Genomic DNA, 70,596 nt, shown 5'->3' with positions numbered 1-70,596 from the left:
ATTTTTTGGGAAAACAAAGGAACTAACCAAGCGGCTCCGGGGCCTTATCAGCGCTAAGCTCTCCTTATCTGCCCCAGAATCTCCATCATTTCCTCCGCTTCCCCTCGGAATGTTTGCGGCTCTGGCGCTGTTCGAAGGTTGTTTACAACAGTTACGGGAGGAGGGAGGAAAATTCCATAAATGGACAGAGTTTCCCCCAAAAAATGAGACGCTGAAAAATCAAAAAATTCCCGACGGCATTTTCCTTCCGGAAGCATCTGAAGAGGATTAACAATGGGATATCAGGGAAGAGGAGAAAATCCGCGGGCAAAACGCGGTGGGAGAGGGATGGGAACGGGGATTTCTGAGGGTGCAGGACGGGTTTGGAGGATTTAGGATGGATTTAGGGGGATGCAGGATGGTTTTGGGGGATGCAGGAGGGTTTTGGAAGATTTAGGATGGTTTTGGGGGATGTAGAATGGTTTTGGAGGATTTAGGAAAATTTTTGGGGATGTAGGATGGTTTTGGAAGATTTAGGATGGTTTTTGGGAATACAGGATGGTTTTGGAGTATTTAGGATGTTTTTGGAGATTTAGGATGGTTTTTGGAGGATTTAGGATGGTTTTGGAGGATTTAGGGTGGTTTTGGAGGATTTAGGGTGGTTTTTGGGGATGCAGGACAGTTTTTGGGGATTTAGGATGGTTTGAGAAGGATTCTGTGCCTCCCCAGGATGGGGTTTGGGACTGGGAGAGGCGCCCAGGGATTCTGGGCAGCCGCAAACCCTGCCAGGCCCTCCTTGAAACCACCTAAGAGAATTCCCAAGGAACGTACGGGGCAGCTCCAGGGGCGGATTCTCCTTCTCCCGTTGCAGCCGGGGAATTCAGGAGCTGAAGACAACAGAAGGGGATTTCTCCCCCCACTTTTTTAAATTTAAATGAAGTTTTCTGAGTCACTGCAGGCCCTTATCAGCCCTTCCCACTTCCCGAGGATCCCATTCCCTTCCCCGTCCCCGTCCTCTGCGAGCTCCAGCCCGCATCTGAGGAGCTCTTCATTATCAGCCCTGCCTCCTGATAAGCTCCTGTTTATCAATTCCCTTCCCCTCCCAGAGATCTCCATTTGCTCGGCGGAGTTTTCTTTTGTTCCTTCCGATTTTTAATTTATTTATTTCCCTTTAAACCCGGAGATAAGGGAATTTTCCTCCTTCCCTGGCTCCCTTCCAGCCCAACCCCTCCCGGCTCTGCTCCAGCCCTGCCATCACCTCGGGGATGGGATTTTTTTTTTTGGGGTGGTTTTGAGGAATTTCCTTACCTGGAGAACACCCGAGAGGGATTTCCCCACCCCGACCTCCACCCCTGGGGGGGAACTTCACATTCCAAGGGGGTGCAGGAGGATTCTGGGGGGTGCAGAGGGGATCAGGAGGATTCTGGAGGGTGCACGGAAATCCAGGAAGATGCAGGAGGATGATGAAGGGTCCAGAAGGATTCAGAGGGATGCAGGAGGTATCAGAAGGATTCAGAGAGGCTCGGGAGGATGCAGAGGGATGCAGGGGGATCCAGAAGGAAGCAAAAGGATCCAGAAAGATCCAGAAGGATCCAGGGGGATGGAGGGAGATACAGAAGGATCCATAAGGATCCAGAGGGATTCAAAGGGATGCAGAAGTGTGCAGAAGGTTCCAGAAGGATCCAGAGGGATGCAGGAGGATCCAGAAAGATCCAGAGGGATTCAGGGGGATCCAGGAGGATCCAAGGGGATGCAGGAGGAAGCAGAAGGTTCCAGAAGGATCCAGGGGATGCAGGGGGCATGCAGGAGGATCCAGATGGATGCAGAAGGTTCCAGAAGGATCCAGGGGGTGCAGGAGGAAGCAGCTCCAGGGAGCCGAGGCAGAGCAGCCCCTGCAGCTCCTGCTCCGGGATGTCCCCACCTGCCCCAGCGGGAAACGCTGCCAAAGCCCCATTCCCTCCCTGTCCATCCCTTCCCTAAGCCAGACTTTGTTAAACCAACGCTTCCCACACCCCCGATCCCTTCCCTAAGCCAGGGAGAGCAGGGGACACTCAGGGGACACTCAAGAGGAACGGGGGACACTCAGGAGTGAGCAGGGGATGCCAAGGGGACATCCAGGGGACACCCGGGGGGACAGGGGACAGCCAGAGAACCCAGGGGACAGTCAGGGGACACCTGGCGGGATCAAGGGACATCCAGGGGACAGCCAGGGGACACCCAGGGGACACCCAGAGGACACCTAGGGGGATCAAGGAACATGCAGGGGACAGCCAGGGGAAACAGGCGACACTCAGGGGATACCCGGGGGGATCAAGGGACAGCCAGAGGACAGCCAGGGGACAGCCGGGGGACACCTGGGGAGATCAAGGGCCGGGATGGGAACGGGGCTGGGATGGGGACGGGATGGGAACGGGGCCGGGATGGGGACGGGGCCGGGATGGGAACGGGATGGGAACGGGGCCGGGATGGGAACGGGGCCGGGATGGGGATGGGGCTGGGATGGGGACGGGGCCTGGAAAGCAGCCCGGATTTTGGAAGGGAATTGTTGCCATGGAAACGCATCCCGTCCTTTTTGACCACCGGCGCTGAGGTGGGAGATCCAACAGGAGGAGTGGGGTGGCTCATAAACCGGGAAAAAATCGGGAAAAAATCGGGATAAACAAACCCTGGCCCAGGGGGCTGCTTATCCCGGCTGCTCCCTGGATGTGCCAAGCCCCGGGAGCATCCTGCGGGCTCTCCCTGCATCCCAGCAGGAAATTCCTCATTTTTCCAGCTGCCTGGCATTGAATTTCCCTGAGGGAGCCCCCTGATCCCGAATTCCTGCTGGGATCTGAGGGCAGAGTTAAAGTAGCCTGGAAATGGTAAAAAAAAAAACATTTTTCCACCAAAGTCTTCCCAAGTCTTCTCTTCTCCCTTTTTTTTTTCCCCTTTCCCTGCTCACAGGTGGATTTTAAGGTCACAGAGCCGCCTGGCTCTGCCTTATCCAATCATTCCCACAATAAATTCCTTCCCTCTGTGGATCTCCCCCCGATAAGGAATCAAATGCCAGGGCAGGGATGGGAGGATTCAGGCCGGGTTTTTCGGGAAGCTGAGCCCTCCCTGGGAACGCCACAGGTGAGAGAGGCCAGGGAGGGGCAAGAGAGGAGAAATCCCACAAGAATCCCTGGAATAAACCCTTGGATAAGCCGTGCTTGGGGGTTTTAAATTGATTTTTCTCGGAGTCTGATCTGGAGCTGCGGGGTGGGGGTTTCCAGGCTGGTGTTGGAATGTTTGGCAATTCCAACTGGGAATGCTGGTCCTGCCCATCCTGGGATGCAGAACAGGGAAAATCCCAGGGCACATTCCCAGGGCAAGGCTCCCACTGAATCCTGGATACGCAGGAAAATTATCCTGGGCAAGAAAATTATCCTTGGAGAGGGAAATTATCCCTGGGCAGGAAAATTATCCCTGGGCAGAAAAAATTATTCCTAGATTGGGAAATTATCCCTGCATAGAGAAATTATCACTGGGCAGGAAAATTCTTCCTGGAGAGGGAAATTATCCCTGGGCAGGAAAAGGATCCCAGGACAGGGAAATTGTCCCTGGATAGGGAAAATATCCCTGGGCAGGAAAATTGTTACTGGATAGGGAAATGGCCTCTGGGCAGGAAAATGATCCCAGGTTCCATAAGGAACATCCCTGAGCTGTCCCTCCTTCCATCCCTGCCCTTCTCCTGGATTCCCACCTCGAGCATTCCCTGCATCCCCTCAGGAGCTCTGGGGGCAGAGAGGGTCTGGGATGGAATTCCCAGAGAATCCCTGGATCCCTGGAAGTGCCCCAGGGCAGGGTTTGGGGAGGGAAGGGAAGCAGGGAAGAACTTTTTTTGCTCCAGGAGTTTTCCAGGCTGGAGTTGCCGCCGTTCCCCCCAGGAATCGGCGCTCATGAATTTATGAGGAGCACGAGGCTGCTCCGTTTGCCGGGATGTGAATCCCGAGCAGAATGCAAATCACGGGATGGGAGGGAGGGAAAACAACCCTGGGTGCGTGGAATTGAATTTTCCGGAGTTTGGAAAAGGCCCAGACGTGCCCAAAGTACCAAAGTTTCCATAAAACCCTAAAACCAACGTGGGGATGGAGGAATTTGGGGTCACAGATTCCAGGGATTGAGGGGCGACTCAAAGATCCCTGGAGTGGCTGCTGGGAAAGGGAAATATGGGAGAAAACCTCTGAATGTTGGCTTTTGATTGTGGTGCTCCAAGTGGGAATTTTGGCAGGGAGTTTGGTATTTAAAATGAGGATTTGGGGTGTTAATTGTGGGGGGTTGTGACTGGGAATTGTGGCAGGAATTGTGAAAAGGAAATTGTGACAGGGAATTGTGAAAAGGAAATTGTGACAGGAATTGTGTCAGGAATTGTGACAGGAATTGTGAGAGGGAATTGTGTCAGGAATTGTGGCAGGAATTGTGAGAGGCATTGTGACGGAATTGTGGCAGGAATTGAGGCAGGAATTGTGGTGGGAATTGTGACAGGGAATTTTGACTGGGAATTGTGATGGGGAATTGTGGCAGGAATTGTGACAGGAATTGTGTCAGGAATTGTGACAGGAATTGAGGCAGGAATTGTGAGTGGGAATTTTGACAGGGAATTGTGGCAGGAATTGTGAGTGGGAATTTTGAAAAGGAAATTGTGACAGGAATTGTGACAGGAATTATGGCAGGAATTGTGACTGGGAATTGTGACAGGGAATTATTGAAGGAATTGAGGCAGGAATTATTGAAGGAATTGTGGCAGGAATTGTGGCAGGGAATTGTGACAGGAATTGAGGCAGGAATTGTGACTGGGAATTTTGACAGGGAATTGTGACTGGGAATTGTGACTGGGAATTGTGGCAGAAATTGAGGCAGGGAATTATTGAAGGAATTGAGGCAGGAATTGTGTCAGGAATTGTGTCAGGAATTGTGTCAGGAATTGTGTCAGGAATTGAGGCAGGAATTGTGTCAGGCAGGGTTTGGGCAGCTCTGGGGGAGGGAAAATGCGGGAGCTGCTGGGGCTGAACGGAGCCTCCTCGGTGCCGGAATTCTCATCCCAAATCTCCTCATTAACAGTCGGGATTAGCAGCTGCCGGGGTTGGGGCTGAGCCATCTCCTCACGGCAGCCGGGCCGTGCTCAGCATCCCGAGCAGCTTCCCAGAATCCGGGGAAATGGATTCAGGAATTCAACAACAGCAACCCGAAAGGAACCTTTGGAGAGGGTTTGTGGGTGCAGTTCCTGCTCGCAAATCCCGGGATTTGGGCTCAGGACGCGGATCCCAGGGTTGGGATTGTGCTCCTGGTGCTGCAGGGGTGTTCCCCTCCCCAAGGCCATTCCCAATCCCTCTCCCAGAGGCTGTTGGAGTGTCCAGGGAATGCCCAGATGTGGCACAAGGACTGGGCACAGCTGGGACCCCATGGAGGCTTTTCAACCCCAAAATTCCATGATCCACCCAAACCAGCCGGGCTGGCCCTTCCCAACCCCTTCCCAATCCTCCAAACTTCCCACAAAAACACAGCTAAAAATTCTGCCACAGGTTCCCAGGAATGTTCACCCAGCATGAGGATCCCAGGAGAGCCAAACATTCCTGAAAACACTGGGATTTGATTCCTGAAAAGGAGTTTAATGCCAGGCCACGGCATTTCCCGCTCCATTGCTCCCATCGATGTCTTTGTCTGGGAATAAAGGCTCCAAATCCCGATCGATACCAGCACAGCCACCTGCTCAGGTTTGATCCATCCCAAGAAAATCCCTGGAATCAGGGATGACATTGGTGGTATGGACAAAGGAAATAATTTGGGATTTCAGGCCGAGCTGGTGAGGCAGAGCTGCCCCACGTTCCCAAAAAACCCCATCAAAGCCCCATCAGACAAACAAATATCGTTCCCTGTTGTTCCCTGTCGTTCCCAGAGTTTTCCAGCAGCTCCAGAGCCGCCGCTCTTGTAGCTCCTAATGCTCCCCGACATTTAATTAACTCCAACAACTGCCTGGATCCCGCTGGAGGAAGGGAGGGCTCCCTGCTCCGAGCTGCAGAGAGTACCAGAATCCCTTTTCCTGGCATTCCATCATTTTCCCCTTCCCCTGTGCGTCCCATTGTTTCCCTTTTTCCCAGTATCCCCTTTTTTCCCCCTTTTCCCGGGATTGCACCACGAGCGGTTTTCATTCCAGGCAGTTTTCGTGGCTCCCTCATCGCCCCCGTTCCCTTCCCATCTCCAAATATTTATCCCAGAGTTTCATTCTGCCAGCAAATAAACGCTCCCACCTCCTCTCTTCCCTCACCTTGTCTCCCAAATTAATCTCCGGAAATAATTGGGAAGCGGAGGAAGGAGCTGGAGCGGGGGAGGAGGGAGCAGCAAAACAAAGAGTTTTATTTAAATCCTTTCTTTTTGTGGAATTCCACCCAGAATTTCAACACTCACACCCTGCTCCTGGATTTCTTTCTTCTCCTGGATCCTATCCTGCTGCTGGATCCCACTTTTCTCCTGGATCTCATCCCGCTGCTGGATCCCACTCTGCCCCTGGATCCCATTTTCCCCAAAACAGGCCAAGTTTGGAGCGCAGGAAGAGCAATCCAAGGATTTGGTCCCTTTATGGCTTTGCCATGAACCAGGAGTTGTGGGGTGGCTGAGGATGAATTTTCCATGAGGTGTCAAAAGAGCAGGAGAGGGAACAATGGATGGATGGATGGATGGATGGATGGATGGATGGATGGACATAGATGGATGGACATGGATGGATAGATGAATGGATGGATGATGGATGGGGGATGGATGGATGGATGGATGGATGGATGGATGGATGGATGGATGGATGGATGGATGGATGGACAGACAGATATGGATGGGTGGATGGATGGATGGATGGATGGATGGATGGATGGATGGATGGATGGATGATGGATGGATGGATGGATGGATGGATGGATGGATGGATGGATGGATGGATGGATGATGGATGGGGGATGGATGGATGGATGGATGGATGGACATGGATGGACGGATGGATGGATGGATGATGGATGGGGATGGATGGATGGATGGATGGATGGACATGGATGGACGGATGGATGGATGGATAAAGGATGGATGGACATAGATGGATGGACATGGATGGATGGATGGATGGATGGATGGATGGAAACCAGCAGAGGGACAGGGATGGATGGATCTGACCCAGCACCTCCTGAGCACCCCTAAGGAGCCCCTAAAGGGACAATGGTGGCACTTGGGTGGCTGCCAGGCCACAAATGAGCTGGGACAGCCATTCCCGCATGATCCAGGTTTTTGAGGATTCTTCCAATCCTTTCCATGGGCTGAGCAGTGCTGTCCCCACCCCGCTGTCCCCAGGCCTTGGGGACACCCGGGCTGGCGTTGCGGGTTCCCAGGGGATCGGGGGCTGCCATCCATTAGCGATTCCCGCAGCCCCGCAATCCATCTCGGTCATTTCGGGATCGCCGGCCGTAACTCAGCCCGTTCCGCGCTCCGATCCCATTTTTCATCCATCTTTTATTCATGGACGGTGGGTCAGCTTTGTATCGAAGGATCAATAAAAGCCTCCATCATGGCGCATTATTAATTAATAAGGAATCCATTATCTGCAGCCAGCCCGGCCACTCCCTCGGATTTTCTCCCTGGAGAAGCTTTTTGGGGGCAATTCTGAAAATTTACAGCCTGGTCGATCTCCTTCCCTCCCTCCCTCCTCCTGCCCAGGGATAATGGGAACTTTATTTAGCACTGGCTGTCCTTTGTCCCCGCTGGTGTCCCCACTGATGTCCCTGCCCTGCCTGGATCCTCCAACAGCCCCTAAATCTGTGGGAAAAGCTCGGGAAGAGCACCCCACCCCAAATTCTGTGGGGTTGTGCCCTCCATTTATTTTGGGTTATTTGGCTTCATTCCCTCTTTTTTTTTTTTTAATCTTTGTCACACCAGACTGGACAGGGATGGGTTCGTGGCCACCTCCAGGACCGGACAGTGATGGGGACATCACCTGTGGGAGGGAGAACATGGAGGCAATAAAATTAGGAAAATTCAGGATAAATCCATAGGAAATGCAAACCCCCCCAGCACCATAACAACCCAGGCTCCTGCTCCAACCCCTCCTCTCCCTCTGGAATTCCCAAAAAAGGATTCTCCAGCCGCTGTTTTGATTGGTTGGCGCCATTTTGCCGGCAGGAAGGGCTGGAAAGAGAATTCCCGCTGGGATCCCGCTGGATTTTATGGATGGCTCCTTCCAGAGGGACGGGGAGAACCCACCCCGGGCATTCCTGGGATCCCAAAGAGCTGGGAATGAGCACGAGGGCATGGATTCACCAAGGAGTCCCAGAAAACCTCTCCCATGAACTGGGGACAACTCTGGTGACCCCATCCCTGCCCCACGCTACGCCCGCTCATAAATCCAACCCTAATCAGCGCTAATTAGCTCTAATTAATGGAGAAGGGGGAATTATTAGGGGAAATCATAAAATCCTTTGCCTGGGCAAGTCTTGGGACAGGTCGGGATTTTGGGAGAACGGGAACTGCTGGGCTCATCAGAAACGAGCCCAGCTCAAGCTCTGACCTCCCCTGGCTAATTAACAGCATGGTAATTAATCATTCAGCATCTTTAATGATGGATTCCCCCCTCTGCTTGTGCTGGAAAACACCAGGATGGGAATGATTCGTGCTGGGGGTTCATCCCATCTGGAAAATCAATAAATTAGGGAATTCTTGCCTATTGAAAATGGATTTTCCTCCCCTTGGAATTCAGGAACTTTCAGGAAACTAAAACTGGGAATATTTGGAGTCAATTAATACTTCAATTTCAAGTTTAGTTGCATTTCAGTTTCAATTTTGATTTCAATTCCATTTCTACTGAAATTCCTATTTCTATTTCTATTTCTATTTCTATTTCTATTTCTATTTCTATTTCTATTTCTATTTCTATTTCTATTTCTATTTCTATTCCAATTTCCATTGTGATTTTGATTTTGATTCCAGTTCTCATTTCATTTTCATTGTTATTTTTGTTTTAAGTTTTACTTTTTAGCCCTAAAAAACTTCAGTTTTTACTCCCTTTTTTTATATAAGTAACAGCAGCACTTCCCAACCTCTCAGGCATCCAAAACCCAGCCAGGAGAGTTTGGGAATGTTTGGGCTGGAGATAAATCTGGGATAAAGGTTTGGATGGATACTCCTGGAATAAACATCGGCTTTGTGTCAGCTCCTTCCGGCCCCGGAGTCTGAACAAACCCAACCACCAGGAATTGATTTTCTAAAAATGTCAAACACACACACAAAAAAAAAAAAAAAAAAAAAAAAAAAAAAACAACAAAAACCCCAAACCTGCTGCGGATAAAAAATGTTGGTTTGTGTGGAATAGTTGAGCTCCTTTCCTGCCTCCCCAAAAATCGATGGGAAGAGGACATGGAGAAACACAGCGGGCTCTAAAGTGTAAATAATGAGAGGATGTGATTTAAAAATGGCTCAGCACGAACGGGGCCGAGGCCAAATTTCCTCAGAATAAAGCTGGGAATGCAGCAGCTTCCATGTGAGGAGGCTGAAAATGCAGGAATGAAGGGGAAAATGGGGAAAAATGGGGCTGGGAATGAGGAGGGAAGGGGAGGAAGCAGAAGCAGAAGAGCAGCACTTGGCCAGGGCTGTTTTGGAGCAGAAATTGAGGGAAAGAATGTGGGGAAAACATGGAATTAAACCAAATTCTGATGCTGGAATGCATGGAAGAAGATCAGCTCAGGGTTCGGGGTTTTCCAGGGGGTCTGGGAAGGGAGGGATGGCAGGGATGGGAAGGAGCAGGGATCATCCCATCCCACCTCCCGCAGATGCAGCTCGTCCCAGATGATCCCTCCAGGTCATCCAGCAGCAGGAACAGCTGGGAATGCGCTCCCCTAAAAGTGCTCTCCAATCCCATTTCCATGCAAATGTCACCTCCATAAAGAACCGGGAAGTTCAGAGCAGGCTCCAGGCTGGAATTGCTGCGGAATATGTGGGGTTTGGGAATAAATCCCATTTTTTCCCATAGTTTTGAGCTCCCTGGTGCTCCAGCTGCTCCTTTAACCCTCTCCAGGCCTCGCTGCTCCCATCAGCTCCGAATCCATGAGTGGGGGAGCTCCAGCTCATCCAGCAGTGGGAATTCCCAGCCCTCATCCCTTCCTTTTGCCCATTATCCCTGGAATGTCACCCTTGGAGCATCCCAATGTCCAGCAGGAGCTGTGGTGGCAGTGCCACCCTCCCTGCCCAGCTCCATCCCCCTGGAGCATCCCACAATGGCAATTCCCACACCCCATTCCCACCGGGATGAGTCCAGGAGAGAGGTGGGAATGGGGCATCCGGGACTGGTGGGAGGGGAGCAGTGGAGCCAATTCCATTGGAATTCCAGTGGGAGGACCTCGCTGTCCCGTCCTGGGATTCCTCCTCATCCCTCATCGCTCATCCCTCCTCGCCATGATTTACCTTCCCTTGCTCATAAAATGGGAATTGCTCCCATTCCTGTTCCCATTCCTGTTCCCATTCCCATTCCCATTCCCATTCCCATTCCCATTCCCATTCCCATTCCCATTCCCATTCCCATTCCCATTCCCGTTTCTATCTCATTCTCATTCCCATTCCCATCCCCATCCCCATCCCCATTCCTATTCCCATTCCCATCCCTATTCCCATTTCTGTTCCCATTCCCATCCCCATCCCCATTCCCATTCCCATTCCCATCCCCATTCCCATTCCCATTCCCATCCCCATTCCCATTCCTGTTTCTATCTCATTCCCATTCCCATTCCTATTCCCATCCTCATTCTTGTTCCCATTCCCATTCCCATTCCCATTCCCATTCCCATTCCCATTCCCATTCCCATTCCCGTTTCTGTCCCATTCCCATTCCCATTCCCATTCCCATTCCCATTCCCATTCCCATTCCCATCCCCATTCCCATTCCCATTCCCATCCCCTGTCCCATTCCCATCCCGTTTCTTTCCCATTCCCATCCCCATCCCCATTCCCATCCCCATCCCCATTCCCATCCCCATCCCCATTCCCATTCCCATTCCCATTCCCATTCCCATTCCCAGCCCTGTCCCAAACCTTCCGGAAAATTCCAAGAGCAGCTGCAGGACGGGCGCGGGATCCCTGAATCCACGAGGGGATGCCATGGGAAACGCTCTGATCCCAAGGACAGGCGGATCCCACGCGGATGCAGCAGCTTCCCCGTGATCCCACCCAAAACCCACACGGGCACCAGGGTGGGAGTGGAAAAGCTGCTCCCAGGGGAATTCTGCCACCCTAAAACCGGGAATTGTCGCTGTCACCGCCCCATTCCCTCCTTCCCAGCATCTTCCCACCCTCCAAAACCCCATCCCTGCTGTGGGAACGGGAAGGATCCCAGCGGAATAACCCCGGAACAAACGGCACCACTGGGCTTTCCAGCGAGGCTTTTTAGGGCTTGTTTGGATTTTTTTTTTTTTTATTCCAAATCCCCCAAAGACTCGCTCCCAATTCCCCTTTAAACGGGCAAACCATAACATTGGGAATTTGCCACGGATCCGAGATGGATTGAACTCCTCCAACCTCCTTTTGCAGGGAATTTATCGGCGCCATAAATTCCCCCGGACGGGATTGCTGTGAGTGCCATAACACATCCTCCAGCCAATCTTTTATCCATCAGGCTTTGTCCTGCTTTTTTTGGGGAATATTTATGGACTGGATATGTTCCGGGAAGAGGGATCGCTCCTGAGGGTGTCTCCAGCTCTCCCTGGCCGCGGATAATTTGCAGGAATGCTCAGCTCTGCTCCAGGCTCTGTTTTTGAGGATTTTTCAATTTATCTCAGGCTCAAAATTTGATTTTAGGGACTCCCAAACTTCCTATTTCTCCCCCCAAAAAAAACTCCATGCAAAGGGGGATTCTAAATCTCCAACCAATCCCAGCAGGAGCCTTTAAACCCTATTTTCCTGCATTTTCCTTGGATGGGAAAAGCACCAAGGAAATGGACTTGGAATGGGTGAACAGGGAGAGGAATTTTCCCGGATCACAATTCCCATTCCTGTGGCTCTGCCCCGAGGCTCCTGGCTGGGAAAACGAACGGAATCCAACCCTTCCATGAAAAGGAAGGAGAAATCTGCCTGGAAAAGCACTGGAGGCTCCCAAAATTCCAATTCAAGCTGCTCCTCACAGCCCTTCCAGCAGCCAGGGAGCTCCATCTGCTCCCGAATCCCACCCAGAGTCAGCTGGCAGATCCCACCCTCCCTCTCCACGGGCAGGTGCCAGGGCTAAAAATATTCCCAGAAATGCCCCTTTCCTTGGCAGCCTCTGGAAAAGCTGGAACTGCAGCAGGATGAGTCCCGGGAAGGAGCTGAGCTGGAGTTTTTAGTGGGATTGCTGCCCAAATCCAGGATTTTCTCTTCTCCTGGATCACTTGAATTAATTCCAGTGAATCAGCAAATCCCATCAGAAAGAACAACCTCAATCCCAACCCCATTGGTATTTCCAATGATCCTGGAGTGTTTTGCATGTTCCCATGAGGAATTAAACCTGGGTGGTTGCTGAGGGGGAAAATCAAATTTAGGATGAATTGATTCGAAGTTTGGGGGAATGAGCTGTTCCCACATGGACTCCAGACGATCCCCGGAAAAATCTGGATTCCCCTTTCCAGCAGCACAACCCAGCCAGGCTGAAATAACCAGGGAAGCGTGGGATTTCCATGGTGAAATAAAATATAAAATATAACATAAAATGGAATCAAATTGAATAAAATGGAATAAAATGGAATAAAATCAAATCCCTGGAGTCACCGCTGCCAGAACCATCAGCATTCCCAGGAGTGAGATCCCTATCCAAGGAAAGCGAGAGGCTTTGGCTGCACAAATTAGATTTCCCCAGGCAGCAGCTTAATTAAAACTATCGAGTGCTCCGAGCTTTTGGAAATTAACTTGGAAAGTGTTTGGATAAAAAAAGCCTGGACTGGTTTTTTGTTCCTTTTCTTCTCCCTGAAGTGGAGGGAAAAGGAGAAAAAAATGGGATTTTTTCCCTCCTGGATTCTTTGGAGGGCAGGAAGCAGCAAAAGGGGGGGCTGATTTTTATTCGGATAAACCTGGATTCATCAGGATCTTGGGTCAACCTTCCCCTAATTTTTTTTTATTTGGAGCTGCTTGGATTTCTTGGGATGATTCCTCTGGTTTCAATCCCAACCCGGTGCTCTGAAACACCGTGAAAATCCCTGAGGAAAAACAATAAAACAGTGGGATAATGCAACCAACACCTGATCCAAACAAGAGGAGACAGGAATGAAAAAAAAAAGAGGGAAAAAACCGCTGGAGCCATTAGGGAGCATCAGGAGGGATCAGATTCACAGGGATGAAGAGGCTGCTCTGAGGAAACTGGAGTGGGATGATCCCGAGCCCCCTTCCCGCAGGAATTCCGCCAGGTTGGAGGTGAATTGGCACCAACCACATGGTCTGGCGCCCAGATTATTCTCCACTCTTTGCATAGCAGATCCAGCAGGGTTTATTCAGGGAAAATCCAAAGGTCCAGGTGAGGTGAGGATGAGGAGGGAAACAGGAGCAAGCAGGAACACAACCTCTGCTGAAGGGTGTGACGGTGTTCACAGGGGTCCGAGGATGAGGGAAGGGACGAGGATCTGACTCCATGTTTCAGAAGGCTTGATTTATTATTTTATGATATATATTATATTAAAACTATACTAAAAGAATAGAAAAAAGGATTTCATCACAAGGCTAGCTAAGAATAGAATAGGAAAGAATGATAACAAAGGTTTGTGGCTCAGCTCTCCGTCTGAGCCAGCTGACTGTGATTGGCCATTAATTAGAAACAACCAACATGGGCTTATCACAGATGCACCTGTTGCATTCCACAGCAGCAGATAACCATTGTTCACATTTTGTTCCTAAGGCCTCTCAGCTTCTCAGGAGGAAAAATCTTAAAGAAAGGGTTTTTTATAAAAGATGTCTGCGATAGAAGGGAATGAGGGTGAAGAGCCAGGGCAGGGGCCAGGATGTATAACTGAGGGCAGGTAGGCGGGGTCAGGGTACGAATTATCCAATGGAGAAGGGACAGAGGGGTGGAGTTAAACTGGGGGTGACACGGGACCACCAATGGGGGAGCAGAGTGGGAGGGGTCTCTCAGGGAAAGCCAATGGAGGAACGGGGAGTACAGAACTTTCTGGAACTGGGCGACGATTGACAACAGCACGTTAACGTCTACAGGCAAAGAACTGTGCCAGTCTCTCATTCTAATTTAAACAGTGGTGTCCTCCCATGGCATTCCAGGTTCGTCTTCTCCGTGGTCGGGGATGAAGTTCACTCCCACTGTGGGAATTCCCTCCCATAGTGAATTATTCCCAGCTGCGCCTCCTCGGCTCCAATTCCACGGCCTGGCGGTGATGGAGCTGCTGATATTCCAAAGGGGGATGTTCCAGAGGGGGATGTTCCCACCTGGAGACTCGGTGGGAAGGAGGATGGGGAAATATTCCATGGATGAATACACCATGGAGGCATCCCGGTGGGGATTTATGGGATAAAACTTCCAAGGAAGCCTGGAAAGAGGAGCGGATCCCATGGAGGCATCCTGGTGGGGTTTTATGGGATAAAACATCCAAGGAGTTCTGGAAAAGAGGAGCAGATCCCATGGAGGGAACCCGGTGGGGATTTATGGGATAAAACACATCCAAGGAAGTCTGGGAATGAGGAGCAGGGAATGCTGATCCCATGGAGACGTCCCAGTGGGATTTATGGGATAAAGGGGGCGTGGGACAGGGATGTGTCACAGAGAATGCTGATCCCCATGGGAATGACCCACCAAGGTTTGGGACAGCGCCGGAATCTTCTCAGTGCCAGCCTGGATGGGATCCATGAGCCTCGGTTTCCCCCAAAATCTCACCCCATTCCTGCCTTTTGGGCTGTGCCTCCATCAGCATTCCCAAACCCTGGCAGGGATGCAGGGAAGGGACTGGAATTCCCTCCCGGGGGAACCTTTGGTGATCCCACCCAACCCCTCCATCCCAACCACAAATCCCATGAAAAATGAGGTGAAATTTCACCATTTCCCACAGGGAAAAAAAAAAACAAATCCCAGGAGATGAAACCCAAACCCCTTCCAGTGCCCACTTCCCATGGGAATCCAGCTGGAATCTGCCCCAGAATTTTATTTTTCCAGGGAAAAAATAAAACCAGCAGCAGGTTTTAAAAACCAACCAGAGGGAAGAGAAGTGGGAAAAAGAAATATTAATAAAAAATTCCTTGAATAACCCAAAATCTCCTCCCGGGAGGAGGATTCCAAAGCCATTTTTAATGAACTCCTCGTCCCGCCGGCGCTCAGCACGGAATTATTGTCCATTAAATAAACATGGGTGATTATTGGGAACACATTCCCAGAGCTGCAGGTCACGGCTGCCAGCTGCTCCTGCCGCTTGTTCCTGGGAATTTCTGCTTTGCTCTGCATTTATAGGGAAAAGGAGCTGGTTTGGGGGGGAAAAAAAAATCTCAAAAAACTTTGGGATCGCTCCCTGGGACAGGAGCTGGGTGGGAAAGGAGGAGTTTTAGGGAAAAAAGCATCCCTGATCCCAAAAAACCTCAGGATTTTCCCCTATCACAGGGGGTTGGGTGGAAAAGGGGGAGTTTTAGGGGGAAAACCATCCTTGATCCTGGGAAAACTTCTGAATTTTCCCCTGGAACAGGAGCTGGGTGGAAAATGAGCAGTTTTAGGGGAAAATCATCCCTGATCCCAAAAAACCTCAGGATTTTCCTCTGGAACAGGGGTTGAGTGGTCAAGGAGCCAGTTTAGGGGAAAAAACCATCCCTGATCCCAAAAAAACCTCAAGATTTTCCCCTGGAATGGGGGTTTGGGTAGAAAAGGAGCAGTTTTAGGGGAACAAAACATCCCTGATCCCAAAAAACCTCAGGATCTTTGCCTCCGCAGCGTTTTTCCACGAGCCAGGGAAGGGAGGATTTTATTTTTTTTTTTCCTTCCATAAATTGTAATTGATTTTTTTTTTAATGGGATAGTGTAATGGAATATTGTCCAACGTGCACAGACTCCTGGGATAAATTATTCAGCAGCACATTTTTAAATAATGCAGCCGCTTCCTGCTCGGATTTCCTGCTCCTTAAAACCTGAGATGGGAGGGAATCTCCACCTCTGGAGTCTCCATCGCTCCGTGCTCTGAGTGAAGCTGTTGGGAATTCATTAGAAAGGTGAAAATTCATTAAATTCATTATCCAAGGCTTGGATTTACTCCTTGCTCCAAGAGCTGTGGGCGGGAGAGGAGAAATTCCCGCTTTTCCAGGGGACGCTGGATCCAAGTGTGGAGGTGGAAAAGAGGGGATGGAAGTGGTGGAAAATCCTGGTGGGATCCATGAGAGAGGGAAAAACCCCGTGTAGGAATTCCCAAGTCCTGGAAAATCATGGTTATTTCCAATTCCTGTTGGTTATTCCCAATTTCTTTTGGTTATTCCCAATTTCTGTTGATTATTTCCAATTCCTGTTGATTATTCCCAGTTTCTGTTGGTTATTCCCAGTTCCTGTTGGTTATTCCATGAGGAGCAGTGGGAAAAGGGGGACAGGACCTTGGATGTCCTGGGAATGCTTCACTCCCTATTTCCCAGCCTCAGAACTTCCCAGAAATTCCAAATCCAGCGCCAAAATCCCCTCCACAGCGGCCTGGGGGGTGGGGGCAGATTCCTGTCTCATTCCCACATTATCCAGACCTGGATATTCCCATGATCCACGCCTGCCTCAGTTTCCCCTTCCATGATCAGGGCATTTCCAGTGATCCCTGGATCCAGGTGTCACCGTTCCTGCATGGAAAAGAGCTCCAGGCTGCTCCAAAGCTTCTCCTGCATCCCAGGAGGACCCTTGTGGAAAAGGCAGCTGTGCATTCCCAGGGAATTTCCTCTGAGCTCCCCAAATCCGTGGATTCAATCCCAAATTTTCCTGCTGGGACACTTCGAGCTCCGGCACACCCCAAGGGATGAGTTCTGCTCATTCTGCAATCTTTTCCTTCCCAAATCCATGGATTCAATCCCAAATTTTCCTGCTGGGACACTCTGAGCTCCGGCACACCCCAAGGGATGAGCTCTGCTCGTTCTGCAATCCTCCCCTTCCCAAATCCAATTAAATCCCTTTAGTGGTTCCCTTTGGACACAACTCCTGGCACAATTACGGAATCATTTCCAAGCACAAAATAATTCCCTCATTCCATCCTCCCTCTCCAAATTCCACTTTCCCTTTGTTTTTATTGGGATCGAGAAGGAGGAGGAACTCACCCAAATCCCTGAAAATAAGGAGGAAAAGCCAGCTGGGAGCTCTGGAATGGGGCTGGAGGCTGGGGAAGGGAAGAGCTCCATCAGGATGTGGGAATGGGGCTGAGATCCCGGACATCCCGGAGCTTCCAGACAAATCCCTCATTTCCTCAGCTCCCAAGGACCTGCCTTGGCTTTGATTCCCTGATTTTAAGCAAATCCCAGTTTTTGGCTCCTTGGGTGTTTATCCATCCCTGATTTTGGTTCCTTTTGGATCCTCTGGATCCGCCCAGGCTGCCCCCATGGATCAGGGATGGCCCAACCGGCTCCTGTTGGATCCCTGACCCTCATTCCCAGTTTGGTCCATCTGGGCACGTTCCAGCTGCTTTTCCGGTGGGATTTTTCCTCATTACCACCCCACATCCACCTGGATTCCAGGCTGGACATGGAGTCAATGTCTCCTGTTCCCTCTGACGGATTCCTGAGGCTCCAGGGATTCAATCAAGGGAAGGGACATAAATCACGTTAATTAAAGAATTCCCAAACCCTTCCTGCAGCCCTCAGGAATGGGAATGTGCCCTCAGCACTCCAAGCACTTCCCGCTGCCTCCCAGAAGCTCCTTGGAATTATTGATTCCCTGGGTCTCGTTTTTATGGATCTCACAGCCCTGGGAGCATCGGAGCGGGGTCGGGGGGGAGTTTGATCAGCAGCTCATTCCTGGAGCCTGCTTGGGAATTGTGGAATCATGGAATGGGAAGGGATCTTGGAGCCCATCCCTGGAATGGGACACCTTCCCCATCCCAGGATCTCCAACCCAGCCTTGGACACTTCCAGGGATCAGGAATTCCTGGATTCAGCAGCAGGAATCAGTACCCGCTGTGTTTTCCCAGGATCTCCCCCAGCTGTGTCCTTGGGTATCCAGGATCCTGACTCTTGCTCCTTAAATCCTGGAAATTCTGGAATCCTGGGAATCTGGGGAATCCTGGGAATCCTGGTATTCTGGAGCATTTTTAGGGATCAGAATCACAAATCAATGGCTGGTTGGGAATTCTTCTTTCCGATGTGTTTTTGGAATGTGGGATGTGGGGCTGGGATGTGGGATGCGGGGTTTGGGATATGGGCATGTGGGGTTTGGAGTGTGGGATGTGGGATGTGGGGTTTGGAGTGTGGGATGCAGGGTTTGGAGTGTGGGATGTGGGGTTTGGGATGTGGGGTTTGGAATATGGGGTTTGGAATGTGGGATGTAGGATGTGGGCTTTGGGATATGGGATGTGGGCTTTGGGATATGGGGTTTGGAATGTGGGGTTTTGAGTGTGGGATATGGGTTTTGGAATGTGGGATGTGGGGTTTGGGATGTGGGGCTTGGAATGTGGGATGTGGTCTTTGGAATGTGGGGTTTGGAGTGTGGGATGTGGGGTTTGGGATGGGATGTGGGGTTTGGGAACATCCCCCTGCCTGGAGCTCCCCCCGGCCGCAGCTCTGTGGAGCTCCGGGCTGGATTTTGGGGGTTGGGCTGGGATTATCCCGCTCTGCTCCGGGATGGATTTTGGGGGTCGGGCTGGGATTATCCCACTCTGCTCCAGGATGGATTTTGGGGATCGAGCTGGGATTATCCCGCTCTGCTCCTCCCTGGAACGCCGTCAGGCCTGGCCGTGTAATGAGCTCACAAATCCATGGAAAAAAGCTCGGACAAATCCAAGGCTGCTCCAGGATTTCACCAGCAGCTCTGAAGGGATGAATGCAAGCTCAGAAGAACCTGAGGGGAACCTCCTGGAGCCTTGGACGCTTCCAGGGATGGGGCAGCCACAGCTTGGGATCCTCATCTCCAAATTTTTCCAATTTTTTTGTGTTTTTCCCAAAATTTCTTCCCGCTCACACGTGGGAAGCTCCTCAGGGCTGGGAAATCAGTGTCGCCTCTGGGATCCTACACTTCCAACTGGCAGCAACCCCATCCAGGGATTAGTGAGAGATTAGGATGTGGAACAGGACTGATAATTAATTAATGAGCAGGAGGGATAATGAGAACCAGCGAACTGGGATCATCAGATCCAGATTTTTAGGGGAAAAAAAAAAAGATTGGAAAAGTCCTGCTGGCCCCTCATTTCCTTTTGTCATCCCCCCTCCAGAGCCAGATCCTGCCACCATTCCCTGCTCATTAAACAGGGAAAAATCCCACAGGGACCACAGTGATTCCAATGGGATCCCTTGGGAGGTTGGGAGCAGAGATTGGAGCCTGTGGGATGCAGCTCCAAGCGGATCCCAGGGATTTGTAGGAATCCTGGGGCCAAAATCCAGCATCTTCCAAATTTTGGGATGAACACAGGTGACAGAGATGACCCAGCTCCTGCTCTGAGGGTGGGAAGCGAAGAATCCCAGTCCCAGTGGGAATCCCAATCCCACGGGGAGTCCAAGACAGTGAGGAAGAGCAGGAGAGGAGCAACACATGTGGGTTCCTGGGAATGGCTCCACAGGATCCGGGAATTCTTCTGGAGACGCTGGGCTGCCTGATTTGGATGGATCTGCCACTGAATCCCAGAGAATTTTGATGGATCCACCACCAAATCCCAGAGAATTTGGATGGATCCACCACTGAATCCCAGTAAATTTGTATGGATCTTCCACCAAATCCCCGTAAATTTGGATGGATCCGCCACTGAATCCCCATAAATTTGGATGGATCTGTTACTGAATCCCTGTAAATTTGGATGGATCCACCACTGGTTCCACATAAATTTGGATGGATCTTCCACTGAATCCCAGTGAATTTGGATGGATCTGCCACCAAATCCCATGGATCTACCACAGAATCCTCATAAATTTGGATGGATCTACCACAGAATCCCCATAAATTTGGATGGATCCACCACCGAATCCCTGTAAATTTGGATGGATCTGCTGTGGAATTCCATCAAATGTGGATGGATCCTCCACCAAATCCTGGCACTGCTGGAAGAGGCAGGAGCTGGAAAATTTCCCACCGGAAAACTGCACCTTGCTCAGGAATTCCTGGGGCTCGGAGCTGCTCCTGCAATTCCTCTCGGGAGCAGGAATTCCAGAGCCCAGCAGGAATTCATCACCCACCCAGCAGAGATCCATGGGCTGAGGAGGGTGAAGGGCTGATCCTGCCTGGAAAAGAGCACAGCCAAGCATCCACCTTCTCCTGGTGGGAAAAACAATCCCCAGCGCATGGAAACAATCAGGGGCAAACACAGAATTCCCACGTTCCAGCTGGATCTGGCTCCAGAAGGACAATTCCCATCCCCTGGCCATCTGGATCCGATTCTTTTCCTGGAATTTGTCCTCCAACACATCCCAGGATTTATTTTTTTTCCCTCTCTGGCCCCACAAGCTGCTGTTGCTCCCGCTTTCCCTCTGCCCTAACCCTGTTTTTCCAGCTGATTTATGGAATCATCACCTCATTGATTTCCTGACAGCTGCCCTGACCTTTAGGATTTTATAAAATCCAGCTTTTTTCCACAGCTTTTTTTTTTTTAATTTTTTACATTTCCCTGGGCCTTGGCAGCCCAGCGAAGGTGACGCAGGGAATTATTGTGGATTTTTCCGGCTCCTGGGAAGCGACAGGATCCGTGTGGGAAGGGGCTGGCAGCAGGAACTGCATCCATCACCTTTTCCAAGCGAAGGGCGAGCGACAGGAGGTGGATGGAGCCCTGCTGGGATGCCGGTGACGCAAGAAATTCCCTGGAAAAACAGCTTGCACACGGAATTAACCACAGCAGCTGAGTGGTTTGATCCCAAAAAAAACCTTCATCCAGGCTCTGGGAATTTTGCTTTGCTCCCACTTTTCCTCTCCGGGGGAATCTCAGGGATTCACAGGCAATTTTGCCCCTAGAGAAGGGAAAGCGGTGGCAGATTGAAGGGAAAGCAGAGCCAAGAAATTCCCTGGAAAAACAGCTCGCACATGGAATTAACAGGGATGGCAGCAGCCGAGTGGTTTGATCCCAAAAAAAAACCTTAATCCAGGCTCCAGGAATTTTGCTTTGCTCCCACTTTTCCTCTCCGGGGGAATCTCAGGGATTCACTGGGAATTTTGCCCCTGGAAAAGGAACAGGGATGGCAGCAGCCGAGTGGTTTGATCCCAAAAAAAAGCCTCATCCAGGCTCTGGGAATTTTGCTTTGCTCCCACTTTTTCTCCCCAGGAGGAACCTTAGGGATTCACTGAGAATCTTGCCCCGGGAAAAGGGAAAGCGGTGGCAGATTGAAGGGAAAGCAGAGCCAAGAAATTCCCTGGAAAAACAGCTTGCACATGGAATTAACCACAGCAGCTGAGTGGTTTGATCCCAAAAAAAACCTTAATCCAGGCTCCAGGAATTTTGCTTTGCTCCCACATTTCCTCTCCAGAAGAAATCTCAGGGGTTCACTGGGAATTCTGCCCCTGGAAAAGGGAAAGCAGTGGAAGATTGAAGGGAAAGCAGAGCCCAGGGGAAAGGGAATTAAATCAGTGCCGTATGGAAAGGGTTTTTTTTCCCAGAATTAGGATTCCAGTGAAAACACATGGAAACAGCCACAATTCCCAGCCGTGCGGAAAACCACAGCGTGGGAGGAGGGGGAAAAAATCCCCCAATCCCACTTTCCCCACTGGTGGCTCAGCGGGAAATCGGGAATGACGCCAATGCCGGGTGATAGGCAGGGAAGGACTGGGGCTTTCCAGCCTCTGGAATCCCGGAATTTCCTGGGAAGGACTGGGGCTTTCCAGCCTCTGGAATTCTGGAATTTCCTGGGATTTATGGGATCCTCCAGCACGGCTCTCCGGGGATCTCAGGAGCGGCTCCAGCAGGTTGGAAATCCCTGGAGTAAATCAGGATGGTGCCTCCGAGCAGTGGGAATTGCACGGAGAAAATGAAAATTGCTGCTGAGCTCCCGGCTCTGGGAGCTGCTCCCGACACAATTCCAGCCGGGAAAAATCCTGGGAAAGGCTTGGTGGAGGTTGGGATTCCTGCCAGAGTTCAGCTGTCCCCATGGGGAGGGGTTCGGGAGATGTCCCAGTGCCACCAACCCCTCCAAGAAGAGGAGACCAGTGCCACCAACCCCTTGGGGGAGGGGACCAATGCCCCGAGGTGTCCCCAGTGCCACCAACCCCTGTGTAGGGAGGAGACCAGTGCCCAGAGATGTCCCCAGTGCCGCCAACCCCTACACGGGGAGGGGACAAATGGCCTGAGGTGTCCCCAGAGCCACCAACCCTTTGGGGAAGGCCGTGGGCCCAGAGGTGTCCTCAGAGCCACCAATCCCTGTGTAGGGAGGGGACCAATGCCCCAAGGTGTCCCCAGAGCCACCAACCCCTCTATGAGGAGGGGACCAGTGCCCAGAGATGTCCCCATTGCCACCAACCCCAACTTTGGGAGGGGACCAAGGCCCCAAGGTGTCCCCAGTGCCACCAACCCCCCCCCCCCCAGGGAGGAGGGGACCAATGCCCGGAGGTGTCCCCAGAGCCACCAACCCTTGGGGAAGGCCGTGGGCCTAGAGGTGTCCCCAGAGCCACCAATACCAACTTTGGGAGGGAACCAAGGCCTGGAGATGTCCCCAGAGCCACCGATGCCTCTATGGGGAGGGGACCAGTATCCAGAGGTGTCCCCAGAGCCACCAACCACTACATGGGGAGGGGACCGATGGCCTGAGGTGTCCCCAATGCCACCAACCCCTTGCAAAGGCCACAGGCCCGGCTGCGCTCGCCCTTTGAGCCAACCCCAAAATTCCTTGGCTCATTTCCCCCTCTTCCCCGGCTTTGCCCTTTGGATCTCTCCAGGATTTTTGTGGACGAGCCCCTCCCCCTCCCCTGATGAGCAGCGCTAATGACAGCGCTAATTACGGAGCTCCATTAACCCCGGGAGCAGCGCCAGGGCCGCCTCTGACCGCGCCGCTTTTTCCTCTCTCCAAAATCCCTTTTTTTTTTTAATATATTTTTTTTTCCCCCTGCTCAACAAAACATCCACGAGCGATCCGCAACGCCCCCCGGAGAGCGCGAACCTTCCCGTAATTGCCCGTCCTCCTTCCCGGGGCTCTTAAAAGCTTTTCCGAGGAGGAGAACAGAGGCTCCTTGTCAGCCACGAGCCATTACCCGGCTGAGAGGAGCCGCCCGCCCTCGCCCGCCGCCTCGCTGGGCTTCGGAAATGTTGGATTTTCTGCTCCTTCCAGAGGCTTTCCTGCTTGGAGAGGTGGCTCTGAGGAGAGGGGACCGGTGCCACCATCTCTCTACGCAGGGAGTGGTGTCCCCAGTGCCACCAACCCGGCTGTGGGAAGAGGGATCAGTGCCCAGAGTTGTCCCCCCAGTGCCACCAAGCCCTCCACGGGGAGGGAACCAATGCCCAGAGATGTCCCCAGTGCCACCAACCCGGCTGTGGGAAGAAGGATCAGTGCCCAGAGTTGTCACCCCAGTGCCACCAAGCTCTTTTGGGGAGGGGACAAAGGCCTGGCTGTGTCCCCAGTGCCACCAAGCCCTCCATGGGGAGGGGGACCAATGTCGAGAGGTGTCCCCAGTGCCACCAACCCCACTGTGGGAAGGGGGGATCAGTGCCCAGAGGTGTCCCCCCAGTGCCACCAAGCCCTTCATGGGGAGGGAACCAATGTCCAGAGGTGTCCCCAGTGCCACCAACCCCACTGTGGGAAGAGGGATTGGTGCCCAGAGATGTCCTCAGTGCCACCAACCCCTTTTGGGGAGGGGACCAAGGCCTGGAGGTGTCCCCACTGCCACCAACCCCTTGGAGGGAAGGAGGATCCCAGTGCCCGGATGTGTCCCCAGTGCCACCAACCCTGCTGTGGGAAGAGGGATTGGTGCCTGGAGGTGTCCCCAGTGCCACCAAACCCATTGTGGGAAGGGGAACCAATGCCCAGAGATGTCCCCAGTGCCACCAAGCCCTCCATGGCGTTCACATTCCCGACCCCGTGGGAGGCTCAGGGCAGCGCTGGGAGCCCCGTGGCGCTGCTGGGGGCGGATTTTAAGGAATCATTTTAGGAATATTTGATGTGGGATTCACACCCAGAAGCCCTCACAGCCACACCAGGCCCCAGCTGGAGTTCCCTGGTGTGGATTCCAAAGGAGCTGGAGCAGCTCCAGGTGGGAATGGTGGCGTGGGATGGCCTGGGGTCAGTGACAGCGCCATCCCGAGCACCCTACAGAGCTGGGAATACCAACCAAAAGGTTTGGGATGCTTGTTTTGGAAACCTGAGGGGCTTTGGGATGCTCCAGGAGCCTCATTTGCAATCATGGCCTGTCCCCACCCATGGGATGACGAGGCTGGAACAGCTTCAATCCAAACCCTTTCCCAACAAATTCAGTCCAAACCCTTTCCCAACAACTTCAATCCAAACCCTTTCCCAACAACCTCAATCCAAACCCTTCCCAACACCAACCACCTTCCCAACAGCTCCAATCCAAACCCTTTCCCAACAAATCAATCCAAACCCTCCCGCAGCAGCTCCTTCCTCGTGTGCCCGAGATCAAACCGCTGCTGACTCACGACGCCTCATTAATGATTCGCCGGCAATTAATTCATCTCTTGATGCTGCTGGGTCGCTCCTGGGTGATTTGCATCCCTGGATCAGCGCCGATCACAGCCCCACATCCCCAACCCTGCTCTGATCAGCCAAGATTCTGTGTTTTTTCCTTGTTTTTTGCTCCAAGAGCTGAGCCTGGAGACCCCCATAGTTGGGGATGGGGCTGATCCAGCCTGGCACGGACGGGGCTGCTCAGATCAGGCACCATGAGGTGAAGGAATTTGGGATTTTCCCTCTGGAGCAGCTCCCGGGAACAGGTGGAGGCATTGAACGAGAAAAGCGTCGCGTTCTCCCTGGAAAACGGGAATTGGGCGATTTATGGAGCCACAAAGGCTCTGGCACTCCTCTGGCAGCCCCTTGGAGTGGCAGGAAAACCTCTGGAATGAGCTCCGAGGTGGAAAACCTGCGCAGGGCAACCCCAAAAAGCAGCAGGGAGAGAGGGGATTCAGAGAGACCCCAACCAAAGGCAGTGAAAGCCCCAAAGTTTCACCAGCTGGGCCCAAAAATTCGGAATTATTGGAGCAGGGGAACAAGAAAACAAAGGGGAAGCAGAGTCGGAGCAGTCAGGAGGGGGGAAACTGAGGCACAGGATAATTCTGTGTAGAAATCCACATTTTAAAAGCTCAAATCCAGTAAAAATTGATCCCACCAGAGCAGTTCCAGCCTCTGTTCCATGCTGGGATATTCAGCCCTCGGCAGATCCAGTTGGGGTCTGGAAAACTCTGACAAAAAAAAAAAATCTGACAAAATCCGGATTTGGGGCCGGAAAGGCCTGGACAATGTCCCTTTGTCCCGCCGCTGTCCCCGGAGGAGCTGGCAGTGAATCCAGGTCCTCCCTGATTCCGGCAGGGGAATTGTCTCCAGTTCCCTGCCTGATGCTTCCCGAAGGGGTTTGGAGGGAAGGGAATTCCAGGGTGGGCTGGGACAGGCACGGGAACTGGGGAAAGGAAGGGAAAAACACGGGAAATGTGCCCCAAGGGATGCTCCAAACACAACGTTCCCTGTCCCCATGGGTGCTCCAAACCCAACCTCCCCCTTTGGATGCTCCAACCCAACATTCCCAGCTCCAAAGATGCTCCAAACCCAACATTCCCAGCTCCAAGGGGTTCCCCAACCCCAACCTCCCCGTTGGATGCTCCAGCCCCATTCCCCACCCCTTAATTCCCAGCAGGATCCTCTTTGCAGGGTCAAGCACCTTCCCCGCAGCCTTTTCCCTGTTTTTTTGGGGGTTTGGGATGGGAATTTCACTCCGCAAGAGCCTCAAACTCTCCCCTCCTTCTTTCCCCGCCATCCACCCCCGATTTTCCATATTTTCGTGCCCTTCCTTTGTTCCGCCTCCTCCTTTCACACTTCTCCCACTTTCCCCTCCAAATGTCACTGCGGGAGAAGAAAAAGTTGGGCCGAGAACCCAAAAGACTCAAAAGCAACAGGGAAAAAAAACCCAACCAGGATTATTTTTAACAGGAATGGGAACAATTCCCACCCTAATGATTAGCTTGGATTTTTTTTTTTTTTCCCCTACCAGGAACAGCTCCTGGGATAAGGGAGAGGAGCAAAACCAGCAAGGAAAGGGCAGATTTTTCCTGGATTTTAATTGGATTTTTCTGCAAGGATCCAGCAGCTCCTCGTGTTCTTCTGGAGCGGTGGCACTTCCCATTTTTCCTGGGAATTTTGCTTTGGGCTGGGAGAGCCCCCAGCAGAGGAAGATTTGGGGCTCCATGGTGGAGAATGAGGGAATTGGGATCATTCCCAGATTTTCCCAGAGTCAGGCAGCTTTAATCAGCTCCCATCCATCCCAGATCCCTCTGGAAGGCCTCAGTTATCCCTGGATGAAAAGGAGCAGGATGAGGACAGCGGGATCTTCTCCGTGTGCTGGGAAAACGGGATGGGATGGGCACAACGGGATGAGGATTCAGGATGGGAGAGGCTGGAGGGGCCACAGGTCCCCAGAAAACCACACCGTGCCTTCCCATGGAAATTCCAGGCTGGAAATACATTCCCGGTGCCTGGAGATGCTCAGGAATGTTAAACAGGAGCTGATAAACTGGGATAACACATTCCCAGTGCCTGGACATCACCACCAAACTGGGATAACGCATTCCCAACGCCTGGATATCATCAGGAATGTTCCATAAACCAGGAGAACACATTTCCTGTGCCTGGAGATGATCAGGGATGTTCCATAAACCAGGAGAACACATTCCCAGTGCCTGGAGATCCTCGGGAATGTTAAACAGGAGCTGCTAAACCAGGATAACACATTCCCAATGTCTGGAGATCATCAGGGATGTTCCATAAACTGGGATAACACATTCCCAGTGCCTGCAGATGATCAGGAATCTTCCACCAAACTGGGATAACACATTCCCAGTGCCTGGAGATCACCAGGGATGTTCCACTAAACCAGGATAATGCATTCCCAATGCCTGGAGATCTCAGGAATGTTCCACCAACTTCAGATAACACATTCCCAATGCCTGGAGATCACCACCAACCTGGGATAACATTCCCAGTGCCTGGAGATCATTCGAAATGTTCCACTAAACCAGGATAACACATTCCCAATCCCTAGAGATGATCAGGAATCTTCCAGCAACCTGGGATAACACATTCCCGGTGCCTGGAACCCAAATAATCCTGAGCACCCAAACCAGGATAACCGAGGGTTCCACATCCAAGGATCCCAAATCCAGGCGCATCCCTCCCTTCCCATCCCCGCTCCCCCATGCTGACCTCCCTGCTCCCGCTTCTCCCGCGGCTCAGCACTTTTTCCATGTGAAATAAATGTTATTTTCTCCCCGGCCGGAGCCCAATTCATCTTCCTGTCAGGGGGAATCATGGCGAGAGGGCGAGAGCAGCAGCCAGCGAGTGCTTACACACGGAAAAATGGGATAACACAGCTCCCAGAAATCCTCCCTCCCCTGCTTAATCAGCCTCAAACGCAGCTTGGCAGAGAATTTAACCAGAAAAAAAAAAATAAAAAATGAAATGGGAAGTGGAAAAAGTGATCCCGGTCCCCTCCCCGGCCCCTTTTGTTCCGGAAAGCCCTGGGAGATTTTTATCTTCCCATAAAGTTTTATTGGAGCTGATGGTGGGAGGGAGATGCAATTAAACTCCCCCTAATCCCACACTCAACTCCAAGGCCCCAGTGGGAGATTGGGAACGGATCAAGGTGACAAATGAGGGCAGATAAATGGGAGCAGAGCAGGAGGAGGGAGGGCACGGAAAAAAACGGGATTTAATGGGGAAAGTCGGAGCCACTGGAACTGGGGATTCTGCCTTTCTGCAATGGGAGCTGGGAAAGCTGGAATTCAACATATCCAGGTGGGGCTGGGGATGGTCCAGGTGAGATAAAATAATTAATAGAGTCTTAATTATTATTTTTAATAGAATTCAAGTTTCTAAAAGGGTTCACCCCCTGAGGAACAATGTTCCTGCCAGAGCAAACAAAGCCAGGGATGTGTTTATCCAGCCATGAGAATGGATCCATGGCATTCCCAAATCCAGCAGCCCAGCCCCTCCTCATCCTCCATGGAAGATGAAGATCAGGGAATCATGGAATGCTTTGGGTTGGGAAGGGACCTAAATCCCATCCAGCTCCAATCCCAATACTTCCCATTATCCCAGGCTGATCCAGCCTGACCTTGGGCACTTCCAGGGATCCGGGGGCAGCCACAGCTCCTCTGGGAATTCCAGCCCAGCCCCTCATCACCCTCCCAGCCAGGAATTCCTTCCAAAATCCCATCTCCCTGTGCCCTCTGGAAGCCATTCCCTGTGTCCTGGCACTCCAGGCTCTCCTTCCCAGCACATTCCCAGTGTCCAGGGTTGTTCCTGCAGAACCCACAGATGGACAGGAAAACAAAATCCTGGAATGGTTTGGGCTGGAAGGACCTTAAATCCCATCCACGACACCTCCCTCTACTGCAGGTGGCTCCAACCTGGCCCTGGACACTTCCAGGGATGGAGCAGCCACAGCTTCTCCAGGAATTCCATCCCACTTTGCCCCAGCGCCCAACCCTGCGCTCCAACTTTTCCATCAAACCCCAGGAAGAGGCAAAACGAGGTGAATTCCCCCAAAAGCAGCTCGGGGCCGGTTTCCTGGGAACAGCTTCCCTGCAATCCACGTGCTCCCCTCCCGTTCCTCGGAGCAGAGCTGAGCCTGGCCTTGAGCAGGAGCTGCTGCTTTTAATTCCCTTCCCACTGAGTCACCCTCCCTTCCCTTCCCTTCCCTCCCGATCCGAGCGCGGCACTCCAACGCACCGCAGCTATTTTGACACACTGAGCAAATATCAATTAATTCGCCTCACAGAGAAGAGAAAGAAAAAAAAAACACCACAAAACACAGGAGAAAAAAAAAAACCAACCCCGAAAAGAAAAGCTTAATTGAAAAAATCCCGGGCCAGATTCGCAGCCTGGCGTTTGCCAACACAGGCGAGGTTAAAACTCTGCTGTTCCTCAAGCGCTGCAGATTTTGCGGCTCCCCCGAGGAAAAGCTTTCTCTGGAGGAGCTGTGTGAGTCACCCGAGCCAGAACGGGGGGAAAAAGGGGGAAAAGAGGCGCTTCCAGAAGGGTCTCGCCTCCCACTGGCTGGTCTGGGAGAAGGGAGGTCATGGGAGGACCCCAAAGCTTGGACCCATCCCGAGGCTGAGGAAAAAGGATGAGGGCACGGATTTGGGGACCAGGGATGCTGCAGTTGTTGTGTTCCTCCCCAAACAGCCCCAAAACCCCAAACAGCCCCAAACCAAGCAGCTTTTGTGGGCCTCCTGTCACCTTCTCCTACATCCCCGGGGAAGAGCATTAATGGGAATAAATTCCCTGGCAGGAATTTAATGGGAATAAACAACCCCCGAATCCTCAGCCCCCGCAGAAGGATGGGATCGAGTCAATCAATGGCTTTGACTCACTGAATTATTTTGCTGTTAAAACGCAATTAACTGACGACTCCTGGCTTTGTTTGGGGGCTTTTCCTCCGCGAGGACGTCACCGGCACCAGGAGGGGACACAAAGGCTCCTGGCCCTCCTGCCAGTCGATTGTTGGAGCAGGAAACGGCACCAGGAATGAAATTCCAGAGTGCTTGGGGTGGGAATGGAGTTAAATCCCACCCTGCTCCACCTTCCGTTATCCCAGGTGATTCCAACCTGGCTTGGGACACTTCCAGGGATGCGGCAGCTGCAGTTTTCTATGGGAATCTCCCAAAATCCCTTCTATCCCTTCACTGGGGCAGTGGGAAGCCATTCCCGTCTTTCCGAGTGTGATTTACTGCCAACACCCCCCACGCCCAAAAAAAAATCTGCGGTGGGAAAAGAGGAATAAAAAAAAAATCCCCACACCCCAAAAAATCTGTTCACGCTCTGACACCCCTAATTAGGGCCACCCTTGGAGCGGCACAGGAGGGATTCTGAATTCCAAGGAAAAGGCAGAACGTGCCAGACTCGCCGTATTTTTAGCCACACTTCCCACCCCCCTCTCGCCGCCCTCTGCTCTTCACAGCTGCCCCGAGCCGGGAGCGTCAGCGCTTCCCGAGTGAGAACGGGAGCAGAGAAAGGTTATCCAAGCTGTCAGGAAGGGTTTTTTCCCCTCTCCCGGAGACGGGAAAGCAGCGGGATGTGTTTGGCGTTGGCGCTAACGAGGAGCGGGTCCTGACGCTGAGCGCGGGTGACACCGGGGACGGGCCTTGGTGGCAGCGAATTCCCGCGGTGCCTGAGCAGATTATCCCGGGTGTCTGGCACTGGGAAGCCCTGTTGCGTTGTGATTTCAGGGTTTACCTCAGAACCTCGGGTCCCTACCCTGATAATTCCATCCCAGGTGTGTCAGTCACCTCTCCTTTCCCCTCCCAGCACTGTCTGTCACTCCTGGAATTCCAGAATTGGCAGATCCAAAGGATGCCCTCTACCCCTGGGGGGCATTGGGCCATCCAGGTGTCCTTTGTCCCTTTGTCCCTCCCCTCCTGTCCCTGCTTGGTGGCTCCCTGCCCCTTCCCTGCCCCTCTCCCCGGGGTTCAAAGGAGCAGCAGCCACGGGCTCAGGGAGTTCTGTTGGAGCTGCTGCTGCATTCAGAGGCCTGTGGGCCAGAATAAAGCTCTGGATCCAAACCCTCCATCAGAACCGACTCCTTTCCTTCACCATCGCCTTAAAGCTTCTGCACAGAGGGAAACCTGAGGAGCAGCCCCTGGTATGGGGGGAAGCTCCATCCCAGCACCACCAGAGCTCCTGCAGGCCTGGACTTGTCTGCAGTGCCCAGAGCAGCACCCAGCCAGCCCAAAGTGTCTGTGGGGTGAAACACCACACACCAGCCAGCCCAAAGTGTCTGTGGGGTGAAACACCACACACCCATAGAGCCCAAAGTGTCTGTGGGGTGAAACACCACACACCAGCCAGCCCAAAGTGTCTGTGGGGTGAAACACCACACACCCATAGAGCCCAAAGTGTCTGTGGGGTGAAACACCACAGTGCTGCTGTTTGGTGCAGCACCAAGGGCCAGACAAGCTCAGGCAGGTCCCATCCACAATATTGGTAATTATTCCAATAAAGCCCCTCTTGGAGAATATTCCAATGGTTTAAGCGTGGCTCCCAGCGTGGTTTGGAGAAGGGAATTCCAAGGGGAAGGGATGGATTTGGGATGTTTCCTCACTGGGTGTTTATGGAACGACTGGGGAGATTTAAACTCCCATTAAATGCTTGTTCTTCAATATCAGGAATTCGTTTTCCCTTTAACCAAAATCCCCCAGAGCTTGGTCTCGGAGCAGGAATTTGCAGTTCCACGTTGCAACGGGGTCTTGGAACGGTTCGGGTTGGAAAGGACCGTAAATCCCAGCCAGTCCCATGGGCAGGGACACCTCCCACCATCCCAGGTGGCTCCAAGCCCAGGGACAGGTTGGACAAGGAATTTGGGACGCTGGGGGATGAGAAGCTTAGTTTGACCCAAAATTCCAGCAGAGTGGTGGGATGAGCAAAGACTTGGAGTTGTTGGGAAAGGGAAGCTCCAGGGAGAGCTCAGAGCCACTTCCAGGGCCTGGAGGGGCTCCAGGAGAGCTGGAGAGGGGCTGGGGACAAGGATGGAGGGACAGGACACAGGGAATGGCTCCCACTGGAAAAGGGGAGATTTGATGGAATTTTGGGAAGGAATTCCTGGCTTGGAGGGTGGGGAGGGGCTGGGATGGAATTCCCAGAGGAGCTGTGGCTGCCCCTGGATCCCTGGGAATGTCCAAGGAAAGGTGGGAAAAGGGAAGGATCCAAGGAAATCTTGGAGCTCCTTCCAGAGCCTGGAGGGGCTCCGGGAGAGCTGAGAGGGATTTGGGACAAGGGATGGAGGGACAGGACACAGGGAATGGCTCTCACTGCCATTGGATGGGATTTTGGGAAGGAATTCCTGGATGGGAGGTGGGAGGGGCTGGGATGGAATTCCCAAGGAATCTGTGGCTGCCCCTGGATCCCTGGAAGTGCCCAGGGATTTATGGTTGGACATGAATTGGATTTGTGGTCCCTTCCCACCCAAACCACTCTGGAATTCCACGATTCCATGATTCTCCCTGAGCTGCTGGCATCCGGGCTGCTGCTCCTCCTCCCCAAATCCCGTTTTTCCAGGCACTGGGAACAGCTCCTGGGCACGGTTCCTGCTCCCAGATCTCGTGGGCAGCCGCGATTTCCCGGCTTTTCCCACGCGGCAGCAGGTGGTGCCAGGGAGGATCAAGGATAAACAGGGATAAACACGGACACAGGAGCCTCGGGAATTCACTGGGATCCAGGAGCTCTGGCTCGGGAATGTCACCAAACCCAGCATTTAAACCTGGCCTATCCCATCCAAAATAAACCCCAATAACCAAATCCAGCATTTCAATCTTTCCTGTCCCATTCAGAATTAAACCCAGCACCAATCTCAGCATTTAAACCTGTTCTAACCCATCCAAAATAAACCCCAATAACCAAAGCCGGTATTTTAACCTTTCCTATCCCATCCAGAATTAAACCCGGCACCAAACTCAGATTAAAACCTTTCCCATCCCATTCAGAATTAAACCCAGCACCAATCTCAACACTTAAACCTGTCCTATCCCATCCAGAATTAAATCCAGCACCAATCTCAGCATTTAAACCTGTTCTAACCCATCCAAAATAAATCCCAATAACTAAATCCAGCATTCAAACCTTTCATATCCCATTCAGAATTAAATCCAGCACCAAACTCAGATTAAAACCTTTCCTATCCCATCCAGAATTAAACCCAGTGCCAATCCCAGCATTTAAAACTTTCCTATCCCGTTCAGAATTAAATCCAGCACCAATCCCAGCATTTAAACGTGTCCTATCCCACCCAGCACCAAACTCGGATTAAAACCCTGCACCATTCTCGTCTTATCCGTTCAAAATTAAACCCAGCATCAAACTCATCATTTAGACCTTTCCTATCCCATCCAGAACTAAACCCAGTACCAAAAGCAGCATTTAAACCTTTCCTAACCCTGCCCCACCCCTCCAAAATGCAGCCCAGGAGCCAAAGCTGATATTTAAATTTAGATTGCCCCTACTCCCATCTCCAATTATTTTTAATTCCTTTTCCATTTGTGCTACCGGAGACTTTCTCCTTTTGTTGGGAATTAATTTGCTCTAATTTAGGGAAGCGTTTTTGATTGCTTTTGATTAAGTTTAACAAGCAGGGAGGAAAAAAAAAAGAAAAGCTGCAGCTTTAGACATCAAAGCAAACAAATCCTTGGGCTGGGCTTAATTAATAACGGCTGGCACTCCCCAAACAGGGAATTTATCCATTATGGAACAAGAAATTCCGTGTTGGAATCATTAATCCACATGAAAACATGGCCTGGGCAAATCCACGGATTTCTGGGAGGCGGAGGTGGGTGTTGGTTTAAAATCTGGGATTTGGGGTGAGGCTCAGGAGTTCAAAAAATGGGAATTTTCCGTTGGAGAGGAGAAAAGCCGTGCGTGGTTCCCGCTGGAAGGACAAAAATTCTAGTTTTTCCTTTTCCCTGTGATATCCATGGATCCTCCTTTAACTCCCAAAGTAGGGCAGGACAGAATTCCAGGCTCAATCCTGCTCCAGCCAGGAGTGGGAAGCAAAAATCCCAAAAATCCCAGTGCTTCAACACCTTTTAGGAAAACGTCCCATAATACATTCTGGGATGGATCCGAAATCAGGAATTCGATCCTAAAATGGGAAATGGATCCTAAAAGGGGAATTGGATCCTAAAATGGGAATTGGATCCAAATCTGGGAAATGGATCCTAAAATGGGAGTTGGGTCCTAAAATGGGAATTGGATCCTAAAATGGGAAATGGATCCTAAAATGGGAATTGGATCCTAAAATGGGAATTGGATCCTAACCCAGCTTCTCCCAGGATAAAGCATGGATGGCTCTGGAAGCTGCTCCTCTTAATTACCCTAATTAGAGGAGAAGCTGCCCCAAACGCTGCTTTTCCATCATTCCCAAGGAAATCTGTGGATCGATCCCTTTGCCATTGGATTTTGTGGATGGAGAGAGGGGGGAATGAGCATCCCTTGGTTCTTTCCCTTAATTCGTCTCCCTCACCAGTTCAGCAGATGGAAAATCCCTTCCAAACATTCCAAGGAATCCCAAAAATCCCTTCCAAACATTCCAAGGAATCCCGAAAATCCCTTTCCGAACAGTCCAAGGAATCCTGAAAATCCCTTCCAAACATTCCAAGGGATCCTGAAAATTCCCTTCCAAACATTCCAAGGGATCCTGGCGCCACAGCCAGGCCTTCCAAAAAGATTTATTCCCAGTTTTCCCCCCGGGACAGGGTGTGGGAAAGGGAAACCATGGATTTCTTCAGGTTTTGGGAGCAGGAGCATGATTTGGGAAGGCACTTGGGATAATTTGGGATAAATGCCGGGAAATCCGAGGCTGTGGGGTGTGGATGGAATTTTTTATTCCATGCAGGGAATTTTCGGTGATTTTTCATTCAGGGGATCAGAGGGGGAGAGAGAACAAGGGGGAAAAGTCGGGAGAGAGGGAATGGGAAGAATGGAAAGGGGAGAAGGGGAAGGAAAGGAGGGGGAAGGAAAAGGCGATGAACAAACAAACAAAAAAAAAAATTCCCAAATCCACCCGAGCGAAGGCTCCAAAACAAATTAAGGTTGCCACGGCAACCGGGGGTGTGTGGGCAGCTCCGAACGCACGGAATTAAAACCGGCGTCATGTTCAGCGCTTAATTAAACCCCGGCCGGGAGCTGCCTCCCCGGGACACCGGGAATTCGGGAATTCGGGAGATCGGGACACCTCCGCTCTGCCGCGCCGGGAATGGGGCCGGGAATTCACCCCAAATCCCCGGGATGAGCGCGGGGGTTGATTCCCAAACGCTCCGAGTGCGGTCGGTGCCCGACCCCCGCCCCCATCAAAGCGCGGGGAGGGGTTGGGAGAGGATCCAGGGGGGAAATTCCAAGTTTTCTCCCCCCCTTCCCGCTTTCTATCCGCTTGATTTTCTCCAGGAGTGACCGCGCGAGGTCATCCAGAGGAGCCCGGGGCTGGCGGGGACAGCGGAGCCCTTGTTCCTCCTCGGGGATCATCCAGGGGCTGCAGCATCCTCTGGAAAATGCTCCCTTTATGCCTCGAGCTCTGGGAATGCGGCCGGGAGAATTCCTGGGGCTGGGGCAATCCAACCCCATTGATCATCCCCGAGAAAAACAGGGAGCAGGACGCCGTGACCAGTTCAGCGCCGGCCTGGGGGGAAATGGGAGCGCTGGGAAGGAATTTTCCGTGCTGCCCCAGGGAAATTGGGATGATTTTGGGTTTGATTCCAGCGGGATCCATCAGCTTTTCCATGCACGGGTTAGAAATCCGCGCTGGAGCCACCTGTGACTTCCCCAGCTCCTGCCTTAATCCTCCTTGACATCCTGGCTGCTGCTGCTGCTTCCATAATGAATATCCAGACAGGGAATCGGGGCCCGGATTCATTTCACCCACCGAGCCTAATTAACGGATGCAAAGATGCAGCGCTGGAGCGGGAGGCAGGGATAATTCCTGAATAATTCTGGAATCATTCAGGAGGACTTGGAAAAGGCTCCACGCGGGCCTTGCCCCGGCCACGACAGTAAAACCTCCCCCTGCAGAGGCTTGGGAAGAGCTTTTCCCGGTTTTCCAGCCCTTTTAAAAGGCGCCCAAAGCCAAGGAATGGGAAGGCAGGGGCTCGGAGCGCCCTGGGATCGTGGGAGGTGTCCCTGCCCCTGGCAGGGGTGGGATGAGCGGAGCTTCAAGGTCTCTCCCGAGCCGGAGCATCCCATGATTCTGTGAATCCCTCTCCTGGAAAAGGCTGCTGGTTGTGCCCCCACTCCCACGGCGGGGTAACGTCCCAGCTGGCAGGGAATTACTGCTGGCACATCCCAGGATTTGCTGTTTTAACCCCGCGTAAATCCCGGGAGCTTTTCCTCATTTTCATGGATTTCTTCCCGAGGCCGGAGGTTAAACAGGAAAACCTTCCCTGGCTGTCATTAATCCTGGTTTGGATTTTTATTTTTTTTCCCCCAAGGAGCCTCCAGAGGTACATTTTACTGGAATTTACTGGGATTGAAACCTCCTCCACTGGAAGGTTCGGTTTCTCCTGCGAAGTTTTTGGGAGAATCAATCATGGAATGCTGGAATGCTTCGGGTTGGAAGGGACTTTAGGGATCAGCCTGCTCCAACACCTCCCACTATCCTAGATTATCCCAACCTGGCCTTGGCCACTTCCACTGGAAGGTTTGGTCTCTCCTGCGAAGTTTTTGGGAGAATCAATCATGGAATCCTGGAATGCTTTGGGTAGGAAGGGACTTCAGGGATCAGCCAGTTCCAGCTCCGACACCTCCCATTATCTGAGATTATCCCAACCTGGCCTTGGGCACTTCCAGGGATCCAGGGGCAGCCACAGCTCCTCTGGGAATTCCATCCCAGCCCTTCCCCACCCTCCCAACTGGAAATTCCTTCCCAAAATCCCATCCATCCCTGCCCTCTGGGACTGGGAATCCATTCCCTGTTTCCTGTCCCTCCATCCCTTTTCCAGCTCACCTGGATCCCCTGGATGAAAACCCAGCCATGTTCCCCCTCCAATCCCAAACAGCTGCAAATCCTCCCATCCCTCTCCCACATTTCCACCCCTTTTCCTTGGATTTTCAGTAGAGAACCCCAAAACACCAAGACAGCCCCAATCCAGCAATGAATGAATCCCAATTTTCCAGAAAATTCTTTCCCCCTCAGGTTTGAGGCTCCCTCCTGACACCTTCCCAGATTTCTCCTCCAAAGATCCGCTATTTTTAAAACCCTCCCTAAAACCCTTTTCCGTCTATTTTTTCCTCCCTGCTCCCACTGCTTGGCATTTCCTCCAAGGAGCATGGGGACTTTTTAACTGCTCCAAAAACCTGGATCCGAAACAAAAAAAATCCCTCTTGGAATATTTCCTTTGGAAGGGCCCAGCTGGGATTTACAGCCCCAGGCACAGAGAGGAGGAATAAAAACACCTGGAGAGCCAAAAAATTCCTCAAGGAGGCAAAAATTCCCATCACAAAATCTGGACATGGCCAGGAGGAAAAAGCTTGGGAATTGATGTGGAATATCCCAGGAAATGCTTTGCTTTCCAAAGAGGTTAAATGGGTTTTTATTCCCCTTGGAATGGCTGGGAATGGGAGATTCCAGCTGGGAAATAGGGGGAATTCCTCATGGATTTATCCATTGGGATTTGAGGATTTTTAGGGGTTTTGGTGTGGGCACCACAAGATGACCCCAGAGACACAAAATATTCCTTGAAACTCCTCCAAAATTCCAAAGTGTCCCACAAAAACCTCATTTCCCAGCAATTCCTCCTTGGAGCAAACCCCGTGACATCCCCACCCCAGCTGATCCATCCTAAAAACTCCCAAAATATTCTTTTTTCCCCCCAAACCAAACATTCCAAGGGCAGGAGGGTGATGCCAAGCTGGAATTCTGGAGCATTAACTGGGATTTATCCTCTGCTTTATCCCAGGAAGGAAAAGCTCTCCCGGGAAAAGCTTGAGTGGATTTTTTCCCATTATTATTTTATGCCACATTCCCCCAAAAAAAAAATTGTGTTTTCAGCACTTTCTCCTATCAGGAAAGTAATTGAGTCCAAATGAAGAGGGAATTATCTCCAGAGTTAATTATCCATCCTGGCAGCCGGGGTTTTACATCCCGGCATTTTCCACTTCCACACAAAGCACGGGAATTCTCCTCTGCTGTAATTAATGTGCTGGGAATGTGGTGGAGGAAGCACCAGGGTTTGGGGTGGATTTGGGGAGATTTTGGGAATCTGAGAGGGGATGGGAATGACTGCAAACCCGGGCACAGAGCGGTGCTGGAATCGCCATTCCTGGAGGGAATGTTGGAATTGTCATTCCTGGAGGGAATTTTTGAGCAAAACCCATTCCCAGTGTTGGAATCACCCTTCCCAGAGGGAATCCTGGATCTATTCCCTATTCCCAGTGCTGGAACTGCCATTCACAGAAGGAATCTTGGAATCACCATTCCCAGAGGGAATCCTGGATATCCTGGATCAATTCCCCATTCCCAGTGCTGGAATCGCCATTCCCAGAGGGAATCTTGGAATCGCCATTCCCAGAGGGAATCCTGGAGCAAATCCTCTTCCTGGAGGGAATCCTGGAGCAAATCCCCATAGCAGTGCTGGAATTTCTGGAGGAATTCTTGGAGAAAGCCCCTGCTCCCGGACCAATTCCCCATTCCCAGTGTTGGAACTGCCATTCCCAGAGGGAATCCCGAATTGCCATTCCCAGAGGGAATCCTGGAGCCAAACCCACTTCCAGTTCTGGAATTGCCATTCCTGGAGGGAATCCTGGAGCAAGACCCCATTCCCGGCGCTGGAATTGCCGTTCCTAGATGGAATACTGGGATCACCATTCCTGGAGAGAATCCTGGAGCAAATCCCCCTTCCCAGTACTTCCCAGTAACCCCAGGATCTCCATGGATCGCAATTCCTGGGCAGGGAACACTGGGAATGCCCAGTGGTGCTGGATGGAGACGCTTCCCTGGCCTTTCCAAGCAGTTCCTACTCCTCATGGAAAATCCTGGAGCACCTCCAGCTTTCCCAGGAAAACCCCCCAGCACCAGGAAGAAATCCCTGCTGGATTTTCCAGCCTCTTTCCCAAGGAAACCCAGCAGCACTCAGGGCTCCCAAACTCAGAACACCCAGATTTGGGAATCACCCCCAGGAGGAATCCCAAATTTTGCTGTGGAGCTCCCAAATCCCTTTTTTTGGCTGCCCCACACCCATCTCCGTCTCAGAGCTGCCCCATCCCGGAAAAAAAGCAGCCTGGGATTGCGGCAGGAATTCCAGGAGAGACAGGATTTGTTTATGTTCCAGCCCCCACATCCCCCCGTTGGATTTTCCATGCTGGAAAAGGGAATGTTCATCCCTCCCTCCCCTCTCTGCCAGCTCCAGCTCCCGGCAAAGAGCTCTGGGATCCTTCCATCCCATTTTCCACATCCCTGGAATGTCCAAGGCCTCGTTGGAACAAGCTGGGATAATGGGAATTGTCCCAGTCCACGGCAGAGGCTGGAATGAGATGATTTTAAACCCCATCCCAGTCAGGAATCCTGTGATTCCACAACTTTACCATCCCCAAGATTCCCCAAATCCCTTTTCCCACGGGCACAGCTGGATGGGAATTGGCATTTCCGCTCCCCAGATAAAAATCCACTGCACCAAATAAAAATCCCAAATAAATAAAAACCTCCAGCCCCTCACTCTTCCTGTGCCCCGAATCCCAACATTTTCAGAGCTGCCAGGCTGTCTTGGGAGAAAAAATCTTCCAAACCCCATCAAGGGAGGGACTGGAATTTGAAACCTGAAATTCTTGCACATAAAAATTCCCAAAATACCACCAGAAAATGGGAATGTGGCGGCTCCTTGGGAATTTTTTCCTCTTTGTTGTCTCCTGCAAAAAAAAAAAAAAAGGCTGGGAATTGCTGAATTCCAACCCAAATCTTGGCATTCCTGCAGCTGAAGGGTTCTTGTTTTTCCCCCTGCCCCCGGATATGGGGATTTTTACGGAATCTTGGATTTTAGGGCTGTTTCATTCCTTGGTTTGTTCTCCTTGGTTTATTTTGGTTTTTCTTTTTTTTCCATTATAGACATCGTTAAAAAAAATAAATTTTCCAAGAATACATTTGGAAATTGCTGCAGAAATCGGAGGAATTAAAAAAAAAAAAAAAAAAAGGGAAAATAAAGGGAAAAATGGGAATTAAAAAGCCACAGCGTGGGTAGGGTTATGTATATGAGAATATCCATATGTTATATGTATATAGGAAATAATGTGGAGAGGGAAAATAGGGAATTCCAACCCTGGATGGGTCAAATTCCACTCCCAACCCAAATTCCAAATTAAAAAAAAAATAAAAAAAAAAAAAAGAAAATGGAACCTCTTCCCCTGGAATGATTGAAAACATCAGCACAACCTCACGCGTTTCACACCAGTTTCTTTTCTCTTCCATTCGGAAACTCTCCGAGGAAAAATCCCAACCAAAATCCCCCAAAATCCAACGGGAAGAGCTGCGGGAGTCCCCTCCAGGTGGCTCCCGATGGCGCCTTCATCCTCCAGGATGTTCCCATGCGGAATCCTCGTCGTCCCTGTGGCCGCCCCAGTGCAAAGAATCCTGAAATTCGCCTTTCCCAAAACCTTTCTCTGACTTTTTCCCCCTCCCCGGCACCGCTGGCAGCTCCAGACCCCCATTCCAGGCCCATTCCAGGCAGTTTTCCCAGGAGCCACTCAGGAAAACCGACCCAGAAAAGACCAAAACAAAAAAAAAATCCCCCCAAAAAACGGGAAAAATTAAAAGTAGGAAGAAAACCACCAAAGTTTCCCAGCGTGGTGGAGGCTCCTCCTGCCTCTCTGGAGCTCGGCATTCCTGGGATTTGGGAGCGTTCCAGTCTCCGACACGAGCAGCGGCAGTGGTGGGCACTGGTGGGCACTGGTGGGCACTGGTGGGCACTGGTGGGCACTGGTCCGAGCGTCCCCGTCCCACCGGCCGCTCCTTCCCGCCGCTCTATAGCCCCAGCACCGGGATCAGGATGGGAATGAGGAGCAGGATCCGGCTCTCCCGCTGCCGGCTGCTTCCCGCCTTGGGATCCGTGAAAGTCTTCTGGTCCGGCATCACGTCCGTGGTCAGCTGGGCCTGGGGAGGAAGGACGGGAGTGGGGTTTTAGGGAAAAGCATCCCAAAGTTGGGAGACACCTGTGGGGTGGCATTCCCAAGATGTTTGCTTTGGGAGAGAATTCCCAGCTCCGGGATTCCCCAAGTACCTGGGAGTAGCACAAGCTCTGCTCCTTGGATTGGTTGGGCTTCAGGCCTTGTTCCTGGCAGGAGAAATTGGGAATGGTTAGGGGAGGAATGTGCCCCTGGAGCTGGTTCAGGATCCCAAATTTCACCGTGGTAATCGGCTTGGAGCGGGTGATGGAGCACGGGGAGATTTGGGAATGGCTCATCCCATCTCCACAGGGAGCCCAGGGCCTTCCATGGATCCTGCCAGGAATCCTGCCTGGAATCCTGGGACACCCCACCAGTCCCCATCCTACTCCTCTGCACTCCTGGGACATTCCCAGCCATTCCCCAATCCCATTTCCCTCCCATTCCTGGAACATTCCCAGCCATTCCCCAATCCCATTTTTCTCCCATTCCTGGAACATCCCCAGCCACTCCCCAATCCCATTTCCCTGCATCCCCAGCCATTCCCCAATCCCATTTTTTTCCCCATTCTTGGAACATCCCCAACCACTCCCCAGTCCTATTTTTCTCCCATTACCGGGACATCCCCAGCCACTCCCCAATCCCATTTCCCTCCAACTTCTTTCCCACCCATGGACCAAAACATGGACGCCCAAGCCCAGTGCTCGGCAAGACAACACGGATTTTCCAGATTTCCCAAATAACCCTGGAATTCCATCTCCCAAACCAGGAGAAGTCAGGCTCAGGGAGCCACCTCGACAGGTGAGGGGTAAGGCGGGTGGGGAATCCCATTTCCCTCCCCAAACAGTGCCCGGATCCTTCCAGTCCCCGGATGAATCCGAGCAGGACATTTCCCCAATCCCACAGGATGCAGCTGCTGTCCCAGACCCCCACCAGTGCTCCCAGTTTGCGGCAGGGACTGGGCCACACCTGGAGGGAGGTGCAGGTGCTGATGACGCTCGTGTCGTAGGCAGTGTTGCTGTCGTTGACGTCGTCCAGCAGCACCGGGCTCTTCACCTTCGGCAGCACTGTCGTGGCGGGATTGGGAATTTTGGGAGCCAGGTTCACGTCGGTGCCGTTCCCAAAAGCTTGGATGGCGTTTCCTGGCAGCGGGAGAGATTTAGGAAGGATGGGAACGACAGGACGAGAGAAAAGGGGCAGGGCGGGGAAGCGCCTTACGGAGACAGGGGTTTTCCGTGAAATCCCGCAGGAATTTCTCGCACTCCTCCTCCATGTTCCCGCTGCCTTTGCAGGAGCACCAGGGCGAGATGGTGATGCTGGTGGTGCTGGCGTCCACGTAGTTGGGGGTGATGTCAAAGCCTGGCGAGGAGGAGGGAACGGGGATGAAATCCCAGTGGGAAAAGTCATTCCCGATCCTGACTCCCGGCACTCACCGATGAGCCCTGCGTAGGAGCCCAGGCACGCCTGGAAGTTGTCCCCAGGACAGTTGGTCAGGGACTGGAAGGTGGCCTGGCAGTTGGTGTGGAAATCGGCCAGCCGGGACCTGCAGAGGAGGAAAAGTGGGAAAACAACGGGATTTGAGCGCCAATTCCATCCCAGAGTGAGTCCGCAGCCAGCAGGAATTTTTGAACGGAATAGAAGTGCCCCATTCCCAACATCCCCTCACAGGCCGTGGAATTCCAGGGCAATCCAGGCTCTCCAGCTCGGTTATCCAAGTGCTCCCAAGAGGAGCATCCATGCCTCAGATCCCAATGAACAGCAAAAACACAAGGGGAATGTCCTCAGGAAGAATTGGAATTGGGGTGGTTTGAGAGGCTGCTCCGTGTGGGGATGGGAGGATGGGGAAGGAGGTTGGGATGAAGAAAGAATTCCAGGGAAGACCAGGATTCTGCAGCTCTGCTGCGGTGCATGAGGCAGGGAGGAAACTTCCTCCCTCCTTTCCTAAAACCCCCAACGCCCCCGAAATCTTCGATGATGGGATGGGAGGATAAGGGGAAAATAAAACTCCAAACCAACTGCAGCTCTGCTGCGGCAAGGAGGAAACTTCCTCCTCTCCTTCTTCCTGGAAAATATCGGGGGTGATTGGAGGGGCTGCTCCGTGATGGGGATGGGAGGATGGGGAAGGAGGAAGAGCTCAGGATGAAGCAGGAATTCCAGGGAAAACCAGGATTCTGCAGCTCTGCTGTGGTGCGTGAGGCAAGGAGGAAACTTCCTCCCTCTCCTTCTTCCTGGAAATAAAACTCCCCCACCAGGAGCGTTGTTTCCATGTTTATTTTCCTTCCTTGTGACTCAGCCCATGGAGAACTCCCCACAGAGCAGAGAGGCTCCATCCCACTCCCATTCCCGGGGCAGATCCTCAACAATTCCTGGAAGGGAATTTTCCTTGCACAAAGCCCAGGAAAGCTTTTCCAGCATTTTTATTTCTTGGGGATGCTCCACCCTCCCTGCAGCCAAACCTCAGCTCCAGGGTGGGAATGGCAGAAATCCAAAAACCTGCTCCTTCCCCCAGCTTCTCCGCGGGAGAGGAATAAAACTTTCCGACAGCATTTCCCTCTCTTCCCAAATCCGAGGCGAAGGGACGTCAATTCCCTGCAGGAAGCGCGGCGAGTTCAGCACAGAGCGCCAGGAAAATTTGTCACTGCTGCTCCCCGGGGCTCCGCTCCCGGCCTGGAGCATCCTCCCAGGCAAATGTTATTCCTTTCATAATCCATGAAGATGCAGCTGGGAAATCCTTCAGGAATATCCAAGCCAGATGTCACTCTTCCCCTTGGACATGGCGACTTTGGAAGCCGCTGGATGGGATTCGCTGCCAGGAATAAAAGCTCGGCCCCAGCTCAGCGGGTTTTGGCTTTCAAGGGCTCCAAGAGAATGAAAAAAAAAAGGGAAAGGAGAAGGAGCCAAGTCCATCTTAGCGGGAACAAGGAGGAATCGGTGCCAAATCGCTGCTGGCAGCTGGAGGAGGCAGGTGGGGATGGCTTGGAAAAGTTGGGAAGAGCTGGGCTGGCTCCGGGTGAGGGATGGAGGAGGATTTTCCTAAGAGTTGCCTCCTCCTCCCCAAAAAAAAAAAACCAAAGGAGTGGAAGAAAAGAGATTTTAAACATTAATTCTGGATACACGCTCAGATCTGCCATCCCAAACCCGCTCCAAGGATGGATTCCCAGTTAGGGGCTTCCAAACTGCTCCTCTTGGATTCCTGCAGGAAAAGTGCCAGGGAAGGATCCCAGGGTTGAACAGACCCTGCTCCCAAATCCAGGCACTTCCCAAAGACCTGGATCCTTCAATATCCTGGAGTTAAGAGGCTTTTTAATTCCATACCCTTAATTCCCAGCGCATAAATCCCAAATTTCGGGGATTCTGTGCACCTGTACATTTATCCCAAGTGCTTAAATCCCAAATTTAAGGGACTCTGTGCATTCCTACACGAACACCTGGCGCAGATATCCCAAATTTAGGGGACATTTTATGCCTGTACTTTTATCCCAGGTGCATAAATCCCAGATTTAGGGGATTTTTTTGGTACCTGTGCATTTATCCCAGGTGCATAAATCCCAAATTTAGGGGATTTTTATGCCTGTCCTCCCACTCCCAGCGCACATATCCCAAATTTAGAGGATTTCAAGCATCCCTACAGGGCCCACCTGCCTCCAGCTCCTCTCCCATTCCCTGTTTTTCTGCAGGAATTCAGCACCACCACAACCCCCACCGGTTCTGACATTAAAATTTACCAAACGCGGAGGTTTTGGGATGGGTTTGGGGATTTTTTTAGTGATTTTTTTAAAGCGCTTAATTGAGTGTTAAATACTCCCATCCCCCCCTGAGCCGCGGTGATAACTCAGCACACATCCAACCCAACAGCATCCTGCTCCTGAATATTTCATGGAAAAGACACCGGGATTCCTCCAGAAGTGGATTTTTTTTTTTTTTTTTTTTTTTTTTTCACAGGCAATTTATGGGGAATTTAAAAAGCTGGGAAAAAAATCTGCTCCCCCTCTCCTGCCCAGCTGGGGATGTTCAGGAAGCTGCGACAACACGGAAAAAGCTCAGCGAGACACGAAAATCCCGCTGGGCATCGCCCTCCCAGCATCCCCATCCTGCTGGAGAGGGATCCTTTTGAAGCTGGGAGATGCTGAGATTAAAAAAAATAAAATTTCCCCTCAAAACGCTCCCAGGTAAATTCAAAGAGTCCCAGGGAGGGGGAGCTGCTGAAGGGAAGAGGGAAGCTGGAATATAAAATATAAAAGTCGGCTTTTGTGGATGACCCGCTGCCAAATCGAGCGAGGAGTTCACGGGGGAGGGAGGAAAGATCAATGGATGGATTTGTTTCATCCAGGAGAAGTTGTCTGGGGAGAGGAGTCGCCTGTTCTGGGCTGAGCCGCGGGAGGCTGGAGGGAAGAAGGGAAATTTCTGCGGTAGTTCTGAGGCTCTCGGCCTCAATTCCAGAGGAATTTCCGCATGGAAAGGGGGTCAGGCTTGAAAAAGGGCTGCCCGTAGGGGATTTGGAGTCTGCGTGGCTGGAGGTGTCCAGGGACCACCTGGAGATGGCCAAGGAACCCCTGGAGGTGTCCAGGAAATACCTGGAGGTGACCAGGGAACCCCTCAAGGTGCACAAGGAACCCTTGGAGGTGTCCAGGGAACCCCTGGAGATGCCCAAGGAATCCCTTGAGGTGTCCAGGGATGGCCTGGAAGTGCTCAGGGAACCCTTGGAGGTGCCCAAAGAACCCCTGGAGGTGTCCAGAGTACTCCAGGAAGTGCCCAAGGAACACTTGGAGGTGCCCAAGGAACCCTTGGAGATGCCCAAGGAACCCCTGGAGGTGCCCAAGGATGACCTGGAGATGCCCAGGGAACTCCTGAAGACATCCAGGGAATGCCAGAAGGTGCCCAAGGAACCCCTGGAGGTGTCCAAGGATGACCTGGAGGTGTCCAGGGAACCCTTGGAGATGCCCAGGGATGATCTGGAGGTGCCTAAGGAACCCCTTGAGATACACAAGGAACCCCTGGAGGTGCCCAAGGATGACCTGGACGTATCCAAGGAACCCCTGAAGGAGCCCAAGGAACGCCTTGAGATACCCAAGGATATCCTGGAGATGCCCAAGGAACCCCTGGAGATGCCCAAGGAACACCTGGAGGTGCGCAAGGAAGCCCTGGAGGTGACACTCAGAGCTCTGGGCTGGGGACAAAGCGAGGACCAAAGGTTGGACTCCGACCCTGGAGGACTTTTCCAGCCTCCGCAATTCCTTGCTCAGGGCTATGGCCCCGGCAGGAAAACCCCAAACCCACAACAAACCGAGGGAGAAACTCCCGAAGCAGCGAAAACCCAGCGAGAGGGAAAACAATCAGGGCAGAACCTCAAAGCCGGCGGTTCCTAATTAACTAATTAATTAATTTCCTTCTCCACGCGCATTTCAGGCCGCCAGAGCCTCTTTTGGGTGGATTTTGTTCATCCTCAAGCCGGGAAGGGGAGGACGGAGCGCAGGCACTGCTTGATTTTAATTGCAGGCCCGTTCTGTCCCATCGAGCCGCTAACTGAGCCCAACAGGAGATTGTGTTTACACAAGCAAAGCCCGGCTCAAGACAGACTCGCTGTCACATGAAGTCAATACTTGGGAAGCCTCTCGAGTTAATTATTCAGCGAGAATTGACTGATTCTCGTGGTAAGAGCCCGGCGAGCCCGCAGGGAGCGAGCCCTCCCCCAGCCTCCTCCTCCTCATGCGGGGGAACCCCCCCAGTGCTGCCCCTCCGCTTCGAAATCCACCAGATTTGGGGATTTTCGCTGATTTTCACAGATTTCTCCAAGCTCTCACAGCTCATGTTAAATCCAGGAGAAATTTTTCCCGGTTCCTTCTTCCTCCCCTGCTCCTTCTTCTCTTCTTCCTCCCCAGCCACCTCCACGTCATGGACCCCCCAGTGCTGCCCCTCCACTTACCAAATCCACCAGATTTGGGGATTTTTGCTGATTTCCTATTCGCAAACCGAGTTTGGAGACTCCTCCACTCCCCTCCAAACCCGAGCTCTCCCAGCTCCCATTAAATCCTGGAGAAATTTTTCCCTGCTCCATCTTCTTTCCCTGTTCCATCTTCTTTCCCTGCTCCTTTTCTCCTTCCCCAGCCACCTCCACACATGGGGGACCCTCCAGTGTTGCCTCTCCCCTTCAAAATCCACCAGATTTTGGGATTTTCACAGATTTCCCAAACTGGGTTTGGAGACTCCTCTACTGCCCTCCAAACCTGAGCTCTCCCAGCTCCCATTAAATCCCATAGAAATTTTTTCCTGTTCCATCTTCTTTCCCTGCTCCTTCTTCCTCCCCTGCTCCTTTTCTTCTTCTTCCCCAGCCTCCTCCTCATGTGAGGGACCCCCCAGTGCTTCTTCTCTGCTTCAAAATCCACCAGATTTGGAGATTTTCACAGATTTCCCAAACCGGGTTTGGAGACTCCTCCACTCCCCTCCAAACCCGAGCTCTCCCAGCTCCCATTAAATCCTGGAGCAATTTTTCCCTGTTCCTTCTTCTCCTCTTCTTCCCCAGCCTCCTCCTCATGTGAGAGACCCCCTGGGTGCTTTCCCTGCACTTTGAAATCCACCAGATTTGGGGATTTTCACAGATTTCCCAAACAGGGTTTGGAGACTCCTCCACTCCCCTCCAAACCCGGATCTCCCAGCCCCATTAAACCTGGAGCAATTTTTCCCTGTTCCTTCTTCTCCTCTTCTTCCCCAGCCTCCTCCTCATGTGAGATACCCCCTGGGTGCTTTCCCTTCACTTTGAAATCCACCAGATTTGGGGATTTTCACAGATTTCCCAAACAGGGTTTGGAGACTCCTCCACTCCCCTCCAAACCCGAGCTCTCCCAGCTCCCATTAAATCCTGGAGCAATTTTTCCCTGCTCCTTCTTCTTCCCAGACAGGCTCTCATTACGGGGAGTAATGAGGAGTGGAGCTGCTGTTTATCAAGGGAACATCCATTACAAACAACGGCCGCAGGTCCGCCCGGAGCCGCCGCGTTCCCTTCCCCGTTTGGTGCTCCATCAATCCCCAGCCAGCCTGGATCCCCTCCCTCCCTCCTTCCCCAGCCCAAACCTGGCCAAAATGCTCGATGCACAAAAGTCCTGGAAGCGGGAGCATCCCTGAACCCCCTGGATTTGAACACAGCAAAAACTGGGATAAAAATCAGGGAAATAACCAAACATCCCCACTTTGGATGCTCCAACCCCAGCCAAAATCCTCTTCACACCAATATCCCAGGAGGAAGCATCCCTGATACTCCTTGGCTCAAACACACAAAAAACTGGGATAAAAAATCCAGGAAATGACCCAACATCCCCACTTTGGCCAAAATCCTTGACACACAAATATCCCGAGAGGGGGAGCATCCCTGACCTCCCCTGGATTTAAACACACCGAAAACAGAGATAAAAGTCCTGGAAATAACCCAACATCCCTGCTTGGATGCTCCAACCCCAGCCAAAATCCTCTTCACACAAATATCCTGTAAGAGGGAGCATCCCTGACCCCCTCAGATTTAAACACACCAAAATTTAGGATTAAAAAAACAGGAAATGACCAAACATTCCCACTTTGGATACTGAGGAGCTCCAGCCCAACCCAAATCAAAATCCTTGACAAACAAACTTCCTGTAAGAGGGAGCATCCTTCAACCCCCTGGATTTAAACACACCAAAAACAGAGATAAAAATCACAGAAATGACCCAACATCCCCACTTTGGATGCTCCAACCCCAGCCAAAATCCTCTTCACACAAATATCCTGTAAGAGGGAGCATCCCTCATCCCCCTGGATTTAAACACACCAAAAAACTAGGATAAAAAAATCCAAGAAATGACCCAACATCCCCACTTTGTGTGCTGAGGAGCTCCTGCTCAACCCCAATCAAAATCCTCTTCACACAAATATCCCGTAAGAGAGAGCATCTCTCACCCCCTCAGCTTTAAACACACCAAAAACTGAGATAAAAAATCCTGGAAATGACCCAACATCCCCACTTTGGATACTGAGGAACTCCAGCTAAACCCCATCCAAAATCCTGTTCACACAAATATCCCGTAAGAGAGAGCATCTCTCACCCCCTCAGCTTTAAACACACCAAAAACTGAGATAAAAAATCCTGGAAATGACCCAACATCCCCACTTTGGATGCTGAGGAGCTCCAGCCAGTGGAGGCTGGGAATTTCTCCGGCACCGGCACCACTGGAGCGTGTAAGAGCAGATTATTTGCGCTCCCGACTTGCTGAGGCAAGATGAAAAATCCAGCGAGCTGCAGCTGCTGAAATCAGCTCTTTTCTCCCCTTCCCTTCCCTTTCCCCTTCGCTGAGGTTTGTGCTTCGCCAAAGGTTTTTGTGTTCCGGGAGCTAAAACCTGTCCCTTGCAATCAGCCACGAAAACTCCGGGACTTTGTCAGCTCCTGTGAGCTGGGAAAGATGGGGGGAAATAGGGAAAAGATGGGGGAAAAGATGGGAGAAAAGTAGGGAAAATATGGGGAAAAGATGATGGGGAAAAGATGATGGGGAAAGGATGATGGGGAAAAGATTATGGGGAAAAGATGAGGGAAAATAGGGAAAAGATGGGGGAAAAGATGGGGGAAAATAGGGAAAAGATGGGGGAAAAGATGGGAGAAAGATGGGGAAAAGATGGGAGGAAAAATGGGAGTAAAGACGGGAGGAAAAGATGATGGGGAAAAGGTGATGGGGGGAAAGGTGATGGGGGAAAAAGGTGAGGGGCAGAAAATATGGGGTGGGGAAAGATGATGGGGAAAGCTTCCCGAGCTGGGAAAAGCTGGGAAGAGCTTCCCGAGCTGCACAAATCATGGCTCAGTTGCTCCCAGAGTCCTGGGGCAGCTCCCGTGGGATTTGAGGCCGGGTCAAGGCTGTTGGAATGGATTTATGTGGAGGAAACAAACTGGGATTTCAGCCCAGGATAAACCAGATCCTGCACCCCAAAGATCCTGTCCCCTTGCCCAGATCTGAGTCCTTGAGGGGACACAAGGAGGGACATCCCGGACCCTCCTCTGTGCCTTCGGAAGGATGACAGGGAAGGGTTAAACCCCTCCTGCATCCAGAACATTCCCCACGCGGAGCCATTCCCGGCAGGATGGAGCAGCTGGTGGCTTCCTTGTGACCGTTGTGACCGAGGGGACAGGGCTGGTGTCCAACCCCAGCAGCCCCGCACAGCTGGAAAGCGGCACAGAGAGGCAGGAAAAGCTCTGGAAGGGCTGTTTTCCATGCTGGAATGTTCATTTTCCCTCTCCTCCAATTATTCTGCTTTTTTTGGGTGTGGAATTCTTGCCCTACAGGAGCAGCAGCCCCTGCATCGATCTCCATGCAGGGAAAAATCCCTCTGGACAATCCTATCCCGCCAGAGAGGGTTTTCCCTCATTAGGCTGTGAGCCAGGAGGGCTAATTAATTACCCTGGCACGTTAATTACTCTGGCAGGAGAATTATCTCATCTCCTGTCACCTCCGGCTCTGGGAGCACTTGGGATCTGCTCTGGCTCCAGAGCCTCGCCAGGCCCCTGTCGGATCGGGATGAGCATCGGGCTGGGATTGAGAAACTCCTGGAAAATGGGAAATCCCATGGCCCTGCCTTGTCCTCCAGGATCAGGAATTTTGGGTGGGCAAACTCCTGGAAAATGGGAAATCCCATGGCCCTGCCTTGTCCTCTGGGATCAGGGAGCATGGAGGAGTTTTGGATGGATAAATTCCTGGAAAATGGGAAATCCCATGGCCCTGCCTTGTCCTCCAGGATGAGGGACATGGAGGAATTTTGGCTGAATAAACTCATGGATAATGGAAAATCCCATGGCCCTGGCTTGTCCTCCAGAATCAGGAGGAGTTTTGGATGGATAAATTCCTGGATAATTGGAAATCCCATGGCACTGCCTTGTCCTCTGGGATCAGGGAATATGGAGGAGTTTTGGCTGGATATACTCATGAATAATGGGAAATCCCATGGCCCTGCCTTGTCCTCTGGGCTCAGGAGGAGTTTGGCTGGATAAACTCATGGATAATGGGAAATCCCATAAATCCCATGGCCCTGCCTTGTCCCCCAGGATCAGGAGGAGTTTGGATGGATAAATTCATGGATAATGGGAAATCCCATGAAACTGCCCAGCCCTGCCTGGTCCTCCAGGATCAGGAGGAGTTTGGCTGGATAAACCCATGGATAATGGGAAATCCCATGGCCCTGCCTTGTCCTCCAGGAGAGACATGGAGGAGTTTTGGATGGATAAATTCCTGGATAATTGAAAATCCCATGGCACTGCCTTGTCTTCCAGGGTGAGGGACATGGAGGAGTTTTGGATGGATAAACTCCTGGAAAATGGGAAATCCCATGGCCCTGCCTTGTTCCCCAGGGCGAGGGGACACAGGGGTTTCGTGTCCCGTCATTCCCAGCTGGAGATGCCAGAGGGGAGCGGACGGGATGGGATTTTCTCCTGAAAACCCAGATCCAAGGAGTGTGTCCATGCCCCATCACAAGGTAAAAATCCCTGAGGTTCCAGCAAAACTCTACAGCAAAACCAACACAAATAAATCCCAGATTTGGGCATTTTCCAGAGCGAGAGGCCCCCATCCCAGCTCTCCCATCCTTCTCCCAAAAAACCACATTTCCACCTTGGAGCAAACAAACCCTCCCAGCAGCTGCTGCCCCTTTCCCCTTTCCCCCTTTCCCTCCTGGTGCGGGGATTTCATTCCATGCAGGAATTAAAGCTCTGCAGCCCCCCCGGCTCTCCCAGCCCCGTTATCCCTCTCGGAGCGCGGATCCGTCGGCAGCATCCACCTCGGAGCGCGCTGATGGAGAGGAGCTGCCATTCCCAGGTATCTTTTATTCATGGCCACCGGCTCCTTGGATTACTTTTTGATAAAAAGCCACATTCCCACATTTCAAACATCTCCGCTCGCAGCCCGAGGAAGACCCGGAGCTCGCATTTATTTCCCTGCTGAGCGCCAGGGAGCTCCATCACCTTGACGGGAGAAGATCCCGCTCCTGGTGGGAGCCGGGGCCGTCGGGAAGCGGATCCGGCTCCCGATGGGGACAGGAGGGGTCGTGCCCGGTGACAAACGGGTGACAGAAGGAGCAGGAGCCTCAGCGCCCAGCTCTGCGCTGCCAAGGGGGAAACAGCAGGAATTCGGCAGCCGGGGAAGGTTTGGGGGGGATGCAGTTCCATCCCTGGGTCTGTCCTCTGGATGTCCCCAGTGTCACCTCCAGAGCCAAACGTGGGGGAAACAGAGCCTGGAGGGTGACACTGATACTGGGGGTGACACTGATGCTGGGGGGTGGCACCAGTATTGGGGGGTGGCACCAATGCTGGGAGGATGACACCAATGCCAGGGCAGTGACGTTGATACTGGGGGTGACACTGATGCCGGGGGGGTGGCACCGATGCCAAGAGGGTGACACTGATGCCAGGGCAGTGACAGTGATACTGGGGGTGACACTGATGCCAGGGCAGTGACATTGATATTGGGGAGTGGCACCAATGCCAGGAGGGTGACGCTGACGGCTGGGGGCTGACACTGATGATGAGGAAGATGCCACCAGTAGGGAGGTGACACTGATGACCAGGTGGTGACACCAATGCCAGGAAGGTGACACTGATGGCCAGGGCAGTGACACCAATGCCAGGAGGGTGACACCAATACCAGGAGGGTGACACTGATGACTGGGCAGTGACTCCAATGCCAGGAAGGTGACCAGGGCAATGACACCAATGTCAGGGGGCTGACACCAATGCCAGGAGGGTGACACTGATGGCTGGGAGCTGACACTGATGATGAGGAAGGTGCCACCAGTGCTAGGGAGGTGACACTGATGGTCAGGTGGTGACACCAATGCCAGGAAGGTGACACTGATGACCAGGTAGTGACACCAATGCTGGGGAGGTGACACTGATGGCTGGGGCAATGACACCAATGCCAGGAGGGTGACACCAATGCCAGGAGGGTGACACTGATGACCGGGCAGTGACACCAACGCCAGGAAGGTGACCAGGGCAATGACACCAATGTCAGGGGGCTGACACCAACCCCAGGGAGGTGACACAGATGACCAGGCAATGACACCAGCCCCAGGGAGGTGACACAGATGACCAAGCAATGACACCAACCCCAGGGAGGTGACACAACACCTGCCCCACACCCCAAGACCCCCTCGGCACGCCCTTTACCTGCACAGGTGATCCGCCCGGCAGGCGCCGCGCAGGTCCAGGCAGTTGGGCTTCTCCTTGTCCTCGTAGGAGCAGGAGGGGACGATGGTCTGGCGGCGGCGCTCGGCACACGCCGGGTCCTTGCAGGAGCAGAAGAGCAGGCGGAAGGTGAACTCGCCGGGCACGCGGTCGAAGAACTGGCGCAGGGCCTTGTGGCACTTGCGGCGGCTGCAGGGCTCGGTGGCCGACAGCTCCCGGCTGCATGTGGAGATGTAGCCCGAGCGCAGGCGCTTGCAGTTGTCGTTGAGGTTGCAGGCCTTGGCCGCGTCCAGGCAGTGGTTGCTCTTGGAGGTGGTGGCCGGGTCCATTCCTGCCCAGGGAAGAGGATATTTGGGCTCAGGAAGGTGGGGAGGGATGGATGGATGGATGGATGGATGGATGGATGGATGGATGGATGGATGGATGGATGGATGGATGGATGGATGGATGGATGGATGTCGTAAAGTTGGAAAGGTGGAGTGTGGGAAGGTGGGATTGAGGTGGGGGAATTGGCCTTGACTCCAGGAGATGCCCTCAAAGTTGAGGAGATGCCATCAAAAACATCCTTAAACTGGGATTGGGAGATGCCCTCAAAGCTGGGGAGATTCCTCCAAAAACACCCAACCTGTATCCATCCCAACAATCCCATACTGGGAATCCCATCCTGCATCCATCCTAGGAATCCCATCCCAAATGCGTCCTGGGAATCCCATCCTGGGAATCCCATCCCACAAATCCCATCCCTCAGGAGAGGACGGACAAGGCCAAGCCCCAGCTTGGGAACAAACGCTGAATTTTCCTTTTATTTCTTTTTTTGCTGGGAATGATGGATCGCCCTCCGCAGCCCAGGTGCTGCTTCTGAAGGCTCCTCATCCCTCATTCCCTCCCCTCCACATCCCGGCCAAATCCATGGATTCTCCTCCACCGCCTCCCAGCTTCTGCTGGCACCAAAGGTCCTAATTGGCCTAATTGGAGGGTGCTGCTAATTAACAGGACAGGGGATGGACACATCAAGGGGAAAAATGGGATTGGAGAGGTGGGGAAAAGGAGGATTTAGGTGGGGAAAAGGGGATTGGAGAGGTGGGGAAAAGGAGGATTAAAGTGAGGAAAGGGGGGTTGAAAAGGTGGGAAAAAGAGGATTTAGGTGGGGAAAAGGGGATTGAAGAGGTAGGAAGAAGGTGGATTTAGGTGGGAAAAAAGGAATTCAAGCAGCGAGGAAAAGGGGATTGAAGAGATGGGGAAAAGGAGGATTTAAGAGATTGGGGGACACCAGGGTCTCTTTACTCCCCCTGGTTTTGGGGGATGCCTTGAGCCCTCCCTGCACCCCGGATCCCCCCAGCCCCGGGCCCTGGAAGGGGCGAGCAGCAGATTCCGGGCACCCAGCCGGGATTTTGGGATCCGTGGGAAGCGGCAGCCGATTGTCTCCTGCTCGGGAGCTTCGCCCCTGCCCTGCCCGAGACCTGCGGGGACCCGGCTGCATCTTAATGGAGCCGCGGCTTCGGCAGCGCCGCGCTCCTATGGGGAGCTCATTAATAAAGCACGAGCATGAAAATTGCATGAGCAGAGACGGAACCGGGAGCCGAGGAGCTGGGCACGGGGGCTGGGGCCACCAGCTGTCCCCTCTGCGCGTCCCCACGGCCGCTGGGGACAGGGGAGGAGGAGGAGGATGAGGAGGAGGAGGTGAGGAGGAGGAGGGGGATGGGGCACCGCTGCCGGGATTGTGGGGTTTGGGTGCGGAGAATTCCCAGCTGGAGCCTCTCCCATCTTCCACGGGCTGTGATTTCCTCGGGATCCAGCCGGGATGAGCATCCCGGGGGTCCCGCAGCGTGGGGAGGGGGCAGCGCTGGCTCCGCGGGCGCTCTGCGCTCTTTACGCGCGGGTTACGCGCGGCTTGCACAGGCCCTGCTCCCCGGCCATCCCTCCGCTCCCAATTATCCCTCCGGGCAATTAACAGCTCCTGCTGCAGGAACAGCTCCAAGAACGCGTTCGGGGCTGATGGCCCCGGAGGTCCCCGGGGAGGGGACAGGGAAGGGGCGGTGGCAGCAGCAGCAGCGAGGCCACCCCGGTGCCCACAGCCCGTTCTGCACCTTCCCCATCCCCAAAATCTCCCGCCCGGCTTTTCCTGAACCTCCCGGATAATTCAGGGTCTAATCCCCGCTCCAGATTTCCAGCTGGAAAAGTTCAGGATTTTGCAGCTCGAAAGGTTTTTCTGACGCCAATGTAATCCCAAAAAAGGTGGGACGGGGGTGGCAGCGTCACAAAAATCCGGGGAGAATCCACCTGGAAAAGGCTGGAAATTCCCCCCGGGGCTGCAGGGGACAGCGGGGCAGCGGCGGTGTCACAGCCCCGCTCACCTGGGGACACCTCCGAGCGGGGGTGTCCCCAAAAACACCTGGGGACCCCCCAAAATCCCGCGGCGTGGGGGTTGGGGAGGGTTCAGGAGGAGGAAGAGCGAGGAGGAGGAGCCGAGGCAGCGGTGTCCCCCGAATGGGGAAGGGGGTGAGGGGGACACGGGGAGGTTGTCATGGAAACGGGCGGGAAAACCGGGATTGCCCAGGGTGGAGGCAGAGTTTGGGGTGCTCGGAGGGCATGGGGATGTTCTGGGGGACACTGGGATGTTCTAAAGGACACTGGGATGCTCCAAGGGGTTCCAGGGGATACAGGAATGTTCCAAATGGACACTGGGATGCTCCAAGGGGTTCCAAGGGACACGGGGGTGTTCTAAGGGACACACGGATGCTCCAAGGGGTTCCAAGGGACACGGGGATGTTCTAAGGGACACAGGGATGGTCCAAAGCGACCCAGGGATGTTGCAAGAGGCTCAAGGATGTCCTAAAGGACACAGGGATGCTCCAGGGGGTTCCAAGGGACACGGGGGTGTTCTAAGGGACACACGGATGCTCCAAGGGGTTCCAAGGGACACAGGAATGTTCTAAGGGACACGGGGATGCTCCAAAGCGACCCAGGAATGTTGCAAGAGGCTCAAGGATGTCCTAAAGGACACAGGGATGCTCCAGGGGGTTCCGGGAGATGCAGGAATGTTCGAAGGGACACAAGAATGCTCCAAACGGACCCAGGGATACCTCAAGGGGCTCCAAGGGACACAGGGGTGCTCCAAGGGGTTCCAAAGAGCTCAGGGGTGCTCCAAGGGTCTCAAGGATGTTCTGAAGGATACAGGAAGGCTCCAAACGGCTCAGGGATGCTCTAAGGGGTTCCAGGGGATACAGGAATGTTCCAAAGGGACGCTGGGATGCTCCAAGGGGCTCCAAGGGATGTTCCAAGGGATTTCAGGGGATACAGGAATGTTCTAAGGGATACAAGGATGCTCCAAAGAGCTCAAGGATGTTCTAAGGGGCACAGGGATACTCCAAAGGGACACGGGGATGCTCCAAGGGATGTTCCAAGGGGTTCCAGGGGACACAGAGATGTTCTAAGGGAGCCAGGGATGCTCCCAAAGGGCTCAGAGATGCTCCAAAGGGACCCAGGGATGCTCCAAGGGTTTCCAAGGGACCCAGGGATGTTCCAAGGGGACCCAGGGATGCTCCAAGGGGTCTCAGCATCCCTCTCCCAGCAGCTTCCCTGAGCTAGAGGCTGCTGCCCTCAGCTCCCAGCCCATCCTGAGGGTCCCAAATCCTGCAGAACACAGAGAATTCCACAGGGAATTCCACGGGAGGAGCTGCTGCACCCCCGGCTGGAGGCCAGGGCTGGCTTTGTGCCTTCCCCAGTGCTGGGACAGCACAAATTCAGGGAATGCCGGGAATTCCAGCTTTTCGAGGCATTTCCTAGAAACCCAAACAGGAATGAACTCTTGGGGAGACCCTCCAGTAAATAAACACCGGGATCTGGTTTGGAATGACCCTCCAATAAATAAACACCAGGATTTGTTTTGGAGAGACCTTAGAATGAAAAAAACCACCAGGATTTGTTTTGGAGAGACCCTAGAATTTAAAAACACCAGGATTTGTTTTGGGAAGACCCTCCAATAAATAAATACAGGAGGCAAAAAGCTAAAACCCTAAATCCCTGCCTGGGATGAACAGAAACAGAAAGAACTCACCCCAAAAATGCATCCAAATGATGCTCAGGACCCCAAATTTGTGGGGAAGAGAAAGGGAGGAGAGGCTGAGGAGTGAAGGAGGATGGAGGGACGGGAGGGATGGAGGATTTCCCTCGCTGGGAGCAGCTCAAGGCAGGAGATAAAACACGGAGCTTTTATTACCTGAGAAAATTGAAGCGAGTCTGAATATATCAGAGAGACGAGAGGTGACCGGCTCGTACGGGGAGGCTTCATAAAACTCCTCTCCTTTGGCAGGGAAAAGGAAAAAAAAAAAAAAAAGGAGAAAAAAAGCAAATTAAAGCCCGTGGTGAATAAAATCAGCCAGTTCCAGGCACAGGCAACCCCTTGGTTCAGGGAGGGAAAAGCAAAATTGGAATTGGGATTAAAGGGAAAAGGGGATCTGGGAGAGGTTCTGGGAATTTTGGCTGAGGTGGTGACCAATCCCAAAGGATTCCAGGAGCGGAGGGAATTGGGGTTGGGATATTCCAGGGGGTGGGCACTGAGTTCAAGGCTGGAAGTTTTGGGGTCCCCACTCAAGTCTGGGTTCTTTTGTTGTGACAAGTTCCCCTAAAAACGCCAACAAAACCCTAAAAACCTAAAAAACCCTAAAAACGTAAAAAAACCTAAAAACCTGTTCTCAGCTCTGGGTTCTTTAATTGTGACAAAAACCCCTAAAAACACCTAAAAAAAAAAGCCTAAAAACCTCTTCTGAACTCTGGGTTCTTTTATTGCTATGAAATTCCCTAAAAACACCTAAAAACTTTAAAAAACCCTAAAAACATGTTCTCAGCTCTGAGTTCTTCTATTGTGACAAAATCCCTTAAAAAGATGTAAAAAACCCTAAAATCCTGTTCTCAGCTCTGGGTTCTTTGACTGTGACAAAATCCCCCTAAAACCACTTTAAAAAAATTTAAAAAACCTGTTCTCAGCTCTGCTGTTTTTTATGGTGACAAAATCCCCTAAAAACACCTAAAACCCCTAAAAATGCTCAGCTCTGGGTTCTTTTATTGTTACAAATTCCCCTAAAAATGGAATTCAGGAAATCCGTGTGGAAATCTAGGTGGCGAGCAAAGCACGAGGGTTTGCTCCGAGCCCGGTGACATTCCCAGGAAATTTGGGAGGGAGATCCCAAAATTTGGGAGGGAAAGGCCCCACTGGGATGCTGGGCTGGGCTGTCCCCGTCCTCAGGGTGATGGGATTTGGGGACAACGCCCCAAGGGTGGCTCCTGAGCATCACCAGGAATGGGAACAGGACACAAATCCCACTCCAGGACATTCCCGGGAAATTTGGGAGGGAAATTTGGGAGGGAAATTTGGGAGGGAAATTTGGGAGGGAAATTTGGGAGGGAAATTTAGGAGGGAACTGGGATGTCCCTGCTCCCCGTGGGTTCCCAGAGATGTCACCGCTGCTCTCGAGGTGATGGAATTTGGGGACAATGCCCTGAGGGCGGCTCCTGCTCCTCACTGGGAACAGGAATAGGATCCAAACCCCGCTCTGCAGCAACATTCCCAGGAAATCTGGGAGGGAAAAGGGGAAATTTGGGAGGGAACTGGGATGTCCCTGCTCCCTGCAGGTTCTCACCACTGCTCTTGGAGTGATGGAATTGGGGGACAATGCCCCGAGGGTGGCTCCTGATCCTCCCCTGGAATGGGATCAGGGGATCAGGATCCAAATCCTGCTCCTCGGCCCCATTCCTGGGAAATCTGGGAGGGAACTGGGATGTCCCTGCTCCCTGCAGCTTCCCAGCGATGTCACCACTGCTCTCGGGGTGATGGGATTTGGGGACAATGCCCCGAGGGCGGCTCCTGCTCCTCACTGGGAACAGGAACAGGATCCAAACCCCTCTCCAGGCCGTTCCCTCTCCCCTCCCTGCCTCTCCCGCTCGAATCCAGCGCGTTTCGCGGCCCCGCGAACTCCTCCATCGCTGCCATCAATAATTAAACGCCCGCTTGACTCCTGCTGCTCGCCGGGGAAATTACCGAGCATTAACGGGGCCCTGGACCTGCCCGGGGCCGCAATTAACCCCCGCGAAGGAGGCTGGAGCCTCCCTAATAGCAGGGAGAGCTCTCATGCGAGGAGGGGAACCCCAAAATCTCCGCTAAAAACCACAAATTTGCGTTCCACGCCGGTTTGAGCACCGTGAAGCTTCTGTCTGTCCTTAACGCTCGGCTTCATCGCCGCTCTTCCCTCCTCCTCCTCCTCCTCCAGGTGCAATTCCCATCCCAATTCCCTCATCCATTCCCCAAAAAACCCGGGAAACTGCTCAATGAGGGCAGCTAATGAGCGGGAGAAAACAATTAGAGCTTAATTCCTGCTCTGGGCCGGGGTTTGGGGCTCTGCTTCCTGCGCTGACCCAGATTGGAAGGGAATTTCACCCAAGGGGGGCCCTGGGCTCACGTACGGCTCCCCTACATCCTCTGGAAGAGTTTTGCCATCCTCTGGAACAGATTTCCCATTCTCTGGAAGAGCTTTTCCAGTTTTCACACCCTCTGGAACAGTTTTCCTAGTTTTCCCACCCTCTGGAAGAGCTTTCCCATCCTCTGGAATAGATTTTCCATCCTCTGGAAGAGTTTTGCCATCCTCTGGAACAGATCTCCCATTCTCTGGAAGAGTTTTTCCAGTTTTCCTACCCTCTGGAACAGTTTTCCTAGTTTTCCCTCTCTCTGGAAGAGCTTTTCCATCCTCTGGAACAGATTTCCCATTCTCTGGAACAGATTTTCCCATCCTCTGGAACAAATTTTCCCAGATTTCCCATCCTCTGGAAGAGTTTTCCCACGTCCTCAGGTACAACCCCTCCATCCTCAGCTCCAGCTTTCCCACCCTCGGCCACGCCTTTCCCGCGGAATTCCAGAATTCCCGGCCCGATTTGGCCTGGAAAAAGCCTTTAAAATCTCATCCCAACCCCGCTCCCACGGGCAGGGAGCTCTGCCACCAGCCCAGGGGATTTTGGCACGAGCACCCGTGGGTTTGGGGGCTGAGGCTGAGGTGCCCGTCTGGATTCCCTGGGATTTTAATCTGAATTTCCTGGAATTTTCACCTGGATTTCCTGGGGTGCCCATTTCTCTTTTCTGGAGCGTTCACCTGCCCTGCCTGGGGTGCTCACCTGGGCATTTTAATGTGAATTTCTTGGGATTTTCACCTGAATTTCCTGCGGTGCCCATTTTTCCTCCCTGGGCTCCCCATCTGCTCTATCTAGAGATAGCAACCCCCTCCCCATCCCCATCATCCCAGGGCACCCCACTGGGGTCTCCCCCACCCCAGAACTCTCCTTTAGGGTCTCCCCGGGGCTGTCCTTTGGGGTCTCCCCATCCCCATCACCCCAGGTGATCCTTTAGGGTGTCCTCATGCCCATCCCCAACCCCATCACCTCAGGGTGATCCATTGGGGTTTCCCCATCACCCCAAAATGCCCCTTTGGGATCTCTGCCACCCCAAAATGCTCCTTTGGGACCCCCCCACCCCTGGATCTCTCCCCCAAAACGCCTTTGGGACCTCAGCCACCCTAAAACTCTCCTTTGGGATCTCTGCCACCCCAAAACGCCCCTTTGGGGCCTCCCCATCACACCAGGGTTCTCCTTTAGGGTCTCCCCCAGGGCAGTCCTTTGGGGTCTCCCCCTCCCCATCACCCCAAAACTCCCCTTTGGGATCTCCCCCACCCCAAAACACTCCTTTAGGGTCTCCCCCTCACCCCAGGGTGCTCCTTTGGGGTCTCCCCATCCCCATCAACCCGGGATGATCCAATGGAGTCTCCCCATCACCCCCAAGGTGCTCTTTTAGGGTCTCCCCATCCTCATCATCCCACGCTGATACATTGGAGTCTCCCCATTCCCATCACCCCAAAACCTTCCTTTGGGTTCTCTCCCACCCCAAAACTCTCCTTTAGGGTCTCCCCATCCCCCCATGCTGATCCATTGGGGTCTCCCCATCCCCCCATGCTGATCCATTGGAGTCTCCCCATTCCCATCACCCCAAAACCTTCCTTTGGGTTCTCTCCCACCCCAAAACCCTCCTTTGGGATCTCCCCCACCCCAAAACCCTCCTTTACCCCAAAACTCTCTTTATGGTCTCCCCATCACCCCAAGGTGCTCCTTTGGGGTCTCCCCATTCCCCCCACCCCAAAACACTCCTTTGGGGTCTCCCCATCACCCCATGATGATCCATTGGAGTCTCCCCATTCCCATCACCCCAAGATGCTCCTTTAGGATCTCCCCCACCCCAAAACTCTCCTTTGGGATCTCTCCCACCCCAAAACTCTCCTTTGGGATCTCCCCATCACCCCATGCTGATCTATTGGAGTCTCCCCATCCCCATCACCCCAAAACGCTCCTTTAGGGTCTCCCCATCCCCCCATGCTGATCCATTGGGGTCTCCCCATTCCCCCCATGCTGATCCATTGGGGTCTCCCCATTCCCCCCACCCCAAACCCCTCCATTTAGCCGCCCCCCCTCCTCCATACCTTCGGCCAGCCCCAGGTGGATGCTCCAGTAGATCTGCAGGCACTGCAGCTCCTTCTTCATGCCCCTCTTGCAGCGGCAGCGCTCCAGCGGGCTCTCCTGCAGCACGCCCAGCGCCAGCTGGCACTCGCGGTTGGCCAGCAGGGTGTTCCTGTCGCGCCCGGCCAGGCACTGCCGCAGGGTGCGGTACCGGGAGCTGCAGCCCGCGTCGGCCGCGCACAGCTCGGTGGCGCGAACGCAGTCCAGGGGCGCGGGGGGCGGCCCGGCCAGCGAGCGCAGCATCTCATCTGGGACAGGGAGGGAGAGGAGGGAGGTGAGCAACAAGCACCGACCCGAAGGAGTCCCACATAGAGGGCAGATAGGCAAAATCCCAAATGAAAATCCCAGGAAATTCAGATTATAACCCCCAGGAAATTCAGATTAAAACCCCCGGGAAATTCAGATTAAAACTCCCGGGAAATTCAGATTAAAAGTCCAGATGAAAATCCCAGGAAAATCAGATTAAAACCCCCGGGAAATTGAGATTAAAACCCCCGGAAAATTCAGATTAAAACCCCCGGGAAATTCATGTGAATGGCCCAAGAAATTCATACGGAGCTCCCAGGTGAGCACCCCAGATAGGGCAGATGGGGACCCCAAGAGGAAAAATGGGCAGGAAATTCAGATTAAAATCCCAGGGAATCCAGATTAAAACCACCAGGAAATTCAGATTAAAACCCCCAGGTGAGTAGCCCAGATAGGGTAGATGGGGATGCCAGGAGGGAAAACGGGCAGGAAATTCAAATTAAAACCCCAGGGAAATTCAGATTAAAAGTCCAGATGAAAATCCCAGGAAAATCAGATTAAAACCCCCAGGAAATTCGGATTAAAACCCCCAGGTTTAATCTGGGGGTGTTTAATCCAGCCCAGCTCCGTGGCTCGAATGCAGTCCAGGGGCGCGGGGGGCGGCCCGGCCAGCGAGCGCAGCATCTCATCTGGGACAGGAAGGGAGAGGAGGGCACGGTTAGGGAGGAAGGTCCAGAAGGAGTCCCACAGATAGGGCGAATGGGGAAAATCCCAGGAAATTCAGATTTTAAACCCTCAGGTGAGCACCCCAGGTAGGGCAGATGGAGACCCCCCCAGGAGGGAAAATGGGCAGGGAATTCAGATTGAAAGCCCAGAGAATTCAGATTAAAAGTCCCGGGAAATTCATGTGAACGGCCCAAGAAATTCATACGGAGCTCCCAGGTGAGCACCCCAGATAGGGCAGATGGGGACCCCAAGAGGAAAAATGGGCAGGAAATTCAGATTGAAAGCCCAAGGAATTCAGATCAAATCCCCCAGGAAATTCAGGTTAAAACCCCCAGGATATTCAGATTAAAACCCCAGATGAAAATCTCAGGATATTCACTTTTAAACCCCCAGGTGAGCACCCCAGATAGAGCATATGGGGATTCCAGGAGGGGAAAATGGGCAGGAAATTCAGATTAAAACCCCCAGGAAATTCAGATAAAAAACCCCAGGAAATCCAGATTAAAACCCTCAGGTGAAAATCCCAGGAAAAGGAAAGGTTAAAAGCAAAAGGAATAAGGAAAAGAAAAACGACAAGGAAATTAAGATTAAAACCGAAGATGAAAATCCGGAAAAGTTAAGATTAAAAGAACCCGGAAAGAAAAGGTAAAAACCCCCAGGAAATTCGGGTTAAAACACCGGGAAAGGAAAGGGGGGAAAGGAAAGGGGGAAAAGGAAAAGGAAAAGGAAAAGGAAAAGGAAAAGGGGAAAAGGAAAAAAAAGGGGAAAAGGAAAAGGAAAAGGAAAAGGGGAAAAGGAAAAGGAAAAGGAAAAGGAAAAGGAAAAAAGGAAAAAAAGGAAAAGGAAAAGGATTCCTCTCTGGGAGGGGCTGGGATGGAATTCCCAGAGGATCTGTGGCTGCCTCATCCCTGGAAGTGCCCGAGGCCCCCTTGGGGTGGTGGGAGGTGTCCTTGCCCATGGCAGGGGCTGCAATGGGACCCCACAATCCTGGAGCGGTTCGGGTGGGAAGAGACCTTAAAAGCACCACGGGCAGGGAGAGCTTCCCTACCCCAGGCTGCTCCGAGCCCCGTCCAGCCCGGCCTGGAGCAATTCCAGGGATGTCCCTGCTCCCCCCCAACCGAGATTCCCAAAAAATGGGAAACTGGGAAAAACTAGTGCGGCTGGGGAGGTGCAGGGTTAACCCCACAGCTCAGCTGAGGGATCTGCTGTTCCTTGTTCCATCCAAAGGGATCCATGATCCCGATCCGTTCCTGGATCGCATTCCCGGAGCTCTCCAGACCCACGGGAGCAGAGGTTCCATCCCGATTCCCGATTCCCGAGCCCGCCTTTGGCTGCTCATCGTTCCCATCCCCGTCACGGGATTTTTAGGACATCTGACTCATGGATTTTGGAGCCTTGGCAGGGCCGCGGGGCTCCAAGAGCCCGTCCTGCAGCAATTCCGGGGATGTGGAAGCGGAATCTCCTGCTCCCCCGCAGCCGAGATTCCCCGGTGCGGGTGGGGAGGTGCGGGGTTAACCCCACACCTCATCCGGGGGATCTGCTGTTCCTTGTTCCATCCGAAGGGATCCATGACCCCGATCCGTTCCCGGATCGCGTTCCCGGGGAGCAGCGGCTCCATCCCGATTCCCGAGCCCGCCTTTGGCTGCTCATCGTTCCCATCCCCGTCACGGGATTTTTAGGGCATCTGACTCATGGGTTTTGGAGCCTTGGCAGGGCCGCGGGGCAGCTGCGGTTCCCAACAGGCGCTTCCCCCTGCCGGGGCGGCACCGGGCCAGCCCGGCCGGCTCCTGTCGCTGTCGCTGTCGCTGTCGCTGTCCCCGCTCGGACCCTGCCCCCGCATTCCCCATCATTTCCGTATCTGCTTTTCCCCCTGGAAATAAAATATTCCTGCTAAATCCGGCTCGGGCGCAGCCTGGCTTGGCCTCTCTCGGGGGAACTGAGAGCGCTGGTCTCCCCTGTCCCCAGGGTGATGGGGACAGGGCCCGCTGTCACTCCCAGCGCCTTCTCCACCCTCCAGCTCCCAGGAAAGCCCTGGAGCAGGGAAAACAGGAATGGCAGGACCTGGAGGGGACCCACGATGGGGAGGGGACCCCTCTCTGTGCCCGCCCGGCCGGCTCCTGTCGCTGTCCCTGTCCCCTCTCGGACCCTGCCCCGCATTCCCACAGCCATCCCCAGCATTTCTGCAGCTGCCTTTCCCCCTGGAAATAAAATATTCCTGCTAAATCCGGCCCAGGCTCAGCCTGGCTCGTCCCCTCTCGGGGGAGTTGGGGACAGGCAGCGCTGGTGTCCCCCCCGTCCCCAGGGTGATGGGCACAGGACCCGCCCCTCGTCCACCCCCCCGCTCCCAGGAAAGCCCTGGAGCAGGGAAAAACGGGAATGGCAGGACCTGGAGGGGACCCTGGGGGAGGGGACCCCTCTCTGTGCCCGCCCTGGTGCCCCCCGAGGGCGGTGGGCAGGGGTGACCCCCGTCCCTGTCCCCTCCCGCCTGGCACCGCTGGCAGCCCCTTCCCAGGCCGGGTCTGGCAGGGGGACAGTGACACCTACAGGAACGCGACAGGGGCCACCCGTGTGTCCCCCCCAGTGGGCGGGGCGGGTCCCCTGCCACCCCTGGGCTGCGCAGGGCTCCCGTCCCTCGGGAGCGGCTGGAACCAGAGCGGGTCCCTGGGCACCAGAGCGGGTCCCTGGCACCGGAGCGGGTCCCTGGCACTGGAGCGGGTCCCTGGGCACTGGAGGGGATCCCTGGCACCGGAGCAGGTCCCTGGGCACCGGAGGGGATCCCTGGGCACTGGAGGGGATCCCTGGGCACCGGAGGGGATCCCTGGGCACTGGAGCGGGTCCCCGGGCACTGCAGCAGGTCCCCAGGTACTGGAGCAGATCCCTGGCACTGGAGCGGATCCCTGGCACTGGAACGGGTCCCTGGGCCTGGAGCGGGTCCCAGGGCACCAGTGTGGGTCCCTGGGCAGCTCTGCCCACCTCAGGTGCCAGGAGGGCTCTGAGAAGGGACAGGAGCAGGGTGGGCAGTGCCCAGGTTGGGACAGCTCTGCTGGCTGCGCTCACTCCAAGGAACAGATCCCACAGATCCTGCACCAGAGCACATCCCTGGCACCGGAGAGGGTCCCTGGCACTGGAGTGGGTCCCTGGCACCGGAGAGGGTCCCTGGACAGCTCTGCCCACCTCTGACGAGGGACAGGAGCAGGGTGGGCAATGCCCAGGTGGGGACAGCTCCACTGGCCGTGGTCACTCCAAGGAAGAGATCCCACAGATCCCACAGGTCCCACAGGTCCGGGTGTCCAGCCGATGTCCCCAGACGGGCCCTGCTGGGTTCTGGCAGGTCGGGAGAGCACCCAGGAGCCCCCACGGCCATTTAGATCCAGCCTGGAGCAGTAGATTCCCCTCGGGAAGGCCAGGCCAGGCCAGGCCAGGCAGGATTGTATTCCACACGGGATCCTTGGAGGGGCTGGAGGATGAACGGGCACCCCAAACGCTGATCCGGGGCTGGGAATGCCAGAGCCTCACCACACCATGGATGGTGCCTTTGGGGTGATGCCTTGGGACTCTGCACCTTCACACACCGGGAAATCCCATCCTGAGGCACCCAAAAAATGGGAAACTGGGAAAAACTTCTCCTGCTGCAGCCGTGGCCACAGGGAAACCACTCCAGGGTATTGGAGACATTCCAGAGATCCACCGGGCACGGAGAGCTGTCCCAGAATTCCATGGAGAGCCATCCCAGAATTCCATGGAGAGCCATCCCAGAATTCCATGGAGAGCCATTCCAGAGCTCCACGGGGTGTGGAGAGCTGTTCCAGAGCTCCATCAGGCACGGAGACTATTCCAGAATTCCATGGAGAGCCATTCCAGAGCTCCACCAGGTGTGAAGATTCATCCCTCAGCTCCACCGGCTGTGGAGAGCCATTCCAGAATCCCATGGCATTCATGGAGAACCATCCCAGAGCTCCACCAGGCATGGAGAGCTATTCCACAGATCCACCGGACGTGAAGAGCCATTCCTGAGCTCTGCTGGGCTTGGAGAACATTCCAGAGCTCCAGGGGGTGTGAAAAGCCATTCCAGAGCTCCAGTGGGTGTGAAAAGCCATTCCAGAACTCTATTGGGCTTGGAGAACTGTTCCAGAGCTCCACTGGGTGTGGAGAACCATTCCAGAGCGCCACGGGGTGTGGAGAACTGTTCCAGAGCTCCAGTGGGTGTGAAAAGCCATTCCAGAACTCTATTGGGCTTGGAGAACCGTTCCAGAGCTCCACGGGGTGTGGAGAACCGTTCCAGAGCTCCACCACATTCCAACCTCTCCCAGCTCAGCTCCAGCTCCAGCCCAGCTCCAACTCACACTTCTCCAGAAGCCTCTTCCCAAAAATCCCCTCCTCCAGCCCCATTCCCGTCCCCACGGGCAGGGCACGGCCGCATCCTCGCCCTGGCACCACCCGGAACACCCTCGGTGCCCTCCCGGTGCCGGGTGGGCCGGGTTGGGAACCCCGCAATAAATCCGCCCTGGGGGAGCAGCAGGGATGAGCTGTGTGGGCGAGCCGGCCCCAATCCTCCTGGTTTTTACCATTTTCCCACCTTTTTCCCTGCGGTTTTGCAGGGATCGGGGTCCTGCCAGCCCCTCGGTGGCACCGGGAGCGCCGGCGGATCCCGGAGCGGGCACAGCCCTTTGTGCTGCCCCTAAATCCCGCAGGATTGGGGTTTTTTCCCAGCCTGGGCTCTTCCCCTGGAGCCCCCCGCTCCTCCCGGCTCCTCATTCCCCCCGAGGAGTTTGGGTAGAGGGGGAAGCTGAGGAGGGGGATGATTTTCCATCCCCAAAAAACAAAACCCTTCCCGGCAGAGCCGCCCTGCCCGAACTCGCGGCGCTGAAACATCTGCAGAGAATTCGCGGCTAATCCTCGGCAGGCTCGGGGGTGCCGGAGCACAGCGAGGATCTGCACAAGGCGCTGGCCTCTTTTCCTGCCGCTCCTCCCGGCTCCAGCAGCCTCTTGCCGAGCTCTAATCCGTGTTCTCCTGCTCTGCTGCTGCCGGGGAGCTCCGGACACGCGGCAGCTTTAGAGGGAAATGTTTCTCCCGGCGAGGATCGCTCCGGAACACGCAGCTCCCCAGCCAGGACCAGGCAGGGATTTTCTGGCTTCCCGGGGATGATCCCGGCTGGGAAGAGCTGGATGTTCCCTGCTCCAGGATCCTCAGAGCGAGGTCACCCCCTCCCTGGATCTGGGGGTGCAGGGGTTCCTGCTCGAGGTCCCCAGAACCTTGGGGACACCAGAAACGGGGGGAGGGACACCAGAAACGGGGGGCAGGGTCCTGCTTCAATGCCAACCCCGCAGAATGATGCCGGCTGGGCAGAGCTGGATGTTCCCTGCTCCAGGATCCCCAGAGCAAGGTCACGCCATGGAAAGCACCGTGGTCACCCCATCCATGAATCTGGGGGTGCAGGGGCCCTGCTTAGGGTCCCCAGATCCTTGGGGACACCCAGGGATGGGGGGAGGGACACCAGAAACGGGGGGCAGGGTCCTGCTTTGATGCCAACCCCGCCGTGAGGGCGGGTGGGCCCTGGTTTGGATGCCTGAGGTGAGGCACCCCTGTCCCCCTGGAGGTCCCTGCGCCCCAAATCTCCCCCCGAGCCATCCAGCTGTGCCCAGACACCTGTCCAGCTGTGCCCAGACACATGTCCAGCTGTCCAGCTGTGCCCCCAGCCAGGCTGGAGCACTCTTCCCCCGCTCTGCACGGGGGTGTCCCCACCCCGCCCCCCCAGTGCCCCTTTCTCTGTGTCCGAGGGCTCCACCCGAGCCCGGCACCCCCCGGGCAGGGGCTCCCCCAACCCAGGGCTCGCTCCCCCCTCCCCAGAGGTTTGGGGGCACCCCTCCATGGCTGGGGTGGCGCTGGGAGCCGGGCAGAGCCCGAGTCCCCCGTTCCACCGGGAGCCCCCCCGGAGCTGTGCCAACCTTCAAGTCTCCCCCAGCGGCCTCCTGTCCCTGTCCCTTGTCCCCTGTGCCTGTCCCCGAGCCCAGGATGGCTCCGCAAAGTTCTCCGGGCGCTGCAGCGAGCCGGGATCGCATCCCCGGCAGCCGCGGGGCTGCGGGAGCCGGGAGCGGCCCCGGGAGCGCGGCACGCCCGAGCCGCGGAGGGCGAACCCCCAACATTGCCCGTTTCCTTTCCTTTTCACCCCAAAAGCAGCGCGGTCTGCCGGTGCTCCCCTTCCCAGCGGCTGCTGCCGGGGATCCGGAGCGCTCTCCGGGCACAGAGCTCCGAGCCGAGCCCGCGGCTCCGGCGCGATCCGGGCGCGGGGACGGCGATTCCCCCACGCAGGAACCGGAGCCGCCAGCTCAACTTTGCCCGCCGAGCGTCCACAGCGCGTTCCCAAGCTCTGGAACGATCGGGGGGGAGGATGGAGGGCAGCGGGAGGGGGAGATCTGCCCCGAAAGGCAAACGCTGCTTTGCCAAGGGGAGCGGGGATGGGAGACGGGCAGGGCTGGGCTGCGGGGTGATCCTGCCCGCTCCGGCCCCGAGGGGGCGGCTGGGCTGGTGTCCCCCGTGTCCCCCGTGTCCCCTGAGCCCCCCGTGTCCCCCTCCCCGTTCCAAGTTGCCGGGGAATGGGGGATGAAGTTGAACCGCTCTCTCTCGTGCCGCAGCGCCGGTGCCAGCTCGGAGGGGCTCGCTCGGCGCCCCAGCCCCCGCAGCCCCTCGCCCAGGGTTGGGGGGGGTGGGGGGGGGACGCGCCACCTCGGGCAGGCGACAGCCGCCACTACCCCGCCCCCGGCAGCCCCGCTGGGGCCACTCACCCACGAGGAGGACGATGCAGAAGGCGTTTGCCAAGATCATGGTAGGAAATCCACGCGCTCCTCCACGTGTGCGAAAAAATGGTGTTAAAAAAATCAGGCAAAAAAAAAAGGGGGGGGGGGGGGGAGGACGACAAAAAAAAAAAATTAATAATTCCCAAGGCGGTCAGGTAGATCCCAAATCCGAAGCGGAGGGAGGAATGGGGGGTTGCTCCGCCCGGCCGGAGCCGGGTCCTCAGCCGCTCGCCGCCTCCCGCATCCCCGCCGGGCTCCGCTGCGCGCTCCGGGCTCCGCCGGGCTCCCGCCGGCTTCTGCCGAGCTCCGGCTGCCGGGGAGGGGGCGCGGCGAGGGGCGGCTGCGCTCCGCCGAGCCCCGGCGAAGGGGCAGAGCCGGCGGGGCCGCCGTCCCCTCCCCGCCCCTCCGCCGGGGCCGCCCTTCCGCCTGGGGCGGGGGTCGGGGGGGGCTCGGTGTCCTCGTTATCCTCCATGCCCGTGTCCCCATCCATCCATCCATCCATCCATCCATCCATCCATCCATCCATCCATCCGTCCGTCCGTCCGTCCGTCCGTCCGTCCGTCCCTCCTCCCCGGGATGCACCTGCCCGGCCCCTCCGGGGACCCCCGCGGCTGCCGCAGAGCCGAAGGCGAGACCCTCCCAGCCCTCCCCAAATTCCATCCCCCGGGCTGCTCCTGCCGAGGGGGGAGAGGAGGGGACACCCGGGGGGCTGCAGGGACAGGGTGCCACATCCCTGGGTGGGTGACAACAGTGGGAATGGGAAAGGGGGAATGATGTGGGGTGGGGAAGGGTCCCTGGGTGGGGGATGACCTTGGGAAGGGGAAATGGGGACGCTCTGGGGGTGGCAGAGGGACACCGAGGGCTGCAGGGACAAAGTGGCACATCCCTGGGTGGGTGACAGCCATGGGGGTGGCAGGGGGACACTGGGACAAGGTGCCACGTCCCGAGATGGGTGACAGCCATGGGGTGGCAGGGATAAGGTGCCACACCCCTGGGTGGGTGACAGCCGTGGGAACAGGAGAGGGGACACAAGGGGACAAGGTGCCACCAGGTGCCAGGAGAACCCCACCCAAAAGGGGCACCCAGCAGGTGCTGTGCCCTCCCCACTGCGGGGGTTTTGGGGGGTCACACCCACAGTGGTTCCAGGGAACCCCAAATTCCCGTGGCACGCTCCCGGCACCGCTCATCCTTCCCAATGCCCG

General features: G+C 54.0%; 1 protein-coding gene across 1 annotated transcript; it reads right to left on the bottom strand.

The window, feature by feature from the left end:
* Positions 1-39,915: 39,915 nt before the first annotated feature.
* Positions 39,916-69,475, bottom strand: GFRA2 (GDNF family receptor alpha 2). The gene is made up of 9 exons (XM_030964253.1): positions 69,383-69,475; positions 61,591-61,875; positions 57,297-57,380; positions 53,060-53,408; positions 42,324-42,433; positions 42,109-42,249; positions 41,860-42,032; positions 41,007-41,060; positions 39,916-40,879 (listed from the first exon to the last, which is right to left on the bottom strand). The coding sequence occupies exons 1-9, from the start codon at positions 69,420-69,422 to the stop codon at positions 40,751-40,753; spliced, it is 1,365 nt and encodes a 454-aa protein (XP_030820113.1). The 5' UTR covers positions 69,423-69,475; the 3' UTR covers positions 39,916-40,750.
* Positions 69,476-70,596: the final 1,121 nt, after the last annotated feature.

Source organism: Camarhynchus parvulus, chromosome 22 (genome assembly GCF_901933205.1).
Source record: "Camarhynchus parvulus chromosome 22, STF_HiC, whole genome shotgun sequence".
NCBI classification, from domain to species: Eukaryota; Metazoa; Chordata; class Aves; order Passeriformes; family Thraupidae; genus Camarhynchus; species Camarhynchus parvulus.
Note: the sequence above shows the minus strand (reverse complement) of the source record. Positions and strands in the feature narration are given on the sequence as shown.

Excerpts from the sequence above, each read along its gene's own strand:
- GFRA2 (XM_030964253.1), bottom strand. The coding sequence starts at position 69,422 with ATGATCTTGGCAAACGCCTTCTGCATCGTCCTCCTCGTGG. Across the intron at positions 42,434-53,059 it reads CGGGCGGATCACCTGTGCAG|GTCCCGGCTGGCCGATTTCC; the intron begins GTAAAGGGCGTG and ends CCTCCTCTGCAG. Across the intron at positions 40,880-41,006 it reads AGAGCTTGTGCTACTCCCAG|GCCCAGCTGACCACGGACGT; the intron begins GTACTTGGGGAA and ends CTTCCTCCCCAG.